The 55,390-nt window shown below is 28.2% G+C and overlaps 2 protein-coding genes across 4 annotated transcripts; one reads left to right on the forward strand and one right to left on the reverse strand.

Moving 5' to 3' along the window:
- The first annotated feature begins 12,679 nt into the window (after positions 1-12,679).
- LOC127280442 (uncharacterized) lies at positions 12,680-25,635 on the forward strand. The gene is made up of 5 exons (XM_051303414.1): positions 12,680-12,886; positions 20,938-21,173; positions 22,962-23,025; positions 25,109-25,266; positions 25,344-25,635. Exons 1-5 carry the CDS (start codon positions 12,821-12,823, stop codon positions 25,477-25,479), a joined length of 660 nt encoding a protein of 219 aa, XP_051159371.1. The 5' UTR covers positions 12,680-12,820; the 3' UTR covers positions 25,480-25,635.
- A 713-nt stretch (positions 25,636-26,348) lies between these two features.
- LOC127280440 (rho GTPase-activating protein 20-like) lies at positions 26,349-53,990 on the reverse strand. Of its 3 annotated transcripts, none has more exons than XM_051303413.1 (8): positions 53,142-53,990; positions 44,178-44,363; positions 38,679-38,834; positions 37,522-37,739; positions 35,909-36,035; positions 32,250-32,911; positions 30,673-30,971; positions 26,349-30,555 (listed from the first exon to the last, which is right to left on the reverse strand). In XM_051303413.1, the coding sequence occupies exons 1-8, from the start codon at positions 53,448-53,450 to the stop codon at positions 29,516-29,518; spliced, it is 2,997 nt and encodes a 998-aa protein (XP_051159370.1). In that variant the 5' UTR covers positions 53,451-53,990; the 3' UTR covers positions 26,349-29,515. The 3 variants fall into 3 exon arrangements, with proteins under 3 accessions (XP_051159370.1, XP_051159369.1, XP_051159368.1); XM_051303412.1 differs by having other exon boundaries at positions 26,349-30,558; XM_051303411.1 differs by having other exon boundaries at positions 26,349-30,971.
- Positions 53,991-55,390: the final 1,400 nt, after the last annotated feature.

Here is a 55,390-nt window from a genome sequence, read left to right on the forward strand (position 1 = left end):
AAAATTTATATTAACTAATCTCTACATTTTATTGTAATAATATTTGTTACTATAATATGCTATAGTAAAACATAATTTAAGATTTGAACTAAGATTTTTACTAAGTCTAAAAAAAAAAAAAAAAAAAAAAAATCCCAATCGAACTTATTTGATTACAGCAACCAAACCATTTTATTTTTGCGTAATAATTCAAAAAAAAAATAATTTTTAAATTTGAGCAAGAAAAACAGAGGAACTCTGAATAAAGATAATATTTTCATTCGAAATATTTTTCTCCTTGCTGCGCCCCTGCGTAAAGCATCGCACAGGGCGGCAGAATAAATGGAAAAATTATTTAAGATGTTTTATGCAGTTTGAATTTTAAATAATTCATTAAAAATAATGACATTTCTTTCGTTTCCTTTTTTTAAATTTTTATATAGAAATTTAAAATCTGTTAATACAAAATTTCTAAATTTTTCCCGTATAATTTTCCTCTTCAATTCAATACTTTTCATACGTAAAAAGTAGTATATATTTTACTCATTTTAAATGCATTGTGATTTATCATGCAGTTGGGACAATCGAGGATCAGTCACCCTGACGGTCATTTTGATAACTGGGCGACGTTTACGGGAAGGCAGGTAAAGGTTACGTGGTGTTGCATCATAATCATCCCCGCACAAAGTACCGTAAATACAAGTGTGCCTACAGGAGGAAGAGTGACTCTAGGAAAAGACTGTCCTCTTTTTGTTTCCTTTTGTATGGTGGAAAGCAAAGTATAAAATGACTATTTTTCATAAAAACAAAACTGTTGTTTCAAAATTATTTTTGTTTCTCCGATGAATACCATGAATCATCCCTGTGAACTTGCAAACATGAAAGGGTTCTTTTGCTAACTAATTGTTTTCAGAATCTTTTATTTTCGTTTAATTTAATTTTATTGTTAAGAAGGATGGAATTTTTTTTTATATTGAGATTGTCCCACTTATTAAGAATTCTCAATCTTCCTATCCACTAAATTAAAACCTATATTTTAATTTCTTCTCCTTCGACTACCAACCTAACATAAATAAATGAATCAATAAATAAAGATATTTTCTTCAAAAAAAAAAAAAAAAAAATAGAAATATCAAAATTCTTTAATACTCGTTTATTCAAACATTTTTTTTGTGTGAAATTTATTTTGTTAAGTAAGATTATAACTAAAAAAAAAAATTTTTATCTTCAAAATTTTATCGTATTCAATTGAATAAAATGGATCTTTTCGATTATTAAATTGTTTTATTTATTTATGTATTACTGTTTGAAAACAAAATTTTTATTTCAATATTCCCGAACATGAGCAGGAATATTCCATGGTGGCGATACAAGGTTTGTAACGCTACCACCATGAAAATGAGATAATGGTTAAGCACCTAGCCATTGTCTACAACCAAATTGAAATTAACATACCTTTGTTTTTAGATCACTGAGAGATGACCCCCAATTTCCTATGCTTTACCTTAGAACCAGGAGCTAATTCTCATGATGTCGGACTGAGGGTGCCACACTTAGGGTTAAGCCTGGCAGAATGTTTTCTGTCTTCAGAAAAGGGCTCGCTTGGCTCCAGGAAGTTGTTGGGTCAACATCATAATCTAAAATGCCACCAACTGCATTTTAGATCCTATACGATCCTATACGGTAATCGAGGTTAAACTGTCATCAAACCTAACCTCGACCAAAATCAAGGTCAGTCAACCGCAAATCGGCCTTGATTAGGCGAGCCTACAATCCTGCCACATCATAACGGCAAGAGTTACTTTGGACTCATGTTACAACGATGTCACCACTAGTAGAACTCCATCCAAAATTTCAACGTCAACCAACATCTGGATCTTCTGAAGACAACTGTCATCTCACCGATAAAATAAGGTTGAAGGGAGGAGTTAACTATCGTAGCCATGGCGTTCTTACCCAGCCAATTTGGTTAGCCGAGGGTCATTCTTATGGTCCATTTTTCTGAAGCCTGTAGTGGAATGTCATTCATACCACGATACGAGTTATCGAGTAACCAGAAATTTGTGCAACCGGTCCTAGTTATCAACAATTTTGGAATACCCTGCAATTGGACTTTAAGAGATATCAAAGTCATTAAACTGCTACATCTTGTCTTCCGTCAGAAAGCCATCATCAAATTTCAGAAATCGACAAGGACGATTGTGATATCCGAAATCGTTAACGTACCGCTCCATAGAAGATCCACGTCGGAAATTTGATGTCAACTTCCATCTACTAATAACTGCGATCGACACCGATGAGTTGTAACCTCATTACTCTCTCTTAACATTCGTTTGTCACCGCTGTCAAAAATTAATCCCATTTGAAAACCTCAGAAAATTAAATCAACATAATAGAGTATTGTTTGTACTAGCTCATAGGACTTGACAATGCTCCTCAAGCAGATCAACTTTAGTCATTCATGATCTCATTTATTTTACAAATAAAATGAGATTATAATCAGAATGTTACTTCCGATTTATATTATCGACTACTTACTAACACCGCCTATTTAATCTCAATTATTCTAGAGTGCGTTTTCCTTCTTTTATAGCCCCTCAATTTCGATTATTTTCTTAAACGTTATAATGTATGCGTATATGTGTATCGAATCGAATTGCATATGTGCAGGTGCACTCGCATGGTTAACATTCTGGTCACGGATGGTTCTTGACACAGGATGATTTGATCATTTTCTCTAAAATTTTGTTTAAAAAAAAAAAAAAAAAAAAAATTTTTTTTTAAATTTTCCAAAACTTTAAAATAATAATAATAACTTTTAAATATACTTAGACAAATCTTTCAAAACAAGAATACTTAATAGTTCCAACTGGTTGTATAATGGTAAATATTTACAAAATATATTATTATTATAGAATCAATAGTAAATATAAAGATAATTATATGTCAAATATAACGATAATTATTTTATTTAATTTAACCCGATCATTATGAAGAATCAATGTATACATATGTAAACTGCGAAACATAATTTCTAAAATTCAAATTAAATGTTTGACATATAATATTCTTTTCTGCATTCTTGAAAAACATGAAATTTTCAGTCATACCCCAAGTTCATTTCCATTGCGACAAGTTTTCGGGGACGAAAACAGGAATTTCCACGGTGGTTTGTTACGCAAGTACGTAACATATATTTTTTTTTTTTTAAATTTTTAGTCCTAAAATGAAATTCAAAATTAATTAATTCCATTCATTTTATTTTTATAATATTTATAATTATAAAGGCACCAAAAACTGCTGTAAAATGAGTACGTCAGCAGCTGATTATCGCGCGAAAATGAACTCGGGCCTCGACAGTAAATTATTTTTTTTCTGCTTGAAAATATAATTCCAGCAACCTAAAATTATTTTATTATGATTTCAATGATTTTCAGGAAATGCTCAACATATATTTTAATTATAATTTATATCATTTTCTCCTCTCTCAATTGTATGTATGTATTATTATTATTATTATTTTTGTTGCTATTTGTGTGTAGATAAATATATTCTGCTAGTATTATTATTGTTATAAATAAGTACCTAATTAAAAAAAAAAAAAAAAAAAAAAAAAATTAAAGTATTCGAAATTAAAATAATGTCTTCGCATCGACGGGTGGGGGCCACCGCTGAACGCGGTCAGTGGAAGCTCCCCGCGCATCCCTCGGCATTGCGCGAGTGAGAAAGAAGATATGCTATACATAGGAATCTTTCTCTCTCTGATACATTATTGATGCGTTCTCTCTCAACCGCATAGTGTTCTCGCTTGTATTCACTATAGAGCGTGCGTCTCTTTTCACCTAACAGCCGTTCTAAGAGAAAAGGAGATACATTGTACCAGCGAATCTTTTTCTCTTAGACTAACGTTCTCAAGATAAAAATATGGAAGCTAATGATTACAAATAACGACAATAAGTGTTTTACTCATGTACTATTATTGCTTGCGGGTCTTAAATGAGTATAGATAGGCGTAGAAACCACATTAGAAATTGGACTTCTCACGAATTATGGGAAATGATATTTAGAACAAATCTACGCGATGAGCTTTTTCCATGAACGTAATTCTTCAGTTTCCGATCCTTTCTTACTTCACCCCTTTTTATTACGTATTCTGGGCCTAACAATCTTACATGCCCACGACAACACAACATCAAAGTTGTAATTGTCGCAAATGAAAAAGGGATAAAAATACCCAAAATCAAAACATTTTCCAACAAGGAAAATTCATAATATAAATCCAAAAAAAAAAAAAATATATATATAATAAAAGAAAAAAAAACAAGTCTTTCAATAATAATTTATGCTTGATTTTTATTAAGTGACTATTATTATATTTGGCTATAACTGTTAACAGAAAACGAAAACTCAGCATTATTGGCATAGTAACAGGCCCAGAGCTCACGCCTTGTTCACGTGTTAAAAACCCTTAGTCCACAAAATTTTCCCACCTGAAGTCTCTAAACGTTCATATAAAAGTGCATCGCGGAAATCAATTAATTGCTGTACAACTCTCATTCGCGAGTCAGCTCTGAAATTCTTCAGAGGCGTAAAAACGATTTTGAGACGCCGGGACTAAGCCCGTCCGTGAGTCGGATTTCCAATTTTTACAATCCACTACATAGATAGTGATTAAAATTGGACGGACGTAAAGTTAAAATGAATACTTCACGCCGACGAAGTCCAACGGAAGTCGTCTTTAATAAAAATCCAATAATTTGAATAAAATCAAATTATTGAATTTTTGTCTTTTTGACCGGCCAGTCCGCACGTGTGGTGCCTGCGCTGTTTAAATTCGGTGGACCCGTAAGTGCATTCTTGTGCGCTACCAAATGACATTTTCGCGCTTTGATAAGTGTGTGTATTTTTTTTCGCCCGTCGGAAAGCAGCTCGAAGCCTCGCCCTCGTTAGCTTGCGATGGTATAATAAGCAGTAGAGTAAGTTTTTAAACATGTATCGTTCCATCTTCTTATCTTATTGTATTATTTCAACATTTTAAAGTCGAGATTTCTTTTATAAAATAAATGTATAAAAGGGTCTTAATTGTTTCATTGTGTCTTATCCCTTAAATTCAATTTTCGAATAACGTAACTTGGCAGTTTCTTTTAAAATAGGATACACGATCCCATAAAAATAAACGGAATTTTTAATTTCGGCAGCTTGGTGCCTCCAGGACATAAAGAATAATAATTTTTATAATTAATATTTTTCGGTTCGTAACAAAAACAAATAGATTTAAGCATAGGAAATCATATAAGATTTCATATAGATTCTGAAATCTCAACCTAAGATTTCACATGGATTTACATATAGGAAACGATATAGGATTTTATTTGGGAATTTTTTAGTTGGCTGCTTTATGCAGGCAGCAGTTTACAAAAAAAATTAATTATTTGATTAAATATCAAATAATAATAATGCAACTCATCTGAAAATAAAAAAAAGTTTACTTTACTTCTGCCTTAGACTCTCAGCTTTTATAGTATTCCAGACTGATCTCAACTGTGAGAGAAAATATTTTCAACATCTGGTGGCGAAACAATGAAACTATAATGACGATCAACATCTATATTGAAATTTCCTATGTCATTTCCCATGTCATTTCTTATGTGAAATCCTTTATCATTTTTCGTAAAATTTTTCCATGTCATTTCGCATGTGAAATCTTTTATCATTTTTTCGAAAAATTTTCCAATGTCATTTCCTATGTCATTTCCCATGTGAAATCTTTTATTATTTTTTCGAAATATTTTCCCATATCAATTCCCACGTCAAACCCCATGTCATTTCCCATGTGAAATCCTTTATCGTATTACATTTCCTCTGTGGATTCCCATATGGTTTCCCATGTGGATTCCCATATGCTTTACCATGTGGGGATTTTCGATAGGGCGAAAGAGGATTTGACATTGGAAAATTTGTCAAAAAAACGATGAAGGATTTCACATGGGAAATGACATGTTGTGTGACGTGGGAATTGATATGGGAAAATTTTTCGAAAAAATAATAAAAAATTTCACATGGGAAATGACATGGAAAAATTTTAAGAAAAATGATAAAGGATTTCACATAAGAAATGACATGGGAAATGACATAGGAAATTTCAATATAGATGTTGATCGTCATTATAGTTTCATTGTTTCGCCACCAGATGTTGAAAATATTTTCTCTCACAGTTGAGATCAGTCTGGAATACTATAAAAGCTGATGAGAGTCTAAGGCAGAAGTAAAGTAAACTTTTTTTTATTTTCAGATGAGTTGCATTATTATTATTTGATATTTAATCAAATAATTAATTTTTTTTGTAAACTGCTGCCTGCATAAAGCAGCCAACTAAAAAATTCCCAAATAAAATCCTATATCGTTTCCTATATGTAAATCCATGTGAAATCTTAGGTTGAGATTTCAGAATCTATAAGAAATCTTATATGATTTTCTATGCTTAAATCTATTTGTTTTATCATTTGGAAGAATGCACATGAAATCGTATTCCATTTCCCATATGCTGTCCCATGTGGATTCCCATATGCTTTCCCATGTGGGTATTTTAGATAAGGCGAAAGAGGATTTGACATGGGAAAATTTTTCAAAAAAATGATAAAGGATTTCACATGGGAAATGATATGGGAAATGACATGGGAAAATTTTTCAAAAAAATGATAAAGGTTTTTACTTGGGAAATGACGTGGGGTTTCACATGGGAAAATTTTTCAAAAAAATGATAAAGGATCTCAATTAGTATTTAACATGGTATTTAACATGATATTTGACGTGGGATTTGACATAGGAAATAACATGGGAAATGAGGAACCATTTTTTGATATTTTCCTATGCCAATTCCTGTCCCAATTTCCCATGAGGATTTATATGGGATCCCATGTGGTTTCCCATATGGGAATGGGATTTTACATGTGGTTTTCCATGTGGTTTCCCATGTGGGAATTTTCAATAGAGATGAGGCCAAATTAGCCTTCTATGCCGAAAATCCAGACCTGGTAAATAATCTGCAATAGAGGAATGAAATTTCCCCTTCTCCGCATAATTCGCGGGGAAATCAACAGTTGCCTCTCTCCACGCATGAAACAGGAACTTCTACTCCTTTAAATGTTTCCTATCAAAATAAACCTCGCGCTCCTGATCCTATGATTGAAATTTTCATGGCGCTTAATGATCATCAAATCACTGACAGGCTACAGGTTGTAAATGCTCTTATTGATCTTAACCAATCAAATTCTGCAATTATTTCTGCTCTGCAGGACAACTTGTCTGTCTGTACTCGTAATGATCTTGGTCACGCTACGGATGAGGTTGATGGAAATGGATCCTAGGAAGGATTTTTCAATGTTAGTGGAATTGAACTTTATTTAATTATTTATCTTATAAGTTTAAAAAAGTGATTATTTATTATTTATCACGTTAATAATTAAAATTCTTACAAAAATTAACTCTATAAATGTTCATTTAACCTCACAATACTAATTTTTATAAATTTTCATCAATTTAGAGCTTTTTTTTGATAATTACCTAAATTCGACTTAGATTCGACTTAGATTCGCCCCAGCTGGGTCGAATGTAGGTAAATCAAATCCGCCAGGGAGGGCTTTGGATTTGTTTATTATCCTGCCTTGCTCTTTCTTTTCCATTGTTATTCTTAATTTTAATTATTAATATTTTTGTTTTCAATTCTTATTTTTTTCTGCCTCGTTTTCTTTGTTTTGCTCTCTCGTTTTGGAGTTTGGCTTGTATACACAGTCGATTTTTCGGGTTGACTTTAGAATTATTAAATTATATCAACTATATCATTTGATTAATCATGCCTACCAGGTCTAAACTTATCAGGTTCGGTAATTGGAATGCCCATAGTGTCTTAAATAAAAGACCTGAGATTGAGTCTATGCTATTAACTCAAGATTTAGACTTTCTTGCAATTGCTGAAACTTGTTTAACAACTCGAACCTCAGTTTGGCAATTGCCGGGTTATTTAACATTTAGGAAGGACAGGGGTAATCATCAGAACGGTGGTGATTCTTGTTAAAAAGGGATATGATGTTACGCCAATGACTATTCCTGAGACTCTTTCTGGATATGTGGACTGTGTGGGTGTTTCTATATCTACTAACCTGGGTAGAATCCAGATTCTTGCTACTTATGCAATCCTCCAGAGGATCGAGTCATTTTTTGTGGTGACTTTAATGCTCACTCTTGGATGTGGGGGGTCTAATTTAAATAATCAAAGGTGATGCAATTGGAGACGCTGATCTGGTCCCGCTCAAGGATTGCGATCCCACATTCATTAGCAGTGAGGGTAAAATAGAAGGTAACTTGGACCTAATCTTTGTTTCTTTTTCTCTGCGTAGCATTTCGTCGGTAGATGTGATTCAGGATACTTTTACGTCGGACCATTTTTTGTTCACGGCCTCTTTTGATATTTCTCCCAAACTGCAGAAATCTAATACAAAGAGATTTAACATTAATAAAGTTAATTGGTCTACGTTTTCAGATCTTATAGAACCCCGAGTAGAAGTATTAACTCATAATCTGGAGGTACCGGAACGATCTAGTGAAATTTATAATGAATTCTTGAATTCCATTAGGGAATGCCTTTTAGCTTGTGGTGCCTATGTCCCCTCTGCTTTGCCAGGCAAAAGGAAATCCAAACCTCTTTGGTGGGACCAAAAGTGTGAGGGGGCGCTGAACCGCAGGCGGGAAGCTAGGAAGGCACTTCTGTTGGATCAATCGGATGAAATGAGGTCTAGGTTTAGAGAGGTTAACAACGAGGTCAAATGGTTTTTACGTGACAAAAAAAAGAAATCCTTTGTAGATTTTTGTTATTCGATTAATCTCTCAATGGGCTCGAGAAAAATTTGGTCCAAAGTTAAGGCATTTGCCACTGCCTCTCAACCTCTTCGGACAAACATTGGGAATGATCCTAATTCTGAGATTTTTCTTAATCTTCAGAAAGATCTTGTCCAGGAACATCTCCCTCCTGTCCGACTCCCACTTTTGACTGAGGGAAATAATGATGATCCTCTTAATGGTCCTTTCTCAGTGAAGGAGTTTCTTTCGGCTTTATCGAGCAACAAAAAAGATGGTTCTCCCGGAATGGATTCCATTACAAACTCCATACTAAAAAAACTACCGTTATCCGCTCGCAAACTTTTATTAAGTCTGTTTAATACATTTTTTATTAATGCTTCATATCCGAATGAATGGAAGAATACGAGAGTGGTATTCATTCCCAAACCCAACGGTAAAGGATACTGTCCAATATCGTTTACGTCCGTAGTATGTACACTTTTTGAACGCATAATCCTTAAAAGACTGGAGCACTTCGTTGAATCAGCAAATGGAATACCAATATTCAAGTACGGTTTCAGAAAGAGTCGCTCTACTAATGATTGCGTATCATTGTTCGTTACGGACATCCAACAAGGTTAATGTACGCTGACGACTTACTTTTATATGTTAGATCGAAGGATGTCTCGAAGGCTATCGGAATTTTGAGTGACACAATTGAAGATTTGACCCCTTGGCTATTTAATATAGGTCTCTCTATTGCTCCTGTTAAATCTCAACTAGCTGTTTTTTCGAAGTCTAATAATAAGTTCTTGAATGCACATATTATGATGAGAGAGGTTAGGATTGATCTTCAGGAGGATCTTATCTATCTAGGTATACATCTGGATCGACGTCTGACTTGGAACAGGCATATTAAAGAAATTGCTCTTAAAGCAGCGAAAGCGATCAACATTTTAAGAGCAATGGCAAAAATTTCATGGGGAGCTAACCCTCTCTCTATGCTCATGGTGTATAGGGTCTGATAAGATCACATTTAGAGTGGGGTTGTCAATTTTTTGGCTTAGCCAGTAAGACCAATTTGGCTATATTAGATAGGATTTAGTTTGCGGCATTAAGGGTTATCCTTGGCTGTATGAGATCTACTCCTACTAGTATTTTATTATCAGAAACTGACGAGCCTCCTTTATCTCTTAGAAGAGCATTTCTGAGTAGGAATCATTTGATTAGAAATTTTTCATGGTTTACTAATCCTCTTATACCTAAATTGAAATTATTGCGCGAGAGATCGGAAGCTCCGGCACGTAGAGGCGAAAAGAAATTTCTTCTCAAATCCTTGTTGCTCAATTCATACAGAGATATTTCTGAGATTCTCAGTAAGTGTGGTCGCCAAAAGAAACCCTCTTCTTTTGACCTTACCTGGGACGAGCTCACTAAACCGCTCTTGATCGACTTGGATTCTGGTTGTGAACTTAGAAGTGCTATTGACTCGAACTCTGTGTGTTTGAGGAATTGTGTCATTTTAGGTTTCGGGATTATGTTAGAATTTTTACGGATGGATCACACGATCCTGTTTATAACCGATCTGGCTCAAGTTTTGTCATACCTCTTATTAACATGGAATTTGGAGTCAGACTCAGCGGTTTGATGTCTAGTGATTCCTGTGAGCATTACGCCATTTCATCCGCCTTAAAACAGGCTTCGAGAAGTAACTTTGACCAGTAACAGATTCTCGTAGTTCTTTGTGTGACATTCGTGACTGCTTTAGTAGTCCGAATCCTCACCCTTTGATTGTTAAAATTATCAAAACTATAACTGATCTTACTAATAGGGGAGATTGTGTGTGTTTTTTATGGATTGCAGCCCACATAGGGATCAAAGGAAATGAAAAAGCGGATAGATGTGCCAAAAACTCCCTGAACTACCCTTATGGCAACTTTTTGGGGGCTCCTCCTGGGGATCTCTTCAAGATCGTGAAAAGAGATTATATTCAAGGGCAGAGTTACCTCTGGCCTTTTTCCGATAATCGTTCCGTACGTAATCAGTATTTTAATAGGGTGAATTATAAGTCTACACGGCCTTGGTTTCAGAGCATCGATGCCCCTAGGAAATATTTTAATATCATTAATAGATTGAGATCGTCACATATACGTACTGGCGAACATTATGCTAGACTGGGATGGACGCTCTCCTTGGGCTGTGAATGCGGTATTGAATTTAAAGATCTCCACCATCTTTTGAGCTTCTGCCCACGTCTTTCTCCAGACAGACCAGCTTTTTTTCATTTTTAAATCAGAGACTTACTCACTTCAATCCTGATAATTTTGTTTTAGATGATTTAATATTTAATCCTGACTTAAATTCCACTAATGAAATTGGGAAGTTTTTCGCCCAAGTTAATGGTTCCATTTAATTGTAAATTTAAATAACTTTTATTTACTTTCAGTTCGACTATAAGTTTCACAATCTTAATCATGTTAAATTAAAGTTAATAACCTAGAGGGAGGGAGTAAGGGAGAGAAATAAGTAAATAAGATGTGAGAGGGAAGGGGGGATGGAAATAAATGGATAAATAATGAAAAATAAAGAGGAGAAATTAATAGAGGGTGGTGCGAGGGAGAGCGGAAGAAAGAGGAAAAGATTTTTATTAGAAACAGAAACATACATACATTTATACATAAATTGTTAAATTTTAAAGAAAATAAAATTACTCTTTAAATTTTTAATTAAGCTGTTAATTTTGATTTATTAGTAGTTATGCAGTTTTTTCTTTTTTTTAATTGCACAATTTGACCCCATAAAATTGAATTTCTCCTTTCAATTCAAATTTCCCGCGCAGTTCTCTATCCTCTCATACAGAAGTGCTGCAATACAGTAACTGCCTATAACGGCGCATGAGTTACCAATCTACTGGACAACCTGATATCAAACAGTCAACAGCTTTCCTATTGAGCAACAACCTTGCTTTATAACTATTCTGTTTGGATGAATCATCTCTACGTAACTACGTATATTTAACCTTGCTATATAACTATTCTGTTTGGAGGAATCATCTCTACGCAACTACGTATATTTACCGAAATATTATTTAGTACTGGCTATTTGTTTCTACAAGAGGCCATTTAAACAAGAAGAAGAAGAAAAAGAAGACATGGTCATGTTTAAAGCTTTATTACAAAAAAAGTAATTAGAAAAATATTATTTTTGACATTTCTATATGAAAGAGCAACTCAAATACTATCGATTCGCATATAAAACTGGAAATTAATTTTTTGTCGCGTTAGGTCCCTTTTCTCGTGGAGCGTCACATATATATATATATATAATAATAAGCTTACTCCTATCGGACGTTTATGTATTTTCTAAGACTTTTAATAAATTTAGTTAAGGTTTCCTCTCGAGTTTAATCGATCAATAATTAGTTAATATCAATTAATTATTAATTGGTCTTTTATTCTCGTTAGGTTTTTCCACCGTTTCAAACGGTAATTCAATTGTCTTTATTTAAACATCCCGCTTTCTTCTTAAAGAATTTAACTAAAGTTTAATCCGCGAATCAAAGAGCAAAATTGACGCTTGCGCGTTAAATATGCAATTTTGCTCGTAACAATGCGCACATGGTGGCTGGTTTCCATTGTCCTCACTCGTTACATATTTGTCATAATTCTCGTCAACTGCCGCACTCTGCTCTAGTGAAACTTTAGTGATTTATTGTTAAAATTAAAAGTTACTATAAAGTTACTAAATTTTCACTAGAGCAGGGTGCGGTAGTTGACGAAAATTATGACAAATGGCAGTGGGAACTTTGGCGAGAGTGGGGACAATGGAGAGTAATCACTTTAGCGGACTATTGTGCGAAGGCCTTTACGCGTGATGGAACATACAATCCTTTCTATCTCTGATTTCATGTGTTAAATTGTTTTTATTCTATTTTATACGAATATTCTTTCTTGGTTATTCTTATTGTATCACAGATTTTGCAAAAAAAAAAGGTTTAAAATTAACTATGAATAACGAAGCACATTTAGTGATTGGAAGTACCGAATCGGAACTTGATTCAGGTTATAAAAAGGTAAATTAAAAAAAGTAATATATTCAAAATAAAACATTCTGTGCTAATTTATTTTCAATGAAATTTTCAAAAATGTATGTGAAAAATCAAATGTTTATCAACCAGGAGTATATGAATTTTAAAAAATAGAATATTTGCCTTTAAGTATTTTTTTAAATTAATCTAGAATCGTTATTAAAAATTGTCAAGAATTAGAAGAAAATGTTGCGGGACCAATTTAAATGTTCTGCGTAAATCTCATCGAGCTTTATCGTTTTTGACAAAAAAAATTATTAAAATAGCGCTCTTGTATAATAATGAAAGAAAAGTACCATAAAATCATGGTTTTTTACGATTAATTCGTAAAAAACGAAAATTTCGAAAAATGATTTAGACAAAAGTTGTAGGTTTCAAAAAACACACATTTTATGTCCTATACATTTTTTATCAAAAGTAATTATTTTTCGAGACAAATCCAAAAAAAACCATAAAACACCATAAAAACTAATACATAATATAACAATCACAGTCACAAATAATTGTTTATTTCGAATTTTGTTATTTGACATGAAAGTGAACCTTTTCTTTCTATTTTGTTTTGTTTTACAGAAAATTTTATGTACATTAATTCAATTCTTTACGATTTTAGTGTGAAATGCATAATAGAAGTTTTACTTTCAAAAAATCGTAAAGAAGCCATGTTTTTCATCAATTTTTAAAAAAATTAATATTTTAAAATATTTTAATCGACTAGAAATTCTTTATTAACATCAAAATACATGTTTTGCATTAAGAAAAAAATTTAAATAAAATTTTTTTTCATAAATCATTTAAAATCACTATTAAAAAAGTTAAAAATCAAGATAATTTTAATTTCCTTCCATCGATTATTTTCATTTTGGTCTTAAAATAACCAGAAGAACTCCACAAAGAATATCAAAAAGAAAATGTCGATGTTCATTAACTTTTGGGTTGAACATCATCCAAGCTCACCGTGGTATAGGGCATAAAATGTGTTTTTTTGAGTCCTACAACTGTTGTCTAAAACATTGTTCGAAATTTTGCGTTTTTTTTTCTTCTAAGGTCCCTTTCTTCGCGACGCGTCACATATATATCTTCGAAAAAGGGGCTCATAATTATTCCATAAAAATCTTAAGTTAAAATTGGGACTCATGATTATGTTTTAAAAATCATTAGTTAGAATTTTCATTTTATGGATTTTTCGGTTAAGTAAAAATTCTGTAGTATGAAAAATCGGTTATATGAAAATTATATCAAATAATAAATCGAACAAATGAAAATTCATCTGAAAGAATAAAATGAAAATTCTATGCAATGAAATTCTACTCAATAAAAATTCTTTAAAATGTCTATTAATTTAAATAAAAATTCGAGCAAATAAAAATTCTGTGAAGTGAGTTTACGGTTATATAAAAATTCTGTAATATAGAAAATTGTTTTGATGAAAATTTTGCAAAATACTAATTCGAACAAATAAAAATTCGGCTTAAAAATAATTATAACAAATGAAATTCCATAAAATGAAAATTCTAACTAATGATTTTTAGAACATAAGACAGGCACACAAAAAATAAAAAGCTGTTTGGACGAGACACTACACTAGTCTTTTTCCGCATGTATTTTTTCTCGTTGAATCCGAATCCGAAGACAAAATTGTCAGATTGTTTTTTATTTTTGAAATAAACTCAAAAAACTGCTCAGAAAGAAAAATAAAATCAAAAAATTAAAAGAATCTGAATCCATAGTCAGAATTGTTAGATTCGCTCAAATTTTTGAGATAATTGCAAAAAACTCAAGTAACAAAAAACTCAAAAATCTCAAAATCAATTTTTTGGAATTATCTTTAAAATTTGAGCCAATCTGTTAGTTCTGATTTCGAATTCGGATTCAGCGTGAAAAAATATATGAAAATGCACTATCGTAGTGTTTCGGCAAAAAAAATTTCTTTGAGCTAATCGCCAAAAACTGATAAAAATCCTGAATTAGGTGCACATATTATTTGTTTTTGCCGAAACACTACGTTAGTGTATTTCTGTTTGTTTTTTCCTGCTGAATCCGAATTCGAAATCGCAGAATTGCCAGATTGGCTCAAATTTTGATGATAATTCCAAAACACTGATTTTAAGTTTTTTGAGTTTTTTGCAGTTATCTCAAAACTTTGAGCGAATCTAACAATTCTGACTTTGGATTCGGATTCAGTGGCAAAAAATATATAGAATTACACTAGCTCAGTGTCATTCAAATATTTTTTAACTTTTTGATTTTATTTTTCTTTCTGAGCAGTTTTTTGAGTTTATCTCAAAAATAAAAAACAATATGACAATTTTAAAGAATTTTATTAGAAATAATTATTTTTTAGACGAATTTTCATTTTTCGAATTTACGTATTTGACAGAATTTCTTTTTAAATCAATTTTTCCTTAACAAAATTTTTATGTATCGAATTTTTATATTGTACAGAATTCTTAAAACACCGAATTTTTATTTGTCCGAAAATGCAAATGACCTAAAAAACAATCGACAGAAAAATTTCGGCGCGATGTTTAAAATTCACCAATCAAAAATTGTCAAGAAAATCGTGATTGGTGGATTTTAAAAATCGCGCCGAAATCTTTCTGTTGATTGTATGTTCGGCCATTTACAATTTCGAAAAAATAAAAATTCAGCGTTTTAAGAATTCTACCAGATAAAAAATTTATTAATTAAAAATTCTTTAAAAAAGAAATTCTGACCTGGTCTTGTTTCGGACCCTGGCTACGTAATTTATGAACGATCCTTAAGCTGTAAATGATTGCAATAACTGCTTATGTTAAAATAATCGTCAAACGTGTACAATCGGGCTCCATTATAAAGACGCGGTCACAGCTCGCCTGCCTGCGGGAAGACGGGGCAAGGGGCAGCATGAGTTTAAGCGAGAAGAAAAATGTGAATTTTCTTTCTCGCTCACACTCTTGTTCCCCTCGACCATAGGATTTATTATACGAATGGGATTCATGATAAAACCTTTATTCGAATTCCTGTTCTAAATACGTACAGTAAAAGCCCGACTTACGCTACCCCGTTTTACGCGAATTCGGAGATACGCGGTTTTTTTATAGCCGCGCGAATTAACTCGTAATTAATTAATAAAAATTTATTGTTGTTTTTTACGTTGTTTTTATTCATAAAAATTTTAATAGTTTTCTTACTTGATATTTTGTTAAACATATTTCTTCTAAATTCTAAATTATTGTATTTATTTTATATGAAAACTTAAACCCCGATTTACGCGAATTGGACTTACACGGTTGTCGCTCGGTCCCACCTATCGCGTAAGTCCGGGGTATTACTGTATACGTTTTTATATGGAATCCTATGTGGTTTCGCAAATGAATTCCTATGTGGGAAACCATATGGAAGCCTAAGTGGGAAGTAGGGAATGCAGGAGAATGTCTCCACGCCGAATTTTGAAAAAAAAATTACCAAAGGCAAATATTTAATACAGGGTTGCACAGGATCTGGAAAACCTGGAAAAGGGTCAGGGATTTTCAAAAAAGGTCTGGAAAATCTGTAAAAGACATAGAAATTTAAAAACGTCCCTGGAATTTTATTCCACTTAATATTTAAAAAAAAACTTTTTCTTTGAAAATTGAGTAATATAAAGTCATAAAAACTTTAACGATTTAAAAAATTTATTAATATATATTAAGGGGAGGCACCACCTTTATTTTGAGTCTTATAAAATTTAATGATCTCAGGAAGTTATTTTTTTCCTGTATCATTTGGGTCCTAAAAACATACAGGATGGTAAAAAAAAATTATTTTTGACCATTTTAGAAATTAAAAGTTAAAAAAAAATAATAATATTTTAAATACATATCTTCTTATACAATTTCCACTATTTTTCATCAACAATTTTTTTCCACACTTTCTTAATGATTCTTCAGAATCTCTCGTTTGGATTTTTTAAAATTTTGATTTTTTCAAAAAATAAAAATTCTAAAATGGTCAAAAATTAAATTTTTTATTTTCTTTACCATTCTGTATGGTTTCAGGACCCAAATTATGTAAGAAAAAAATATTACTTCCTGTCATCATTAAATTTAAAAGACTCAAGATAAAGGTGGTGCCTCCCAGCTCTTAAAAGTGGTTTTCAGGAGTTCGAACGCGTCATGTCGAATATGGATTTTAATGGGGTATAAAAAAAATTAGCTATATGTTTAGAAAAAAGAAGGAAAACATAAAAGTGTTGAAATGAATAATTTTCATATTTAAACATAATTGGAGTTGCTTTCACCCTATTTTATAAAAATTTTAATGTTTTACTATTGATTTTGAACTTTGGTATCAGTCAGAAAAAAACTGGAAATTAGAAATCCAAAAGAAAAATTTTTTTCTTAAATTTTTTTTCATTAGGCGAACATTCTGAATTTTTGACTCATTCCCAAGAATAATAAAAAATATATATAAAACTTAATAATGTCTAAATAATATTACATATTTTAATGTTAAAAAGAGAACCTGGAAATTCCTCTAAAGTCATGGCTTCTGTAGCAACCCTTTTTTTAAAATAATAATATTTTTGATTTATTCACATGGTATTTATAAATTGCACTTCCATGATTTAATTTTTAACCCTAGAAAGCACATCTGGGGTAGAAAACCACCCTAGAAAAAATTCAAATTTCTGTATTTTTTGCAGATTTTGTGTTTTTTGTTGTGGTTTTTGTAATTTTTGGCCATATTTTTAATCCTATCAAAAATCAAAAAACGCTATTTTCTTTTTTATAAAAAAGGAAGAAAATTATTTATGATAAAGTTGTTTTGCGTTAAATATGATTATTCTATCAACAAACCAATATTGGGGTGGTTTTCTACCCCAGTTGTGCTTCTACGTATAAGCCTTTTATATGCTGTCTAGGGTTAAAATACATTACCTTATAGAAAATAAAAAAGCACAACTTTTATCATTATTAATTTTTAGGAAGTCTAATATTTTTCTCAATAAATGCGAAAAACTTGAAAAATTTCCTTTTCAAATTAAATTAATTTTTGAAAAATAAATCATGATTTTTATTAAAATTTAATTTTTCAAAAATCTTTTTATTAAACGATTTGAAAATTTCCAGAAAACTTCCTTGAATAGTATTAAGCAAATGTCTCATGAGAAATTTTTACAATTTTAAAACTCCTTGTAGACTTTTTGTCATAGAAACTTGGAAAACCTTATTACCGACCACTCTCAATTTACATTTAAAAATAATTAAACAATAAAAGTTTTTTAAAACCTTTTTATAATTTCATTAGCTTAAGTAGACTCTAATACGTGTATTTATCCAGTTTGAATTAAATTAATTAATAATTATCGGAGATACAATGATTTATGTTTGAAAAATCAATTAAATTTGAAAAAGAAATTATTGGAGTTTTTTTTGCATTTTTGTTAAAAAAAATATAGAAGAACAATTCATTAAGAAAAAAATTGCACTTTTTGCTTCCTCGTGGAGGAAGCTATGTAGTCCTTTCGTTTATAAAATTTTTAAAAATGGTGAAAACAAATTTTCCTCTATATAGAAACATGTTATATGAGATCCTGATCAATTGTCCGGATGTATGTATGTGTGTATGTGTGTGTGGATAGTTTTTGTGAACACGATATCTTTAACAGGTTTTAATGGATTTGGGTAAAATTTGGTAGGCTTATTTAACACATTAATCTCTCAAAAATGACGAGAGGATTTTTAAAAATACCCCAAAAAAAAAATGTTATCGTCTTTTTTCCAAAAATTTTTTTTTAATTGAAAAAATTTTTAAATCAAAAAATTTAAGGTAATATATAATATAATCGTCTTCTTATTATGTTAAGATGAATCGATTGATATATATAAAGTATAGATTTGATTGAAATTTAAAGAATTAATGAAAGTTAAAAAATCAAAAATTCTCATTTTGGCTAAAAAATTATGTGTTTATTTAAATTCATGTTTATATATGAAATAATTTTATTCCCTGCATTGAAACGAATTGGTTGGTATATATAAAGTATATAGATTTGATTAAAAATTTGAGAATTGATAAAAATTGAAAAATCGAAAATTCATATTTTAGCTAAAAAATTTTGTGTTTTTTTAAAATTCAAGTTGATGAATAAAATAATTGTATTCCTTGCATTAAAACGAATCGATTCGTATATATAAAGTTTATGTTACACTCAAAATTAATTAAAATTTTCTTTATTTTTCAAAAAATTTAATTAATTTAAAACATTTTTAACTCGAAGTTTTTTAAATCAATCAATTGAATTGGACAAATTCATTGCTTCCTTCACGAGGAAGCGAATTTTTTGCTTCACACAATGACGAAGCATAATGTTTATGAAATAAACATAAAGGACCCCCTCCTTGTTTATTTTATATAAGGCAATATGATTTAAAAAATTGAATATTTAGTTCAAAATTTTTACACTTTTTGACCCGCTTGATTCGCTCGAAAACGACCGGTCGAGCGTAGCGGTTGTTATTGTACACAGCCCCTCAATTAGTGAAACCACTTTTTTGAAACTCAAAAAGTTGTAATTTTGCTATATCGAATACTGCTTTACTTTCTTAACCCTTTAAGGACCAAATGTACAAAAATTTTGCCTAAAGTTTGGCAATATTTTAAACCAACTAAACGCGTTAAGAAAAAATTCGCAATATACGTATCTTATGGTCCAGGAACCGCTCATTCAAGTGGTGCATCTAAAAAAAACGTAAATTTAAAATTAAACAAATTACAGATAATTATTTATAAAAAAACATGAATTTTCAAGGATTTTTGTTTAGTTAAGAATTTTTTTGGGCAATGTACCATTTCAAAATAGCTTCCCGAGGTACAAATATCGCGTCAAAAATGTTCAACCTTTGACATGGTGGCATAGATTTAAAAAAAACTAAATGTCTAAATAATATTGTTAATTAAAGTTGAGATTTTAATAACAAATACGCAGCTATTGTCAAATAATTTTAAAACTCATCGGATTCACTCGAAAATCGTTACTCGGAGATTTTCGGGGTCGCTGATTACGAATCTGAAATCGATTTTCAAAAATTCAAAATTTTCGTCCGCCATATTGGATCTGCCATCTTGAATAATAAAATTTTTTAAAATTTGACCTCGGATTCTTAATCAGCGACCCCCAAAAAACCCCTGAGTAAAGATTTTTGAGTGAATCCGATGAATTTTTAATTTTGTCGTCCGCCATATTGGAACCGCCATTTTGATTTTTTGAAAATCGATTTCAGATTCGTAATCAGCGATCCCGAAATCCCCGAGTAACGATTTTCGAGTGGATCCGATGAGTTTTTAAATTATTTGACAATAGATGCGTATTTGTTATTAAAATCTCTACTTTAATTAACAATATTATTTAGACATTTAGTTTTTTTTTAAATCTATGCCACCATGTCAAAGGTTGAAAATTCTTAAGTAAAAAAAAATCCTTGAAAATTCATGTTTTTTTATAAATAATTATCTGTAATTTGTTTAATTTTAAATTTACGTTTTTTTTAGATGCACCACTTGAATGAGCGGTTCCTGGACCATAAGATACGTATATTGCGAATTTTTTCTTAACGCGTTTAGTTGGTTTAAAATATTGCCAAACTTTAGGCAAAATTTTTGTACATTTGGTCCTTAAAGGGTCTTCATATTCAAGTTAAGGAGCAAATTTCACATAAGAAATGACAATGAAATGCCGCAGGTCAGAAAATCATTTTCGGAAAGAAGGGCCAAAAATACCTGTGTCTGGAAATTTTGCTAGATCAAAGCGTTTATGATTTTTTTAAGCGTAAAAACAACCCTTAAATGGAAAATGATGAAATATCTTTTATATTTTTAACTTTTTCATAATACTTGGTAATTGAAGATTTTTAAGGTCGCTTTATTACGAATCTGTTGTCAAATTTCAAAAATTAAAAATATCGGATCCAATATGGCGGTCGAAAGTTTAAAAAATTGTTGATTTTTCATAGCTCTTGGTATTTGGATACAACATTATGAATAAATCGTTGCAACCTAATTTTTATTTTCAGGTTCTTGATCTTCGTAAGTCAATTAATAATGAAGATAACTTATTAACGAAATACAATGTGCGAAGTTTACAAGTTTTTAAAAGTAATTGGAAATTAAACAAAAAGGAAAATGATACATTAGCAAAAATAAATTCAACCAATAAAACGATGGCTAATGATTCGACAATGGCAGACAGTTACAAAGAGGGCATAGGATATGCCAAAAATTCGAAAAAACAATTATTAAATAAAAACACGTAAGAATTCTATATACATAATTATAAAACAAGATAAATATACAATTAGGCGACAGGAAAGCAACTTAACAAAAATTTTAATTCAAAATTTATGTTTTCCGAAAATACTGCGATGTAGGAACTAAAAGTTTCCATTCTTTGATTTTTTCTAAAAGGAATATTTTGGGTAATATTTGTGTAATCTCAGGTGCGAATTTTTGGTCGGTCCAAAGTTGGTCCACCTTCTCTTGCCAGTGGTCGGGGAACTATACAAATCACATAAATAAAAATTTATTTTAAAAATTCCGTCAATTGAGATTTTGTTGAAATGGAAATTTTCCAATATAAACAGTTGGTTGTAAATGAAAAATTTTAAGTATAAAATATTTATTACATAGAATTTTTGTTAACTAATAATTTTGCTGATTGAAATTTCGTAAAAATGAAATTTATCTTTAAAAGAATTTCTGCCTTATAAATATTCTTACTCCATAAAGATTCTTCTAAATACAATTTGTCATTTGTAAAATGTTAAAAAATGTCAAAATTCTGTTAATTTGATTTATGATAATTCGTTTATAAGACATTTTGTTTTTGTGCGCATTTTGACACATGCTAATTTGAAAAAATTAAAATTTGGTATTTGATTTTCTACACTTATCGCAGGCTATAATGAATCATATTAATTTGTTTTATCAAATCACATTACACAAAAAATCATGAATTTTTAATAAAACTTCGTTCTTGAAGTTTTACCAATTGATTTAGCAGAATAATTTGAATATAAAACCAGAAAACATTAAAAATCTGTACTTTCTAACATTACTCGTAGGGTAGAGTGGGGTAAAACAAGGTACCTTTTTGTAATTCTCGGTTTACGAAGAATCTGTTGAACAAATTAGTTCAAGTCTCGTTGATAATTCTTCCTTAAACATTAGAGAATGAGAAAATAAGGTCGATGGCATCAAAAAAATTTGTTGATTAATTTAAACAAGGTTTTTTAAAAAAATGCAAAGTACCCGGTTTTGTCCCGATGGTGGGGCAAAACCGGGTACTATCAAGAAAATATATAAATCATGGAATATTCTTTAACTTTTTATTCAATTATTATTATATATCACTTAAATTATATAAAATAATTAATATTCAATAAATTTAATCAAAATATATTATAGTAATAATGAATAACAGCAGTTAAATCTTTTAAAACGAAATTTTTCATATTTTTATTAATTTTTTATCGTTTATTTATCGATATAGTAAATAATTGATATATCGATCTCGAAATATAGATGTCGATTCTTTTAAGAGAAATTTAAATATGCATAGTGTAATGTATTTAAATATATCCGGTTTTGCCCCACCGTTTGGTACCCGGTTTTGCCCCGCACTGCATTTTTTAACAAAATGTAAAATTCTCAGCTTATTGTTAATAAGTTAACAATTACTTTTAATGAAAGTTACTCGTAAATAAATGCTGAAAAAGATGTTATACTTGCCGAAACGAATATATCGACACAAAAAGTTTTATAAGTGATTTACTGTCGATAAAAAATCGATTTTCTTTTGACCTAAAATTTAAAAGTCGCATAAAATATAATAAATAAATTTTTATAAAGTGGTTATATCAATAAAATGATGTTGGTTGTAATATAAAAGATAAAGGGTGACACAATTGGAAATACCTATCATTGAAAACAGGGGGTACCCGGTTTTGTCCCACTCTCCCCTATTCAATAGAGCAGTTGTCGTTATGTTTTTAAATATTAATAATTAATATATCTTATTCAATGTAAAATCTCTTTGCAGATTAGAAATTAAAGAACAGAAAAGGAAGTTCGAGAAGAAGTTCTTCAATTTTTATCATTACTACGTAAGTAATTAAATTAACACATATTTTATACGATGAAAGCTTAGACTGGGTTGTCTATCCGTCTCCCATTCTCTATAAATCTAAAACGGTGAAAAGTATATCACTCGAGGTAAAAATACTGAATGCTTGACACTAAATGGTAGAAATGTTTAATTTTTCTTTTAGTCCGATTAAATTTTAAGAATGGATAAATGGTATTCAGTGAGCGATTGAAAGATGAGTTGGTGTCAATGATTCGCCTTTCGAAAGTGATATTCATACGAAAGGTTGATCATAATTCAGGCCCAAAAATACTTCACACCGTTCGTCAAGTATTCAATAAAATATTTACAAGGCTTCAGGTTAACTGCAAATGTTTTTATAAGTGTTCTCCTGTAAAATTTTATTGTTTAAACTTTAAGTACATGTCTCATTTCAATCAATGAACCGATTACAAATTTTTTTTGTTTTGTTTATTTTAGTAAGGTTTCAAGATACCAATCAAATAGTTTGACATGATTTTGACTTATTTTGAAAAAGATATACATATAAGCAAGAGAAAAAGTCAGTCATTTTTTTTATCAGTTGGTTTAAATGTTTATAAAACACAAATAATACTAATTTCGGACTAATTCTGCATGACAGAAACCTGACTGTTTCGGATTAATTTCGAATTCCTGAATTTTAACCAAAATAGGTTCTGACCATTAATCAGAAGGTCAAAGTGAAAAAAATTTAATTCAAAATGAAATAATAACACATAATATAAATGAGGCAGTTCATCGGGAGACAAAGTATTCGTTACGTCAGCAACATGTCTTCTACGCCAACAGTGAACGGTTCTTATAGAACTTGAGACTGCTCTCAACTGTAAGAGATCTTGTGGTAGGATTAGGGTCGATCAACAAACTTAATCTGAAGTAAGTCCGGAATTTTTATGTGAAAAATCCGTTATTAGTCAGTAACAATTCGTTTCTAATCTGATCTAACATCTTAATCCAAAATGAGACTGTAAAAGTTCGAAATTTGTATGTCAAAAGTCATCATTATTGCAGAGAAATACCAGATTTGTACAAACAGGTTTTTAATTAATGTTTTTGACCTGATTGAATTCGGATTCGTTACATACAGATTTTTCGATTATTTCCAACTCCTTTCTGATTAAGATTCTTGCGTGAACTGATTGCTGATTTTGTATATATTAATTCTGAATTTTTACAAGCTCATTTCGGATTACGATTTTTTACCAGATTAAATTCGAATTAATATGGACTAATACCGGATTTTTCATGTATAGATTTCAGATTATTATGGACACATTTCGGATTCAGATTTTTCAGAGTAATGAACCCAGATTGTTGCGTAATGTTTGCGGATAGTTTACATACAAATTTCAGATTATTCTTTACAGGGTTTCCACAGACCTGAAAAAACTGGAATTGTCATGGAAATTTTATTTAGTAATGGAAAACCTGTAAATGTCAGGGATTTAGTGCTTAAAGTTGAAATCAACATGAAGTTTTTAAATTTTAGTCTCTATTGGTCAAAAATATTCTCTCACATAATACGGTTCATAAGTTCATTATTTCATTATTTCCGTAATTTCATTATGTAGTTCAAATTTCCAGTGAAACGAATTTTATAATTGAAATAATTTTTATTCAGCAAAATTTTATAAACTGGAATTAATAAATTGATACTAATTCAACAGGCCTCAGAATGTACTTTTTCGACTTTTTGGGATAAAATGAAATTTATTTCGCTTTTTATAGTGTAAAAAATAACTAATCGATTTATTTATAGAATTTTCATATGATAAAGCAGGACATAAACAAAAAAAATTAGTTTTGAATAATTTTTAAACATTTATTTTTACGCTAGATTCCTGTCTAAAATTTTTATAAATTAAAATCTTGAAAATTCTTCTAACTTAAAAATAAATATCTGTGAAAATTCCGTTGCATATAAATTTTGTTAAAAAAAAATTCTTTTGTAAGTAAATTCCACTTTATAAAATCTGGTCTACAAATAAGAAAAACAGATTAACTACTTACATCTATTGTTATTTAAGAAATGTTTTCCACAATAATTTATATTATTTCAGGATTCGAAAAATCTTTTGATAACCATAGATGAACGTCGTAATCTAATTAAAAAAGAAAAAAACGAATTAAAGACTATAGAAAAGAAAGAGAAATCTTGTAAGGAAAAAGGAAAAAATGTTTATGGCCAAAACGCTTTTAATTATCTTTTCGATTTCTTGTAAGTATATTTACTTTTCAATACATATAATATTGAAAATTAGAAAAAGCTAAACAATTTGATCTTTTGTATTATAGATGTACCGAAGATAGTAGCATTTTATCAGAAAATTTTCTCATTAAACGAGAAAATCGAGACTTAACAATGAAATGTTTTCAAAATAAAAATACTATTAAAGAATTTTCAGTTCAGAAATCCAAATATAATCTCTAGTGTGGATATTAGAGACACCTTCACTTAATTATATTTTTTTCTATATAAATCATTTTCATATTTAAAGTTTCCTTGTTAAAAAGATGATTTCAATAAGATATATTTCTTCAAAGTTATGTGAACAAAAAAAATAAATATTTTCCTTAATTTAAACTATATCATATGTTTTAGATGTAATTTGTTTTCCTTTGCTGTCAATTCCTGCTACGGTCTTGTTTAAAAAAAAGAGATACAGAATTGATAAAAAAATATTTCACACGGAAATTTTACAAGAAATATTATGTGCGGAATTCCTATCGAATTTCTAACGGAATTAAAAGAAGGAAATTATTTTAAAAATTCATTAGTAATTCGCACAAATATCGAAAGAAATTCCTACAGAAAAGTGGTCGAATTTAAAAGGAAAAATTTATAGTAAAAATTACGAGCGTAATTCCTTTCAAAAAAAAAACCTGCGGAATTCGTATAGAAAATTGAACCTGAATTAAAAAAATGTTGAATTTCCGTATGGAATATTTTTTTTATTAATTCTCTATCCGTTTTTCCGAATTAAACCGTACAAATTACGATTTATTACGAATTCTAAACGATTTTCGTACGAATCATTTTGTAGTGAGATACAAATGAAACTTATACAAAGACTTAAAAGTCGATGAGAAACTGAAACTTTTTTTTCTCATGACAAAATTTCTAAATTCAACATTTTTAAAGTTAAATGTCTTTCAAATTAGGTCTACTTTTGAAAAAATTGATACCCCCAGATTTCTAAAAAAAAAAATTTTAAACGTCACAGATAAATCTCACGTAAAATCGCCTAAATATTTTATCTTTAACTCAAAATAACGAGGAAAGGAAAAAAATAAAACATGTTGTATAAAATACGAAATATATTTACTGTAATAGTATAATTTATGGAAGTATACATATTATATTGTGTTCGATAACGCGTGTTTATATTTAATTCTTTAACAACATAAAGTACATTTTTGTACAAAGTAAAGAGAAAATTAAACACGATTTTATTAACATTTTTTTTGTACTGTGTACTAGCTTACTTGATACATAATATTTTTTAGAGACTATTCTCCAAACGAACTAAAATTATGATTTTATGACAATACAATCACCAGACGGATATTATCATCATATAATTTGAAATTCATAAATTACAAACATAATTTTCTGTTGTATCAAAAACAATGATATGTTTGTTTTGTTCATGGGAAAGGGCACAATAAAATTAAAAATAGACAAGTATAAAAAATAATAATTGATATTCTTTGAAACGAAGCAGTTTTACTTTATAATTAACAATCGATAATAACAAAAATAGTTAATAGCAAAACTGCAACAAGTTAACGATATAATTATATATAAAAATGTGATATGCTAAGTATATATAGAACAATATTATACACCTCGAAAAACGTAACTACAAATATTTTTTTAAACCCGCTCTCAGTTCGGGTATATTCAGTCTGATACTATGTTTTAATCGATTCAAACAATATTCTAAAAATCTATTCAAAGATAAGAAGCACCATAAATCCCTGAATAATCAATAAAACCGAATGTTAATAATCGCAAAATTTCTTTGATTATTTTTATATTCTTTTTTTAGATTCCTAAACTTTTATAATTTTTCCTTTTTTTTTAAATAAAAATTTTATTTTTTTTAAACAGAATCTAGAAACAAATTAGAAATTAGGAAAACAATTAAAATGATTTACAAAAATCAATTTTGCAAATTATAAATATTTCATACATTTCTTAGATAGAATGATCATATTTTATCTATTACCTAAAAAACATAACGACTACAGTAAATAAAGAGTAAACACAATTTACATTCAAAAATATTACAAAAAAAACACACCATTATCTAAAGCGTTATTAATAACATTCAAAACACCTTTGGTACAGTGAATTTCAGAACACTAAAATTATTATAGTTAATAATAGTCTTCGAATTTGGTAATATATAATTAAAATGAAAAGCCATATTTTAAAAAGCAGTGTTTGAAAAACCTTTACCTGAAAGTGATAAGAAAATTACTCTTCAAAATATGTATTTATATCATAAAAAAAAGTTATCAAAATCATTAATCATTAATTGCACACCAATTAAAAATTATCAGCGAGCAATCACATTAAAATCAAACATACGTTAAAAAGAGAGAATACATAAAAATATAATTGAGATTTCAGATTTTTTGCAACTGATTATAAGTACATTATTATGTAACTGATTTGTATTCACGGAAAAACAATTAATTTTATAATTCAATAAAAATTGACAATTTAATATTAATTGAAATTAAATGAAGTTGCTTTTATGGAGTAGTCATTTAATATTTTTTATATTTTAATATTTCAATTAAAGTTGAATAATTTGATTATTATTATCTTTCAATAGACCCACTTTATAATCGCTAATTATTAAATTATTCTCCTACTTTTATTCCCTTAAAATTAAATGTCTTCTTGTATATAAAATTTAAATTTGGAAATCTAAATCCTCCTATTTAATAGTTATAAAAAAATTATTTAATAAAGTGTAGTGAAAATTTAAAGATAAGCTTTGGTTTTCCTTTAGTATACAAAATGTTGAAAAATCTAAAAGAAATGATTCACAAAATTAATACATAAGGTGCCTATTTTAAGAGCATTATTTATTATTTTATTAAAATAAAAATTATTTTTAATTAAAATTAAAATATTATTACTATTATAGTTAAAATAAATAACTTTTTACCACTTTCTTTACTTGGAGGATTTAGATTTCTAAAATAAATTATAAATTAAAATTGTTTTAAAAAATATTTTTTCAAAAACTTTGAAGGCACTAGATTCTGGGTTTGTTAAAAATATTATTAATACAATTTGTAAAAATAAATGTTTTTTGAATTTGTAAGATTTTTTCTTAATGAAAAATTTTTCAATTTTTTTTACTTATATGATTCGCAATTAGTTAAAAGTTCTGAAAACGATATTCTGTAAACTTTTGTTATGAGAACTGACATCAAAATATATATTTTGTATTGTCAATATCTGCTTTTGTATTTTTACTTAGTTTTATAAATATAATTTATTTTATATTGGAAGATACGTCTCACAGAAGAAATCAAATAGTAATGTTCAAATTATTAACTTTATTAAATTATTCATAAAATTGTTGGCTTACTACTTTCTTTTGTTTTTTAATCGAATTGTAATAAATTAAATTTGAGGTTATTTTATGATTTTAATATTTATTAAAAACTGATTTAAAAACGCAATAAAAATTCGCATTTCACATGAAATGAGTAAATGAATTTACTTGATTTTTTAAAATTAAAAAACCTCAATTTCGAAAAATTGGCGCTTGATCCCTTTTGTCATTCTACCTTTTATCTATGAGATTCAATTTTTTAATTTTTTCAATGTTAACTTTTAATGTTAATATAATAGTAAAAAAATTGTGTTTTTTTAAAACACTTTTTCGTCTTTCACGGAAAATCTTTTTTTAATTACAGAAATAAATAGCATTTTTTTCGAATATAAGCCATTGAAATTCTCCTCATTGTTTATAAAAATAAGAAAATTTAAAACGAAACATTTTTTTATTAGAATAAAGTTAAATAATATTTAAATTTTATTTATTAACAAAGGTGGCAAAATAAATTTACTCTTAAAAAGTAAATAAAAATAAAAAAAAAGTTGAAATAAGTAAATAAAATTTAATTTTCGTTAGGAGAATTATTTGTGGAAAATACTAAATATTTCTGACCAAAACGGCCCCGAGCCTTTTGAAATTAATTTTTCTTTGAATTTAATCTGAAATTTTATTTGAACTCTTCTTTTTGATTTCTTCCCACCCCTACTTTTTATTAAAAGTTATAATTTCACATTCACTCACATGCTCTCTTACACACACATATAAAGATAATACAAAAATTTAATTTTCGACTAGGTTCTGTAAGACAAGAGTGATGACTTTAAAATCGACACTATTCTGTGGATTTTGGTTTTAATTTACAAAAGAATGTCTACGACTTTAAACGTAACTTTCGTCGTCGTTAACTGATCTACTGTATCCAAGATTTCTCATTGTAATTGTTGCTCGTGGTTGAGGTGGTGGTCTATAGGGTGGCGGTGGAGGGGGCAGTGATCTTGATCTTCCAGCAATTTTATGTCTATCTTCAAAATTCATATGAACAGGTGGCAGATGCTTGAGTCTAGGTGGTAACGGTGGCGGCGTATCAGACCAAATGCTTTTTCCATCTTCATTTTCTATGCTATAATTAATTGTATCACTTTGTTTAAAAGTGTAAATTTCCTTTCGTTCTCTTGTATTGTAAATGTCACTTAAATTCTCACGATTTCCATAAATATTGTTATCAGACTTTTCACTACATTCGTAACGATTAATGGGTATTTCCTTCTTGGCGTAAATTTCATTTCTTCCCTTTTTAAATTCATAGATGTCACTATTAGAATGATGACTACTGCTGTTCTGTGAAATGGGAGATTCACGACTGTAGACTTTTTTGTAATCATTAAAGTCCTCCTTATTGAATTCGTAGCGATTCGCAAGCAACGAAGTATTGACAGAATCGTCCAATACTCTGTCATCTAAGCGTTCATAGTCCATTCGAATGTCTCGGGAAATATCGACCTGAGAAGATTGATATTCTTTGCGAATGTCGATCTTCATGTCCTGATATTCTCGAGAGTAAATGTCCTTCTCATCAAAACGTTCTTTGCGATGATCCATTTCTTCAAGTTTGGTGCGCGGTGTTCTTTTAAGTTGAGCTCGAAGCCAATCTTGTCTTTGGAAATTGGGATTATTCGGATTAACAGGATAATTTATTCTTTCGTCCCAACCTCCATAAACCCTAATGTAAGTTTTATTCACAGACTTATTATCGTCCTTGAGTGTTGAACTGGCATTAACAGCCGAGTCTTCTGAACCAACGGGCGATTCGGGAATAAATAGTTGACAATCAGATAGTGTTAGGCCCGAATCTCTGGAAAGTGACATATGATCCTTACGTGGTGGTTCTGTCAGATCCAAACTGTCCAATGATAGTCCACCTGCTGCAACGGCACGAATAAATGTTTCTATCGATCGTTTATAAAGATCAGCATCGCTAAGATTCTTTTTCACAAGAAATATCGGAATCGCATAGAATGATTTATTGGCAAACTCACAATGCAAACTGTCGGTGCTTTCTTCGGCTCCACTGTCGCTTCGTTCCTCGCCAAGGAGTTGAGTGACTCCTTCGCCAAACAGTACGTCACAATGTCGAATTAACATCTCGGTCAGTGTTGGTATTGTACGGCTATGTTTAACTGAAGGATTTACCGACCATAATAAACTTGGACCACAACAAACACCAAGATTGCTTGCACACATCAGATTGTGTTTTGAACGTCTGGCAACATGATGTAACACGCAAATCAAATGTGAAAGCAAATTGTAGTTTGGCTTCGGAAGACGGTCCAGTATGCTGAAAAAAAATTGTTCAAGTTATATTAAAAATTAAAAGTTATCAAATATTACAAAAAAACATTTTTTTTCAAAATTAACTTTTATTTTTCATTTTTAACCCCTTTAAAAAATTGTTTTCTTATTTTTATTTGAAAGATGAGACATTTTACAACAAAACTGTATAAATATAAAAATGGGACAAGAAAAAAATTTATTTCCAATATTTCAGAACTGAACTAAGAAAAATTTTGAAAATTTTAATTAAATAGGATATACGGTGGTGAGAAAGGCGAGAAAAATTTGCAATTATATTATTCAATTCATCGTTATTCAACAAATTCCTAAAAAAAAAAAATTTTTTTTAAATTCTGATTTAGTCAATTTATTCTAATTTCAAATGTTAATATAGCTTTTAGTTTTAATAATCAAAAAAAATTTTGGACAATAATTAAATTTTTTTTTAAATAATTGAATTGCAGAAGATTTTTTTTGAAATTAATTTTTTTTAAATTTAAACTGCTATAGTTTTTTTTTTAATTTCTGACAAATCAATTTTAGAGTTTTCATTTAAAACTTTCTTAAATAACTGAATTTAAAAAAAAAATATTATAAATAATTGAATTTTTTAAGACTTACAGTTGACATTTTTAGAAATAATTGAATATCAAGATTTTATTAAATTTCAGACAATAATTAAATTTTATAGAATTGAAAATAATTTGTCAAATAATTTTAGATAACATTTTTTAAAAGTAATTGAATTTTCAAAGATTTAAAATTCAGATTTTTGAAAATAATTGTACATCAAGTGATTTTTAATTGAAATTTTTAAATTTCAAAAAGTTTTAGATGAACAATTTTAAAAGGTTTTAAACTGAAATTTTTGGTCATTTTATTTGGGTTTTTTTTTTTTGAAATTTTAAACAATTGTTAAATTTCGTAAAATTTTTAATTAAAAAATAATTTAAGATAATTTAATTTGTGAAGAATTTCAGTTAAAAATTTGTTAAATAATTAAAATAAAGAAGATTTTAAAAAGATTTTAGGATTATAATCTAAAAAATCTAAAAAAAAAACTTGAATGGTTTTTATTACCATTTATTACTACCATTAGAAATTAATTTATTGTTAAATATGTCAGTGACCATATTTTTGTCCAAAGAAAGGTTATTAAAAAGTAAGGGAAAAATCAAAAAATGTCAGGGAGGAGTCAGGGAATTTTTTTCTCAATCCTTGTTAGACATCCTGATAAACTATTTGAATTAAAAAATAAAAATTGGATAAAAAGTGAATTTACCTTTTTATCGATTGTACTGGTTTGGTTGACTCAAGACTTTCCATCCATTGCGGAAACAAATGGGAAGTGAGTAGAGGATCTGGCAGTGATCTTAAAAAGTCTTTAAGTAGTGCTGCAATAGCAATAATTGGTGCATTTTCCAGACATCTTGAATCTCCTGAAGACTCAATTTGATCTCTGAGCTCCCTGACAATTCGAATATTTGCTGATTTTCTAAAAATACCTTGCGTAAATGGTCCTTTTACAAAAATTTGCTGCAACATAACTAAAACGGGCTTAGGTAATCCATTGTCATCTAATCTCGATAGACTAACTCCAAATATACTTGGATTAAGGGATAAAGATCGCCTTAGTAGACCAGTGATTTTTGATTTATTTTTCTTTATTGGCGACTTCAATGTCGGCCTAAGAATAAAGTGGCAAGTGTCGTTACCGCTTTTATTACAATGCTCCAAATCAAAACCTTCTTCAGTAGACAATGTATGCCGTAAATTTGACAGTTTAATGGCAAAGGGTCTCTCGTGTCCTATCAAAGGATATGGCGCATCATCTGATGATGTCCTTGACCACAATTGAAAGTGACCCTGTAGATCTAGAAGACGTGTAGCCAAATTTACGCATGTTGTTGCTGTCATTTCTGAACTCACCATAATTGTTTTGCTCTAGAATTAATAAATTTAAAATAATTACAAATTATTTCAGAAACTAGACTAAAAAAAGTGAAACTAATGAATAATGCCTGAAATTAATTTCTGATACAATTTTCTTTTAGCCGAATTTATATTTGTTCAAATTATTTTTTAACATTTATTTATAACATTTATTCAAATTTTCGAAGCGCATGAATTTCCCATAAAAAAAATTTTTATTTAAAAAATTATAATTTATCTAATATTAATTTAGCAGAATTCTCATTAAACGAAATTTTAAGTAATTCAAATTTTTAAATGCCAGAATTTCCAATTCACCGAAAAAATTATTGACAGAAAGACTTTGGTGCGAATTTAAAAATGAACCAATCAAAATTTTCTTGATAATTTCAGATTGGTTAATTTTAAATTTCGCACCAAAATCTTTCTTTCGATTGTTTGTCGGTCATGTGCAGTCTTGAACAAATAGAAATTCAGTGTTTTAAAAATTCTGTCAAATAACAATTCGTACAAAAAAAATTCGAACAAATGAAGATTATTGATAAATTGGAAGTTCTGGAATTTGAAAAGTTGAATCATTTAAAATTTAGTTGAATGATTATTTTGCAAAACTAATATTCGGTTAAATTAGATTTTTTAAAATAAAAAGTCAGGTAGACAGAAATGCTATAAAATAAAAAATTTATTTAAAAAAAAATTCTGTTAAATGCTAATTCGAAAAATGAAAATTCGTCTAATAAATAAAAAATCTAATAAAAGTCTTTAAAGTGAAAATTATAACTAATAATTTTTATAGAAAATTCATGCGCCTCAAAATTTTATTTAACATAAAAGATTTAAAAGAATTTTTATTAGCTAAAATTTCATTGCATAGAATTTTCTTTTAGACGAATTTCTATATATTCGAATTATTATTTGACAGAATTTTCATATAACCGATGTTTCATATTACAGAATTTTTACTTAAAATTCATGTTAATTCATTTAGTAGAATTTCTATCTGATCAAATTTTCATTTAACTGAATTCTCATTTGTACGAATTAACTTCAGTCAGAAACTATTTGGTACGAATTTTAAAATTCGCTTCAAAATGTTTCTGCCGACTGTTTATTCGAAAAAATGAAAGTTCTGTTAAATAAAAATTCCATAAAATAGAAATTTTTTAAAATGAATTTTCGATTAAATGAAAATTTTGTAAGATGAAAATGAAAATTCTGTGAATGAATAATTCGAACAAATTAAAAATAAAAATATTCTTATAAAAGAAAATTCTGTTGAATAAAAATTCGAACAAATACAAATTCTGATAAACAAAAATTCAAGCAAATATAAATTCTGTGAAGTGAATTTTCGATTATATAAAAATTTCGTAATTATGGGAAATTAATTTAGTAGAAATTCTGTGAAAAAATAAGTCGAACAAATATAAATTCGATTAAAAAAAAATTCTATCTAATGAAATTCTAACAAATTAATTTTAGTCATTATTCATAAGTCTCGTTAATTGGGCAGTGGTACCACGTTACTTTACGTCAATTAAAATCATTAAGTACACGAGACACTTTAACAGAAACTGGACACTCATAGAGTGTAATATTTTCTTTTTTGTTGTACCAATCTAATTACTGTAAGATCAAAATAAAAAGTTGTTAATAAAAATGTTTTTTTATCATATGGCATTATTTTTCTCACAGTGTAATCTTTTATTAAAGTGACAACATTTTTCTCTATTTTTAGTAGGAAAAAAGTTATAAGTAAATTAAAAAAATATTGCTCAAATTTGTTATTGTAAATATCTCGAAAAATATTAAAAATTTCAAATTCAAAATTTGTACACTTATTTACCACCACTACAATTTACCGAATTTTGAGAAAAATTCGAGACATGACCCCGTATTCTCATATGAAATGCCTCATATATATATATATATATATATATATATATATATATATATATATATAAATTAAAAATGGCGGATTCAATATGGCAGATCTAAAATGGCGTATTTAAAAAAAAATGTTCGAATTTCCTTGAAACTTGTTACTTGGGGGTTTTTGGGGTCTCTGAAAACGAACCTAATGTCAGATTTAAAAAATTCAAAATGGCCGACAACTTTGTAAAAAATTTACCGGTTTTGTTTGAAACTTGTTAGTTAGGGGTTTTAGAGTAATATTAGATACGACATTTTGAATTGTAAAAAATTGTTTTCGAATTCGTAATTTACAAATAAATTTATTTGTTTATAGATTAAAAGAATTTTTTTAATTATTATGTACAAAATTAAGCAATTTTTAAGCTCCTGGGGCTCTTATATTCTCATTCTCCAAATCTTCTTCCTCCTCAATTACCTCATCGTAATTCAAATACAAATCATATGAGTCCGGCTTCAACTCAGCCAACTCTCTTTCTGTAAGCAAATTATCCAATGAATACAGTTGTTTTAATTTTGCCCACCCAACATAGTGGTGATCTATAAATTTTTTTACGTAGAAAATTAATGTGATGTTCTTAATAAAACTTTGGAATCTGGAATTTGTTCCAGATTCCCTTTATACAATTTGACTCTAATAGATGAAGGATTTATCGCTATTAATAATTTTTATCTTATAAGATGAAGATTCAAGACAACATCGGGAAACAGTTCAGTCCCATTTACTACGTCATATTCGTTTCTAATTGGCTGTTGCATCTTAAAATCTTTTGCTTGACAAAAGTTAGATCTTATTAAACTGAATTTGATTAAATGTTTAAAGGCTGAAATAGCTAATTTTGTTTTTTCCAACACACAAGAAGTAGTGTTTCAAGAGAATCACTATATATATTCTTTAAATAGAACTATTTGTTCATTCCCAGTAAATCAAGTCACTTATTGACTTTCTCAAGCATTTGCAGTCTTGATTCTCTGTCTCCAACAATCATTTATAAATATCTTGGTCAAATTGGAAAGTGTAATTAGGTTAAACGACATTGAAGATGAGAATCTGAACTAGATAATATGAACACTTACATATTCTATATTGGCTTCATTTTCATGATACAGAATTTGAATATTCGTGTCTGGTGGTTCCTTCCCACTCTCTTCTCTTACTAATTCCGTCAGACGTCCCCACCATAAATCTCGTGCTGCACTAGTCCTAAAGAGCATCAAATAAAGTAAATTAAGGTGAATAGGAAAATATTTAAACATATTTTAAAAGGTTAAATTCCACTTATAATTATACGAATACGAATACTTTATTGCATTTAAAATTTAAATATGTCAGATTATATTTTTTTTCATGTCAAAAATGTTTAATAGATTTAACAGGTTCAAAGAGAAATTATATATTGTCTAGCTAGGTTTTTGACCAAAAACTTTTTTCTGAACATTAGACTCTTTTTCGAGCTCGCAATGCAAGTGCCATCATGAGCGTATTATTCTTAAAGTCGTAGTAACTTTAAGAAGAAGAGAATAGTCCTATAAGTGACTCCAAGAAAAGTCAGCTGTTACCATAAATCACTGAGTGCAAGTTGAGACCAAAATATAAGCTCAAGAATGTTAATTGTTTCCGGAGAAAATTAAAAATAAAAGGAAATTTGAAATTGGTCATTTCTTAAATATATAAGAAAAAAATCACAATAATCACTTCATTTACAATATATTAATTAATTAATGAATTAATTAAACAATTGATCAAATCAAATAAGTCGAATTGAACTTGAGGAAATAATTATTTGATCGAATTTTAATTGGATAGAATAGTCCTTTAAAAGAAACTTTAATTTTACATGAAGATAATTGGAAAAAATTATTTTCTAGCGGAATTTTTACTTATTCAAATTCAGATTTTATAGAATTCTTAAAACGCCGAATTTTTATTTTACAGAACTATCATTTGTCTGAATAAATAACTGGCAAAAAAATGTGATCCTAAATTTAAAAATTAACCAATTATAATTTCGTTGGTAATTTCTGATTGGTCAATTTTAAAAGATGCGCTAAAATTTTTCTTTCAGATATTTATTTGGTCAAATGAAAGTTGTGTACAATAAAAATTCGGCGTTTTAAGAATTCGTCAAAATGTAAATTCGGATAGAAAATAAAATTTTGTAATATTTTTCCGTAGAATTCAAAAATTTTTAAAAGTTTATTCTGTTTAATTAAAATTTGATGAAGTCAAACAAGTTTATAAACCGAAAATTAATTAAAGTAACAATATTGAAATTCTGTTAATTGAAATTTTTATCAATTAATAATTCAATTAAATGTTAAAGAATGTTAAAAAAAAACTGAAAATTCGATTTTGGTAGAATTACTTAATGACCTTAATGACCTAAATGACCTATTAATAATTTTTTGAGCAAATTCAGAATTAAAAATGGAAGAACCTAATAATCAATTTTAAATTATTAACAGCAGTTAAAATAATAAAATGTAGAATTATACTAATAAACCAAGAATTTAGTCTTAACTTAATCGTAAAAACTATGAATGGAACTGTGAACACAAATTTGTTCTTTCCTAACACAACATCATAAAATAAAAGTAGACAAATAGTAAAACTCACGTTTACAACTTCATTGTGCCTTAATAAATTATATAATAAGAAAGAAAAATATTAATTAAATTGCAATATTTACATGAAAGTAGCAACAACATTTGTAGTTGGCCAACCAAGTACAAAACTTGTTTCCTGAGATTTATTTGTTTCGGCGACGTCATCTATATGACCAGTTGTCAACCAGAGCTCGCTCATTTTAACAGACTGCTTTAACTTAAAGTTACCTCCACTTCGTGCTTTGGCTATGAGTAAAACATCCGAAAAAAGAAAGAGATGTCTTTCTTGTGACTGCATTCCCTGTAATAAATTGTAAATTAAAACAGTATCCTAGGAAAAAGTAAATCCACAATTATTTTTTAAACAAATTTTCAATTTTCAAATTAAAGTTTGACAGAATTTCTTTTTATACGAATTTTTACGTAACAAAATTTTGAGCTACCGAATTTTTATTTTAGTCATTTAATTTACATGATTTTTTATGTAAGAGAATTTTCAGTTAAGCGAATTTTAAATTAACAGAAAATTCTCATTCAATCGAATTTTATGTGATTCGAATTTTTTAAATGACAGAAATTCCAATTAACCAAAATTTTAATTTGTACGAATTTTTAATTGATAGAATTTTTAAGACGCCGAATTTTCATTTGTCCGGAATTACAAATGACTGAACAAACAATCGTCAGAAATATTTCGGTGCAATTTTTAAAATTGACCAATCACGATTTTCTTGATAATTTCTAATTGGTCAATTTTAAAAATTGCGTTGAAATCTTTCTGTCGAATGTTTGTTCGGACATTTGTAATTTCGGTCAAATGAAAATTCGGCGTCTTAAAAGTTCTATCAATTAAAATTTTAGTTAATTGGAATTTCTGTCATTTAAAAATTCAAATCACATAAAATTCGATTGAATGAGAATTTTCTGTTAATTTAAAATTCGCTTAACTTAAAATTCTCTTAAATAAAAAGTCATGTAAATTAAATGACTAAAATAAAAATTCTGCCCAACAAAAATTCAGTAGCTCAAAATTTTGTTAAGTAAAAATTGGTATAAAAAGAAAATCTATCAAATTTCAATTCGAAAAATGAAATTTCGTCTAAAAAATAATTATTTCTAATAAAATTCGTTCAATAGAATTATTCTAGATGAATTCTAGTGAACACTATACTGAACTATAATGTTTGTTTATTCAAATCTTCATTCAACGCTTAAATCACTATGAATAAAATGAACTTACCGTGGTAAATTGTACTGGAGTTTCCAATAAGAAGGTTCTAGTAGATCCAATTGTTAATAAGGAATTATTACTGTTGTTCAAAGATTTCTGCGAAAGTGCTCTTGTTAGTCTTCCAGTTTTAACGCCGTTTCTTTTACGAAGAATGTTTTTCATTTTCTAAAAACACAAAGAAAATCAATTATATTATGTGATTTTTACTACAATCAAAAGGGAAGAATATAGATTTCCTTTAAAAAATATATGTTTTTCATAAACTGATGGTAATATATTTACTAAGATGTCTCTAAAAAAAAAAAATTATAAACACAGAAAAGGTTCTAAAATTATGTCAGTAAAAAAGAAATAAAATTGATTTTAGTTTTTAATCGATTCATATAAAATAAAAGTATGCTCTTTCTAAAAAAAACTTGGTTTCAAAGCAGAAAATATCAAATTCGAAAAGGTGTCTGCTTATTATTAAAATCCCCGGATTTACTTGAAACTGATTTTTTGAGTGTTTTCGGGTATGTTGAATACAAAGACATTAAATTTTTAATATTCAAAAAGACAGATATAAAATCGTATCAATGTCCAGAAAATTAGATCAGTAAAGTTAAAATTTTCAAAAAAAAAAAAACAAATATTGTGGTGAACTGTGCTCGACTTGTGCTCATTTGTTCTAAAATTCATTTTTGTCAAAACTCAAAATTTCGGTAAAAAAAATCAAAAAACTTTTGTAAATCTAAAAATTTTTAATTTTCAAAAAAACAAATATTGTGTTGAATTGTGTTTGACTTGTGCTCTTTTGTGCATAAATTTATTTTTTGAAAAACTCAAAATTCCGGGCAAAAAAATAAAAAAACTTTTTTTATATATCTAAATTTAAACTTTTCAAAAAAACAAATTTTATGCTGAATTGTACTCGACTTATGTACTAATTGTACTCTTTCGTGCAGAAATTCATTCTTTGGAACTCTAAATTCGGGGCTTAAAAACAAAAAAAAAACTTTTGTAAATCTAAAAAAAAAAATATTGACGTTTTTTGGTGAAAAAAATATTTTTTATAAATTTTAGTCAAAAACTTTTTTTAGTTTTAATTTTTTACATCACAATTGCGAAAAAGAGCTTAATACTATCTTAGTCGTTTAAAAAAGGTTTTTAATTCTTTTGCCCGGAATTTTGAGTTTTTCAAAACATGAATTTTTGCACGAAAGAGCACAAGTCGAGTACAATTCAGCACAAAACTTGTTTTTCGAAAACTTTAGACTTAGACGTATAAAAAAAGTTTTTTTGCACTTTAATTATATTTTTAAGTTAGGTTTTCAATAATAATATATTTAAACCTAATACACTTTGTAATTACTTTTATTAAATATCTGAACAATATAATTTAAGTATTAGAAAATGAGTGCAATCACACGAGAGAAATCAATTCTTTTACCGCACGTGTTGCACACGATACTTTCTCCAACGCCTAGCAAGGAAATGCGATTTCGAACAGCTTTATGTTTCTATAAAAAGGGAATAAGGGTTAAATGTTTAACAATATCAGATTGCATTGGTTTTTACATTAATATCTTGAGACGCATGAATAATGCCTAAAATTAATTTGTTAGAATTTTTATTTCATAGAATTTCATTAGATAGAATTTTTTTATATTACAGAATTTTTAAATAATCAATCATTTACAAGTTTATACTTGATTGCAGTTTTGATTATTACGTTGGCCAGGTCTAGACACGATTTTTTTTTAAATTTTTCATTTTGGCAGTCTTTTTTTCTAAAAATAATTAATTTTTGACCGTTTTTTTCGAGCTTATAAACGTTGTAAAAAGTGCGCAAGATAATATTTTCGAAAAAGCTTGTGCGCTGACCTAGAAAAATGTTCGCTGAACAATTTAAAAAAAACACTTTGGTTGATCAAAAACTTCTAGTCAAACTCTTACCAAAACCAAGAAAGATTAGAAATATTAAAAAAAAAGACAAATCAATTTTTTCAAACATCCAACGTGGACTGCCCCCTTAAACAAATTTTATTCATACAGGAAAAACCTAGTCTCATTTTTGTTGCAACTCAAAATGAGCCAATGCTAAAGGACATAGACGGTGGCGCCACCGACCTGGCTCATTTTTGGTGCACTTGATACCAGGTTTTTTCTGTCCAGAAGAAAATCATTAAAAACAATATTTATTTTAAGACAGAATAATTTTTTAACCATTTAACGATGCGCATGTCCAATAAAAATCATTAGTTAGAATTTTCGTTTTCAACAATTTTATTAAATATTATTTTTTTAGACCAATTTTCATTTTTCGAATTAACACTTGTCAGAATATCTTTTTTAATGAATTTTTAATTAACAGAATTTTTAGGCACCGAATTTTTATTTGGTTTAATTCTTGAAACGAAGAATTTTTATTTGTCCGAAATTGCAAATGGCCGAACAAACAATCGACAGAAAAATTTTGGCGCGATGTATAAAATTCACCAATCAGAAGTTAGCAAGAAAATCGTAATTGGCGGATGACTTTTTGAAAAATTGATCGGATTGTCATGAAAGTCGTTACTCGGGGGTATTTAAGATCGCTGATTACAAATCCGATGTTAGTTTTAAAAAATCGGACAAGTGCGAGTTACACTCGCACTGAAATCGAGGGTTCCGTACTCGAAGCGAACTTATTTGGTATAAAAACAAATGTTTAAAAAATATGTGTTGTATGACATCTAATATAAGTGATACAAAAAGGAACAATTTTCTTGAATTTTACAAAATTGTTCCTTTTTGTATCACTTATATTAGTTGTCATACAACACATATTTTTTAAACATTTGTTTTTATACCAAATAAGTTCGCTTCGAGTACGGAACCCTCGATTTCAGTGCGAGTGTAACTCGCACTTGTCCGATTTTATTTTTAAAAAATATTTTACTAAAAAAATATAAGAAACATAATTTTATTTCAACTCGCAATATTTTTATTGTATTTACATTTTAAAAATATATTGAATATTAAATTTTATCTTTCTAAGTCAAAAAGAGATAAAACTTAAGATATTGATATAAGGCTAGTAGCTGCTTGTCAAGGAAAAATCGAAAGTTATCTAAAAAATAAAATTTGTTTATTAATTCCTGAAAAATCAACTCCAATCATCCTCGCTATATTTTTCTTGTAATCTACACGTAAAAATACGTCAAAATATATAAATTTGAATCACTGTAGAAAAACTTTTTTCGTTTTTTGCGGAAAAATACATTTTTTTCTGAAATTTATCATTTTTCTTCAAAAATTTGATGAAAATTGATCATCAACTCCAATCGCGCTTACATTTTTTCCCTGTATTTTTCACGCAAAAATTGAGTTTTACAGCAAGTATGAACAGTCTGGATTGAATATTGTGTGCGCTAGGGAGAATAAATAATTTTTTTCGAAATTTTTGATTTTTCCTTGACAACGCTATGTAAATTATTCCGAATCAAGTTCGCTATAATTTTCCTGTAATTTTCACGTAAAAATACGTAAGTGTGTCAAATTTGAGCTCTTTATGTCAAAAGATGTGGCCGCTAGGGGGGGGGTACATACTCATTTTTAGGTATTTTTCGTAAAAATTCATGGTTTTTCCTTGACAACGCTATGATAATCAACTCCAATCATGCTCGCTATATTTTTTTTGTAATCTACACGTAAAAATACGTTAAAATATATAAATTTAATTTCCTTTAAATAAAATTTTGTTCGTTTTTGGTGGAAAAATACATTTTTTTCCTAAAATTGTCATTTTTACTTGAAAAACTTGATAAAAAGTTAATCATCAACTCTATTCGTGACCGCTTTTTTTCCCCTGTATTTTTCCCGTAAAAATACATTTGTATACTAAATATGATCTGTCTGGGTTGAATATTGTGTGCGCTAGGGAGAATAAATAATTTTTTTCGAAATTTTTGATTTTTCCTTGACAACGCTATGTAAATTATTCCGAATCAAGTTCGCTATAATTTTCCTGTAATTTTCACGTAAAAATACGTAAGTGTGTCAAATTTGAGCTCTTTATGTCAAAAGATGTGGCCGCTAGGGGGGGGGTACATAGTCATTTTTAGGCATTTTTCGTAAAAATTCATGGTTTTTCCTTGACAACGCTATGTTAATCAATTCCAATCAAGTTCGCTATAATTTTCCTGTAATCTACACGCGAAAATACATATGTGTACTAATTTTCAGCCCTCCAGATAAATTTATGTGGCCGCTAGGGGGGGGGGGGTACACGATTTCAAAAAAACCGATATTAATAGGGTTCCGAACCGAGTACGGAACCCTAAAAATGTTTAAAATCCAAAATGGCAGATCCAATATAGCGGACAATTGGTTTATAAATTGATCGGATTTACTTATTGTTACTCGGGGGTTTTTGAGGTCAGTAAGTACGAATCCGATGACAGTTTCTTAAATTACGAAATGGTGGATACAATATGACGATCGAAAGCTCGAAAATATGAGCTCAGCTCTTGAAAGTGACTACTCGGGCATTTTTAGTGATGGCTGTTCACGAATCTGGGGTAAATTTTTTTCTGTAATTTGCCTCCCCATTTGTAGTTACCGGGATGAACCGCGGGAGGTTACAGAACACTGAACCCAATTTTATTTGTTTTGTTTTTTTTAAATCATCCACCATCTTGCAATCGCCATTTTGAATTAAGAAAATTTTGAAAAACTAACATCGGATTCGTAATCATTAAAAAACTCCCAAGCAATAATTTTTAAGAGCATAACTCAACTTTCTGAAATTTCGTCCACCATATTGGATCCGCTATTTTGAATTTCGAAAAAATTTGAAAAACTGACATCAGATTCGTTGTCAGCGACCCTAAAAACCCTCGAGTAACGAGTTTCATACAAATCCGATAATTTTTTAAAAAATCGTCCGCCATATTAGAACGACCATTTTGAATTTTGAAAATCTTGAAAAACTGATATCAAATTCGTTGTTAGTGTCCCTAAAAATTTCGAAGTAGTCATTTTTGCAAATTCATATTATATTTCTCTTTATAATTTTCTATTTTTTTGAAAATCTTACAAAAAGATACTTGTGTTTATATTATTAAAAAATAATTATTAATAATTAATTAATATATAAAATTTTTTCATAAAATTAAATAAATTTGCAGATCAATACCGTTCAGAAAACAAGAATATTTTAATTTTTGACAGAGTTATGGTTTTTTAAATTCAAAATGATTTCGATCGAAATCACTGGGCGTTAAAGAGCTCTTACTGTTTTTTTAAGAATCGATTAAAAAAATGTTTTAAAGTAGTCAAAAATAACAATCATTCTTTTTAATTAGGGAAATATTGATGAAATATTGAAAATGCGTCCATTAAATCATTCAGTGAAAATTTTCATTGCCAATTAATGGAATTTCATTAATTGTCAGTGAAATTTTGCTGATTAAGATTTAGAGGATATTTAACAAGTCCGTAATGTATATTAAATCTTATTAAAACATTAAACCAAAAAAATATTACCGTTGTTAAAACATCTCGTTCATGTAGTCGCAGATTATCTCCAGGAAACAATTCTTGAATACGATGAAGGTCACCTTCAAGTTGATTCCGTTGAAGAATGATACCACTTTCAACTTGATTTTCGTCTTCTGTAAGATTTCTCGCTTCCTGCCTTAAATACCTCTCATACTCAGCAAGTCTCTGGACCTATAAATGTTTAAAAAGTTAAATAAATAATACTGTATATAGTATTATAAAACTAATAGGAAATTTTAAATAAACACAAATATCTTCTTTTCCAAGTATAAATATGGATATAATTATAAAATATATTTTGGAAAATGTAATTTACAATTGACCGTACAGTCCGTACATTAATTAATTTTGTGTCTATTGGTCCACGTTTTAAATTTTTTTTTAGGTTATGGAAAAAAGCAAAACAATCCCATTCCGTTGTTTTTATAGAATACTAGTAAAAGCTCTTCAAAATAAGTAACATTATATATAGTAATAAAAAAAATTATGTCTATTTTAATAATTCATTTAACAAATGTTTTTAAAGTAATTTAAAATTCCCGGTTACTTTATGGTTTGGATTGGATTCGCTTGAAATTTTGGTAAATTGTTTTCTTATATGTTTACAAATCCCTGAAATATTAGAAAATTAAAAAAAGAGTGTCATTTCCAAATCCACTTAACTAAGGCAATGCTTTACAAATTTTGTAATTATTGTAATTATAATTTTGCAATTATTTTTACTTTTATTATTATTATTATTATTATTATTATTAGAAAGCTAAGATTTTTTCAAAAAAATAAGTAAAAATTAAGGCGGGATCATTTTTATTTTCACTGAAAAGCTGAGATTTTTTCCAATAGACTATATATATATATAAAGATGAAAGTAGGACAGCAATGGGTTTGCAAAAAAGGTAAAAGAAACCAGATATTTATCTCCGTTTTTTTTACATTTTCTCGAAATCTCATTGTTGTGCCACTCTGCACAACAAAAATTATTCCTGGGATATCCAACTTTCCGTACCGTGTGATATCCCGCACGAGATATTTTACTGATTAATGAACATTTAAATTTAGTAAGAAATAACAGTAAATATTTTACATTTTAAAAAATTACAATTCTACCTATTTGTAAATTATTTTCTAACAATTAAAATTTTTAATTTTTAAATACATATCCTGTATGGGATATCCTAAGGAACTTTTGGGATATTTAAATTTCCGTCCCATGTAAAACTCTACGGTAGCAAATGAAAAATTCTTTAAAATTCATCTTATAAAAATTATGATATATACCTAATACATTATAAATTATACGGTATTATTAAGTGTAGAAGTGAAATAAATATAAGTATTTTATGGAAAAAAATTCCAGGACGTAAAAAGAAATTCTAAAATTACCAATCATGAAATCAGCTTACTTTTAATTATATAGAAAAAATAAGTTATTTAACAAAAAACTCATTTCCTTAGGTAAATAAAATAGGTTTCACAGAAAGAGTCTAAATAAATAAATTCATAAATCTCTTTGCGATTTCGATAAAAAAGAAATAGAAAAATTAGTAACAGTTAAGCATAGTGTAATTATTTGTCAGTGTCGGTTTTAGGTATATGAATACAGGTACAGGAAAACTGATTTCTCTTTAACTCCCGGATGCGGATGAATACAATCTTACTTCAAGTCAGTTAATTTAAGTATAGTCACTTATTCTACACATGAAATGAATTTATACGAATATGCAATTTTTTTTTATTACTGAAAATTTAGTATTAAAAATTTGATGCTAATTTTTTTCTTAATTCACGATTCAGTAATTGCAAATACAGATGATAATTTTTCTTAAAGTTTATAATAAATTGAATGGCTTTATAAAATAATTACCTTAATTTAATGTAATATTTTAGTTTTTCTTCGATTTTTGAAATATTTTAACTAAGAAAAAAATTAATTTTTATGTAAAAAATAAAATTTTTTTATAACACAAATTAAGGGGAGTCACCACCTTCATTTTAAATCCGTTAAATTTTAATGATCGCAGGAAGTTATATTTTCTTTTGGCATCATTTGGGTCCTAAAAACATGGTGAAATAAATAAAATTTTAATTTTTGACTTTAGAAATAAAAGTCTTAAAAAATTAATATTTTAAATTAATCTATCTTCTTTTACAATTTAAAACTAATTATTTAATCCAAAAGTATTATCAGGGCCTCTAAAACTTTTTGCAAAATTTTCTTAGTACTTTCAAAAATAAAAAGAAATTTACAAAAAATCGGATCTAAAGTTAAAAAAAATTAATTTGCTTATAAAAATATAAGTCGATAATGTTACTACTGATAAGCAAAATATTTCAGACTCTAAATTAGATGAGCGTTAAATGAAAATAGATTCATAGGGGGGCGGTACTGATATACATTATGTCAATCGTTTTTATTATTTTACATAAAACATTGTATTCGCGGTAGAATTCTTAATTTAAATATAGAAATTTTTCTGAACGATTTTGTTTAATTTAACACTGGAAATCCAGTAGAACGTCCGAAATGTGACATTTTTTTACACTTATAGTTCCCCGTCATGTAACGAAAACAGCTACCATTCCCTGCAAAGTTTCACAATTCGAATGTTCCACAGATTATTTTAAGTTAAAGTTTATTCTGTGTGTATTAAATTTACTGTATTTTTAACAAAATTTATTTTTAAATCAAATTTTATCAACAAAAATGTATTATTGAATTAAACTTAAATATGTTTGACTGCATAGCAAAGATATACTAAGTTTGAATTAAACATACTATGGTTCAACTAAAAATATCGTTTTCTCAATGTAGGGGGTTAAGTTCATCTAAAATTTCGTCTTAGGGTCTCTGGGCTGTCAGGGTCTTAATGACGATCCCTCAGACTTTTAAACAGACTAATGGATAATGCCTAAAACTAATTTCTTAGAATTTTTAATTGATAGAATTTCATTAGATATTTTCTTTTTTTTTAACCGAATTTATATTTGTTCAAATTATTTTTTGACATAATTTCGTTAAACCGATTCTCTATATTATAGAATTTTTAAAAACTGAACTTATATTACAAATTTTCATTTGCTAGAATTTTTATTAAATAGAGTACAAATTTAAACGAATTTTTATTCAGCAGAATTTCATAACATATATATAACCAATTTTTCATAATACAGATTTTTTACACAACCGAAAATTCATTTAACAAAAACTGACTTAAAATTTTCATTTGACAGAACTTTAATTTGTTGAAAAAAAACATTGGGCAAAAACATTTCGGCGCGAATTTTTAAATTATCCAATCAAATTTTGTTTCGTAATTTCATTGGTTAATTTTAACAATTCTCTCCGAAATGTTTTTGTTCAATGTTTTTTCGAATCAATTAAAGTTCTGATGACACTAAAGTTACCAACGTTGTTTCATCGAAAAGAATTTTTTTTTCCTAAGATTGAATATTTCCTCTCCTTTGTTGAGGATGTTAAGTGTTTGAGGATGTATTTGGAGCCAAAATAAAGAAGTTTCAATAAAATAGAAATTGCTTCTTGACCTTTAAACTAATCTTATAACAAAAAATTCGTCGAATCAACGTTGGTAACTTCAGCGTAATAAGTTCTGTCAAATTCTGTTAATTGAATTTTCTGCTAAGTAAAAATTATATTGAATAAAAATTCGTTGAAATGGAAATTATATCAAATAATAATTCGAACAATTTAATATTCTTCCAAAAGGAAATTATATGTTATGAAATTTTGCTAAATAAAAATCCATTTAAATGTCTACTCTAACAAATGAAAAATCGAACAAATAGAAATTCTGTCAAAGAAAAATTCGATTAAATAGGAATTTTTTTAAGTAAATGCTATATAAAAAATGTTATATAAAAATTCTGCAATATAAAAAATCGTTTTAATAGAAATTTTGTGAAAAAATTATTAGAACAAATAAAAATTCGGCTAAATGAAAATTCTATCAATTCAAATTCTGAAAAATTATTTTACGCATTATTTATATATCTCGTTGTCGAAAAACCTAAGTAAAGAGTACTTTTCAGTACTTTTTTTCTATTTCCGAATTAAATTAGAACTGAATTTCTTTATTTTGTTCAAAGAAGTTATATAAAAGTCCTAATTTCTTAGTTGCTCAATTATCCGTTTCAAAAGTGGAAAAATCGAAACTTGTCTTAGGTCGAATTTTATCAACATTGAGTTCGAGCATGTTCGAGCGAACTTGTGATACTTGTAACATTAATCATTCGGTATTGCGAATTCGTCCATTTTAAGGATTATTCAAAGTTTCAAATGTTTTTCAATAAACCAACTTTTGTTGCTGAAATTATTTTCTTTTTTAAATGATTTATTAAATAAAAAAAAATATTGATTTAAAACGTTTTTCTTTTTTGAAAATCCATATATTGGCAACTATACATATTGGTAGTTCTCGTCAGTAGGTATGGAAAATTCCTCATGATAGCGGACGCACCTTTACTATACAGAAAAAATCTTTACAGAGAAAGTAAGACGTCGGCCAACGAGTGAGCTCAGAAAGAGGTGTAACTGGAGGTAAACGGAGCGACAGAGATAGAAAGAAAAGAAGAAGCAAGACAAGGAAAGGCAGACAATCTGCACTCAAGGTCACCGACCGTCAGTAGCAGTAACAGTAGCAGAGTAGCAGTAACATAAGCAACCACACCGACAGCTCACAGAATTTTATTTTCTTCTCTTCACCCTCTCTTTGTCACGTCGATCAGTCTTTTATTGACGTGACCTTTAATACACGTTCTTCGTTACGATATAATTTAACGACCCAACTCTTTACTACAAATTTACTAGAAAACCCCATTTTTTTTCTTTAATAATACTGAAACAATGAAACACAATTCCAGGCTAAGATTTTTGTCACATAAAACAAATCAGATAGTACAACTTTTTATATGAAACTTGATACAGTAATACGTAGAGACGCATGAATAATGCCTAAAATTGATTTAGAATTTTTATTTCTTATTTCATTAGACAGAATTTTCTTTTAGAATTTTTATTTGTATGAATTTTTTTTTAATTTCCATTAAACTGATTTTCTATATGTGACGCACCACAAGAAAAGGGACCTTAGGGACAAAAAATTCTAGGTTATATTTGTAATTTTTGAATAGAAAATATACAAAGAGAAATATACAACTTTCAGTACAAACCACTGGAGATTAAGTTTTTATTAGATCCAACATATTCAATAAACACTGATTTTGATTTTACATAATTAAAAGTGTCTTCAAAATAGTCTTCAAGCGAAGACTATTAGTAAACATAACCTAAAATTTGTTTGCAGCTAAGGTCCCTTTCACCGTTTATTTCCATTCGTAATTGAAATTTCAACAATTTCATTGAGAACGTTGACATGATATGCCGTCACGCAAATTTTCCCAGAATTTTTATCCCCCCTCCACATTGTCTTGCAATTTTATATGAGAGTAACACATTGTGTCTCGTTAAGTGAATCAACTGCAGCGCCATCTTCATCAGTTCAATTTATACTATCAAGCACAACTTTTTATGTTCATATTTACAACATTCTCAATGCTTATTCAGTTCAATTATACATTCAAGTGCAATCGATAAAATTTGATATTTTTATGCGGTTTTTTTTGGAAGGATTTGTGCGAGTTTTATTTAAATTACTTTCCGAAGTAACCTTACAAATTTAAACGAAACTTGGTAGTATAATATTTACTGATATATAAGTCCAAGAAAATTGTTTTTTTTTGTAATGGAAAAGAATTTCTAAAATTTTGAGAAAATTAAAACGAAGGATCTACTTCAATTTTTTTTAATATGAAAACTGGAAAAATAAGGAGAATTTTGAACTGTTAGCCATTTTTGGTGATGTGATTTAAAAGTTGATTTTTTCATTATTTATTGTTGTATCTTTTAAATATAAACAATTGACATTACTCAAAAAACTACACCAAGTTTCATTTAAATTTGTAAGATTACTTCGAAAAGTAATAATAAAAACTCCTGGTTTGACACAGAAACACAAATTTATATTTTTTAAATTTTTCTGAAGACGAGGAAAACGACGAATTAATTATCTTAAGGATGAAGTTCTATCGTAAAGAGAATTAAGTTACGACCGATTTTTTTAACACTTAATAAAAAAATATCTTATGAAAATTCCTTGCTTTGTCATACAAATTTGTCAACTCAATTTTTTTTACATTAAGAAATTGATCAAACTTTTTATGATACAAAATAAATACATATTTTTTGTTTAAAAAAGTGTCATTAGACACTTGTATATGTCATGTAAATTAATTTCTAAAAATATTTAATATTTTTCCATAAGATAATCAAAATATCTATACTTAAAGCTACATGAGAATTTTTCATTAATTTTTCCACATAACTTCACTTTTCTGGAAATTTTACTCTTTAACACAATAAGTAAAATTATAAAATAATGGTTTCTGTTTTGACTAGTTCAGTCAAGCCATAGTTATGTAATAAAAGAATTTTTTAAAAACATTAAAATTCCTCATTTTCTGACAAAAATGTTTCTTGACTGAAACTGAATACATTTTTTTTCTTATAATATTTTTTAATGGAAATTATAACAAATAAGTTATAAATTTTTGCATATTCACCGCATAATATCGAATTTGTTGAGGATTGTTAAAGAAGGGGGAGTGGAAAATAAGTCTGCATGACGTGTAAACATTCTCATCACATAACTCATTCATGAGATACAAAGATTTTTTACAAAATAAAAGATATAAAGCCATTTATGTAAGTGAAGAGGACAAAAAAACATAATTAGAAGTGGATATAAATACAGAGCTAAATGATCCTATTTTTTAGAAATCTATTTAAGTCACTCCTATTTACTTTTAAATTCCGACTTTATCCCACTTCATGGTGTATTAAATTCTCGTTTGATTTTTTTTAACATTGTACAAATACAAATATTTAATACAAATATAATACAAATATTTTTAAATGAATCTAAATATACTGAAAGTTATTTTATTGAATAGTTTGAAAAAAATTAAGTTTTTGAATAAAAAAAAATATATAGGTAATAAAAAAATTTGTATAAGATTTTTAGTTTAAAAATTATTTAAATTTCTAATATGAGTCCGAATTTTAATTTTACATTTATACTTTCGTTTATAAAATTTAAATTTGTTAATTGTTAATTCTATTATTCATGCTACTCTAAAAAATTTACTGATACTGAATCACATTTAAGAAAAAAATTGTTTATATAATTGTTTAACAAAAGTTTTATTAAATTACTAATAAAACTTAATTTTATTATTATTATTAGTATTTTATCCATTTTCAAACAAACAGGCCAGAAATTAAAAAGAAATTAATTAGTAAAATTGTTAGTAAAGTTAAGAAAAATATTTTTTTAAAAAATTGTTTAACTACATTTTGAGAAAAATTCTGTTTATAGACTTTTTACTTAACCGAAAATTCATCTAATAGAATTTCTATTTGGTTGAATTTTTATTTGACACAAGTTTCATTTGTTCGAATAAACATTCAGTAGAAATATATTTTGGCGCGAATTTTAAAATTAACCAATAAAAATTTTCTGGATAATTTCTGATTGGTTAATTTTGAAATTCGCGCTCAAAAATTTCTGTCGGAATTTAATGCGAACAAATAAAAGTTCTGTAAATCAAAAAGTTAATCAAATTGAAATTCTGTTAAACGAATTTTTCGGTTAAGTATAAAAATTCTGTAATATGAATATCATGTTAAATGAAAATTCGAATAAATAAAAATTCTGTAAAGTGAATTTTTGTTTATTAAAAAAATTCTCTGATATAGAAAATTGGTTTTATGGAAATTTTGTCAAAAAATAATTCAAAAAAATATGAATTCGACTAAAAGAAAATTCTAGCTAATGAAATTCTATCAAATAAAAATTCTAACAAATTAAATTTTATCAAATAAAAATTCTGACAAATTATTTTAGGCATTATTCATGCGTCAGTTTATTTTAATCCTTATTGGTATTAAAATAATATCCCACAAATTACTGTGTAATAATTTTCAAAAAAAAAAAAGTAAATATTATAATTATTTAAACATAAATTTTGTAAACTTACATTAATTGTGCTTTGTAAGGTCACTAAGTTTACACTGTAAACTTCAGTAATATATTTTGTTGGATCAAGGTAAGCTTACAGTAAGATAATGTGCTATGTGTGTTAAAATAATTAAAATTATCAATTTTTTAAATAACTCGACCCCTCTTATAATTATGTCCATAAATATTAAATTTGCTTATTTATTTTCCCCAATAACACGGAATATTCCATTCACATTCCGGGAATAATCCATTGGAATATTCGGAATATTAAAATGTCCGACCTTCGGAATATTCCACTAGAATATTGATGGAATGTTCCATTGGAATATTCCGTTGGAATGTTGGAGGAATATTCCATCAGAATATTGAAGGAATATTCAATGGAAACATTGTACGAATATATTTTTTAATAATGAAAAATGAAACTATTATTACTGATTTTATAATGTTCCTACCTTCTACTTATCAAATTTTTTAATTTTGTCTTCATTGAAATAAAATACGTTCAGTTATGTATTTATATAAATTAATTCTGAAAAATAAATTTTAAAACAGTACAAAAATGGTTTTTAAATTAAAATTTGCAAATAATTGATAAATTTCAAATGTGTATTCCGAAAAAAATATTCATACAATGTTTCAATTAAATATTCCTTCAATATTCTGTAGGAATATTCCTCATATTCCAACGGAATATTCCTTCAATATTTCAACGAAACATTCCATCAATATTCCAATGGAATATTCCGAAGGTCGGACATTTTATTATTCCGAATACTCAAATGGAATATTCCCGGAATGTGAATGGAATATTCCGTGTTATAGTGGCAGTTGAAAAGAGAAAATATTTTACCTCTTTGATACCATCCAGTCGACCAAGACTCTTGGTTCCACGTAAAGGCGGAAAAGCTATATCCTGCCATGTCGAGCCATCCTCACAGGGTTGTGGTTCACTAACATTGAGGCAACGTGCACGACTTTTACTTCTTCGTTTATCTAAGAGATGTTTTGCACGCGACTTTCTCACCGGTACGATGGAGTCATCCTCTGGATCACTTTGAATTTCCCATCTAGATGGTGATTTAAAGCGACGACGAGGACTTGTCGGTGAGGTCACAGGTGATGTTAGCCTCTGGACAATAGTGCCAAACATGGTCATCATCAACAAGTTTACTTATGAGCAATCCGATATCTCTACACTAGTCGAGTTTTCTTTGAGATTTCGGTATTCCACTTACGAAGTAAATCACAACACTTCATTCTCTCCACTAAATTTTGTCTAATAATCACAATTTTTTTATTCAATTCACTACCGCCTATATTCTCCTTCTTTTTAGATGTGAGAACAACTTTGTGAATGCCTTGAGTTGTGAGAGTGACATACCCATGGGAGGCTAATCTACTACGGATGCAGGACTCGAGGCTGCATTCCTTTCTTCCGTCGTCATAGTCCCGTGATCGAAAACGCGTGCGTTCGATCAGATCACGAACAAACTGGATCGATATGTTAAGTCGATGTGAAAAAATCAACTTCTTTCGAGGGCAGAATAAAAAAAATTTACACTCAACTGCTGATGCGACTTGACGAAACACGAATTTCTATTTTGTACTTATGTACGTGCGACGACATGGTGAAAGTCACAAAATAATACCTCAACAGCTGCAGGCAAGCAGAATTAAACTGGTTATACATAGAATTAGGCACAGCCAGTTGGAAACTGCCTGTGAGGCTGAGTGTCGACTAGTTGGCCTCGCTTGCCACGAAGATTACCGAGCTAACTCGAAAATTGTCGAGCAGAACCGATTTTCAGCGAAACGCACCGAAGGGTCGCAAGGTTGTGTAGTGACTGGGTCTTAAGGCCACCACTGATCATCCTGGTCACGGTACTAATTTCACAGTTCCAGCGCTCTCTGTTGAATAATGTTAACTCTCAGAAAGGTCATAAAGTCATATAAAGTGTGAATCTATAACCATAAGCATACGAGTGTGGATATATATATCTGATGTGCCAAGAGTTCCAGAACTATAAAATCATACATCTAAAATTGCAATATCGTGCACAATTTCTTTATTTTTAACAGATTAAGTGTAATGTAACATTTTTTTCAATGAAAACAGAAATTTCTTAGTGGGGAAAAAGCACTTACACTCCACATTAGAGTAAATTCAAACCTGGAATAGTCAGGGATTTTCCAAAAAAGGTCTAGAAAACCTGGAAAAGTCATGGAAATTTGAAAAAATCCCTGGAATTTTATTCCACTTAATATTTTTAAAAAAAGGTTTATTCTTTGAAAAAAAACGTAAATCTAAATTTAAGTATATCTCCTTGGCGCCTCTTTAAAGACATTTCATTCTTAAATTAAGTATATACTATATTTAAAATAAGAATATACTCTTAATATTAGAAATATATTTTAAGAAGAGTATATACTGAATTTAAGTATAAAGTATCCTTAAATGGGCACCAAGAAGATATACTTAAATTTAGAGTTACGTTTTTTCAGTGTATATAAAAGTAACAAAATATAACCTTATTTTTTAAAAAATTATAAAAAGTAGAAATTAATGTTTTGATTTTTCAGGTAACATGGTTATTTTCTAATTCATATATCACTTCTACAAAACTTTTTGGATTTTAATTTATCATGACGATTTTTTGTTCAATTTTTCATGTACTTTTCAATATCTAAAAAGTTTTTTTCAAAAAAAAATTTTTTAACCCTTTTTTAAAATTAACCCTTATTTTTCATTTTTAAACCCCAAAATTTTTTGTTATTTTTATTGAAAGCTGAGATTTTTTTCCAAAAAACAGTATAAATATAAAAATAGGACAACATTGAGTTGGCGAGAAAATATTAAAAACAGGGCAAAAAAGTAGGTTCTTTTTACATGTTCTCTTAAACATAATAATGTCACATTTTTATATTTATACAGTTTTGTTAGGAAAAAAATATCATCTTTCAATTAATAATAACAAAAAAAAATATTTAGGGGAAAAGGGCTTAAAAATGAAAAATAAGAGTTGTTTTTGAAAAAAACTTTTTAGGCATTGAAAAGTACATGAAAAACTGAACAAAAAACCCTCTTTTTAAATTAAAATC

The sequence above is a fragment of the Leptopilina boulardi genome, unplaced genomic scaffold, assembly GCF_019393585.1.
Source record: "Leptopilina boulardi isolate dan_hultmark-lab unplaced genomic scaffold, ZJU_Lbou_2.1 LbouV2_244, whole genome shotgun sequence".
In the NCBI taxonomy this organism is placed as follows: Eukaryota; Metazoa; Arthropoda; class Insecta; order Hymenoptera; family Figitidae; genus Leptopilina; species Leptopilina boulardi.

Bases quoted from the DNA above. Each gene is read 5' to 3' on its own strand.
- LOC127280442 (XM_051303414.1), top strand. From the start codon at position 12,821: ATGAATAACGAAGCACATTTAGTGATTGGAAGTACCGAATCGGAACTT. The intron at 12,887-20,937 runs GTAAATTAAAAA...TTTTATTTTCAG, and splicing joins TTGATTCAGGTTATAAAAAG to GTTCTTGATCTTCGTAAGTC. The intron at 21,174-22,961 runs GTAAGAATTCTA...ATCTCTTTGCAG, and splicing joins CAATTATTAAATAAAAACAC to ATTAGAAATTAAAGAACAGA.
- LOC127280440 (XM_051303411.1), bottom strand. From the start codon at position 53,450: ATGATGACCATGTTTGGCACTATTGTCCAGAGGCTAACATCACCTGTG. The intron at 38,835-44,177 runs GTAATATTTTTT...TTGTGTTTTTAG, and splicing joins AACGAGATGTTTTAACAACG to AAAATGAAAAACATTCTTCG. The intron at 30,972-32,249 runs GTAAATTCACTT...ATTTTTTTTCAG, and splicing joins CCAGTACAATCGATAAAAAG to CATACTGGACCGTCTTCCGA.